General features: G+C 33.5%; 2 protein-coding genes and 2 long non-coding RNA genes across 5 annotated transcripts; 1 reads left to right on the top strand and 3 right to left on the bottom strand.

Moving 5' to 3' along the window:
• Positions 1-606: 606 nt before the first annotated feature.
• On the bottom strand, positions 607-2,247 carry LOC143048980 (uncharacterized). Its single transcript, XR_012969971.1, has 2 exons — positions 2,135-2,247; positions 607-843 (listed from the first exon to the last, which is right to left on the bottom strand). It is a non-coding gene; the product is annotated as an uncharacterized LOC143048980 (long non-coding RNA).
• Positions 2,248-24,454: 22,207 nt separating this feature from the next.
• On the bottom strand, positions 24,455-29,260 carry LOC143048868 (uncharacterized). The gene is made up of 3 exons (XM_076222737.1): positions 29,174-29,260; positions 28,538-28,859; positions 24,455-25,563 (listed from the first exon to the last, which is right to left on the bottom strand). The coding sequence occupies exons 1-3, from the start codon at positions 29,258-29,260 to the stop codon at positions 24,518-24,520; spliced, it is 1,455 nt and encodes a 484-aa protein (XP_076078852.1). The 3' UTR covers positions 24,455-24,517.
• A 2,057-nt stretch (positions 29,261-31,317) lies between these two features.
• LOC143049873 (uncharacterized) lies at positions 31,318-50,286 on the top strand. 2 transcript variants are annotated; one of them, XR_012970341.1, is made up of 5 exons: positions 31,318-33,326; positions 36,408-36,488; positions 37,714-37,894; positions 46,900-46,993; positions 50,080-50,286. It is a non-coding gene; the product is annotated as an uncharacterized LOC143049873 (long non-coding RNA). The 2 variants fall into 2 exon arrangements; XR_012970340.1 differs by lacking the exon at positions 31,318-33,326 and having other exon boundaries at positions 36,092-36,488.
• Positions 50,287-50,828: 542 nt separating this feature from the next.
• Positions 50,829-61,862, bottom strand: LOC143048867 (uncharacterized). Its single transcript, XM_076222736.1, has 7 exons — positions 61,772-61,862; positions 61,157-61,446; positions 60,339-60,413; positions 58,514-58,663; positions 54,565-54,639; positions 51,850-51,924; positions 50,829-50,836 (listed from the first exon to the last, which is right to left on the bottom strand). The coding sequence occupies exons 2-7, from the start codon at positions 61,434-61,436 to the stop codon at positions 50,829-50,831; spliced, it is 663 nt and encodes a 220-aa protein (XP_076078851.1). The 5' UTR covers positions 61,437-61,446; positions 61,772-61,862.
• Positions 61,863-72,089: the final 10,227 nt, after the last annotated feature.

The raw sequence follows: 72,089 nt of genomic DNA, 5'->3' as shown, positions 1-72,089 counted from the left end.
GGCAGATAGATCTTCACCTGTTTAACAATTCTACCTCATGTCAGATTTGCTCTAAATGCTTTGGTTTTTGAGTTATAAGCAAAAAACTGCATTTTACCCCTATGTTCTATTTTTAGCCATGGCGGCCATCTTGGATGGTTGGCCGGGTCACCGGACACATTTTTTAAACTAGATACCCCAATGATCATTGTGGCCAAGTTTGGTTTAATTTGGCCCAGTAGTTTCAGAGGAGAAGATTTTTGTAAAAGTTAACGACGACGATGGACGACGACGACGACGGACGACGGACGCCAAGTGATGAGAAAAGCTCACTTGGCCTTTTAGGCCAGGTGAGCTAAAAAAATGATGATTCTAAAAGATAACGAAAATTAAGCATATGCTCTTTATTCTGTTCTTGAACAGGGCTCCAATCTAAAAAAAAAAAAAAGAAGGGTTTAGCTGATCAAGTTCTACGAAGAAGGAGAAAGAGGAAACCAATGGGACTGCTATATCATCTCAGAAATTATATAAATTATTACCAACAATATTACAAGGCTATGAAGGATGCATTCACATCTCTTCTGTTATGGATACGTTTGACAAATTATGTATATAAAAAAAAACAAGTTCCTTTTGTGGCATAACTTTATTCATATAGATTATTTCTCCTACATATCTTTATATATTGCTTTCTTTAGTTCAAATTGGAATCTCAGATAAGCATCTGGTACTTTAAAACCTCTCCTCTCTGTTCTATGCCTCTGGTCGACATGTGTACTTCAGAATAATTCCTAACTGTCGGATGTATAGCAGAACTCTCACATAACTTCTTGATAAAACTGCTGTCTATCTCCCTTTTCGACACTGCAAACATAAAAATCGAACAGGCAATTAAAGAGGGGGTTGCAACCACATGTTCCCCGTACAAACGGATCGGAACTAAGAGCTCTTTCCCGGATCTGACACTGGACTTATACATCAGATGCATCACAAAATATAAACATGTTATTAAATATACTAGAATATGAAATAAAGAAAATTTAAAATATTAATCGAAAATGTTGAATTATAATTTATGTCTACGAAACCCAAAGTTCCTACTTAATTGGCCTTTTTTCAAATCATATCAAATGTTTTCATTGGTCTTCACATGTTAAAATAATGTAGGTTATTGCATATTCTTCAGAGCTGTATCTTCAACTAATGAATTGAAAAAGAGGGGATGGATATAGTCTCTCATTCTGTAAACAGATATTGTAGGATTGTTAAGGTATTTTGGTGTTTTTGAACCCCCCCCCTTTTTTTTGTAATGTACACCACAAAAAACATTTAGTTAGGATAAAGAACTAATTAACGATAGTCCTATAATGTAAGGCTTCAGAGTTTCATTTCATTTACATTCAACATTATCGGATTTTTTTTATATCAATGTTGAACCGTAATTTTTTATCGGATTTTTTTCTAACTACCAATGTCGAACCGTTGAACCGTTCAACATTAATAGTAAACAAAAGTTCGATAAAAAATGATGAATGTAAATGATATGAACCTCCGGTCTTATATTAGAGGACAATATATAAGACTTCTGAGATTCATATCATTTACATTCAACGGTTTCATCGGATTTTTTTTATTACTTTGAACCGTTCAACATCAATAGTAAAAAAAAATCCGATATAAAATTAAACGTTGAATATAAGTGATATGAACCTCCGAAGTCTTATGTAATAGCACTACGGTAAATAGAATAATTGAAATTCAGTTAATTGAGTGTGGGAGGCTATTTTAATCCACTTTATGAGTGTGTATTATATAATGTTACAATGTAACAAACCTATCGAACACACCGTGAAAAATAACATTATCTCCCCTGGAAATGCTTAACAACAAGATACAAAAAGCTGCTACCTTTTTTTGCCCTATATCACATGATTATGAAAACACATAACTTAGATAGGGAATACTGTGCCTGTGTACACGTTTGAATGTGTAGGTGGCACACTCAGAACGATTGTCTCTAGATTTTTTTTTTAAATTCGTCCCGGCCTTTCCGGGTTCACGTAGCAACACGTTTCTTTCCTTTCCAGCTATTCCTGATTATGAATAAATCCAAAACATGCATTTATCCCAAAGCAACAACTATTAAACAACTCACCTATACCAATGGTGATCGTCTAATTCCTAGCTGATTCCTTTAATCGTACCTTTCTTGACGACACCCATCGTTGTAGCGTCTACCATTGGAGGTAGCGAAATTACATGATTTGACAGGAGAACGAAACAAACAAGGGGAGCAATTTGATCGAACCGCATTCCGGACTGGTTTAATAACTCTTATTTGAAATATATAAATAAATAAACTTTTAAATGATTTTCTTCTTCTTCTGATATACAGTCTCAGCTTCATTCACAGTGGCGTAGCTGGGTCATTTTTACATGTACGCCCGAACCTTGGCGAGGGATATGAGGGATGCCAACTGCTCAATGTTAAAGCACCTGCTGGTAGTGGGTTCGAAAGGGACGAAGCCCCCAGAAAGCTATCGAGAATAGATACCGTGAATGATTCCTGTCAGTAAAAAATCATTGATAGCAACATACTTTTGAATCTAAAGGGTTTGTTTGTTTTGCTTAAATTTTGTAATATGTTAATGTTGATGTTATATATATATATGTTATATTTGTTATTCTCGGCGTGGGATTTTGTCTATGTGTGTTACATTTTAGTGTTATGTCGTTGTTCTCCTCTTATATTTAATGCGTTTCCCTCGGTTTTAGTTTGTTACCCCGATTTTGTTTTTTGTCCATGGATTTATGAGTTTTGAACAGCGGTATACTACTGTTGCCTTTATTTAACTTATTCATCGTGTTAAACATGTTAAACTGGAAGCTAGCCTAATGGTCATTGGTTTAAGAGAAAACGTCCAAACCAATAATAATTTTAAATATAAATTTAAAGGGTGCCGTGAGTGAGCATACAATCGACAAAAGCACCTTTTAATGAATACGAAAACAAAATATTTCTAAGAGGTGCACTATAAAAAAATCTGGAACACCTAGGATTTCTTCCCACAAAAAGTGAATCAATTTATCATTCCTTTAAAATGTTTACTAATTAAGGGGTCATACCACTTGCATATATATTAAAATAAGAAAAACATGCTCAACTTCATCTAAAACTACCTCGACCAAAAACTTTAACCTGAAGCGGGACAGACACGGTCGGACGGACGAACAAACGAACGGATGTAGCTCTCAAAAGAAAAGAAAAAACATTGATGGATTGTCCTAGATGTATATTTTATTAGACTAATAATGGTCTATATATAAGCAGTTACATTTATTTCATGTTTTAAACGGTGCAAATTGTTAATTTGATTTAACTTTTACCAAAAGAAGCATTGTAGCAAAGGAGAAGAATAATTGTGGTCTGAGGCCAGACACAAGAGAAATAATTGAATTTAACAGAACGGAACAAATATCGGACTTTGGAAAAAGGGAGAGGGCTTTTGATACCTTTTATGAAATTCTCAATACATAATATCTTTTACAAAAAAATCATCCTACAACAGTCCACAAGCTGTATATGCCCGCGATTTCGCGGGTGTGTTCTAGTAAGTCATTAAACAAACACATGTGTATAGACTGTCGCTAAATAACGAACAGTCAATGCGTTTGGAAATGAGGATAAAATTATGGTTGAATGAATACTTACTTGAAAAAGAAGTTCAAATGTTTTGTCATTGTTAATTTCTCCCTTATAAGTAAAATTATAACTATATTTGGTGTTTGCGTATCATACAACGTCCCCATGCCTGTCACACAGTTTTTGAATTGATCTTGACCTTTTCATGGATCAGTGAACAAAGTTAAGTGTTTCTGGTCAAGTCCATATCGCAGATACTATAAGCAATAGGATTTCTATGTTTGATATATGGAATGATTGCAAGGTGTACACCTTCCAACTGGCAGCTGAACTTGACCCGCTTGACCTCCTTTTCATGGTTCTGTGGTCAGTGTTTTACTTTTTGTATTTCGCAGATACTATAAGTATTCAGTCAATATGCGCCAAAATAAAAATAAAACATTTACGCCAATGAATAATACAGGTACAACATGTAAGTGCAGGTAAATAGCATAAAAATAGTTTTATTCAAAAGATAATAACTTTAAAGCACAGTTTTGATTGCATAATAAAGCATATTTCAAGAATCGGTCATCTCAGTTCTGTTATAAATTAACGACATCATCAAAACTAAAAGAAAGCACTATACACTATATAGTTAAACAAAAGTTTGTTCAAACACAAGACATGAAAGCAACAGGTCGGACGTACTAAAACATTGGATAACTACCTATATATGTGTGGTCCTAGAAAGCACTCTATATAAAAATAAGGAGATGTGGTATGATTGGCAATGAGGCACTATCAAGGTCAAATAAAGTGGATTAAAGCCATCATAGACAACCGTATGGCCTTAAAATCCATTCTTTGTAGTCTGATATAAGCGGCACAAACATGAAAAATGTAAATCAATCCAAATTGAATTCTTAGAAAACTAACGGAAACCGTTTTACTAACTTATAATTGACAATCTCAAACATGTGAACACTATATAATTTTAAACCTAAGTGACTCAGTTTTATAAGTTACCCAATACCCAGGAGGAATACTCTAAAAAAATCTTATTCACGATGAAGCAATAAATATTTTAAACTTAAGAAATAATTGATGCAAGCTATACTTATTGTAGTTTTAACATGGGTATGCATTATATTCGTGATTGTTTTTGCCCGAGCGATAGTGATAGTGATTCTAATTAGGACAACTAAGGTAATTATTATCTCCGATGTGTATACTATAGGTGTAGCCCGTTTGTAAAGGCTCTTCCATGAACCTCCCTTTTTCGTTGCTAAACAAGCAAACGACTGGCAATGTGATTTTTTAAAATAAATTCTATATATAACTTTTGGACTATTTTTAATTTAGATTTCGGTCTATTTCTAAAATTATTTCTTACATACTTTTGATTTTTTAACCCTGTATGCTACATGTAACATTGCTCATGTGAAATTTAAAAATTGTTGGTAAAAATGTATAAACATTGAACGACAAAAATATGTGACGCATAAATATTCTGACGTCAGACACAACGAAGCAATGAGTGTGTTTTTAATTTGATAGATGCTTTTGTGTTCTGTTAAATTGTTTCTTTTAAAGTTGTAACACGATGATGACAGCTGTACCCATAATTTGACTATTTTATTTATAATGTCTGTTAAGTTCACGCATCATTGTAAATATAACGGAATTTGACGAGACTATTGTACAAAGTGAGAGGTTTAGCGCTATAAATCCAGGTTTAATCCACCATTTTCTACATTTGAAAATGCCTGTACATACCAAGTCAGGAATATGACAGTTTTTGTCGATTCATTTTTGATGTGTTTTGTCGTTTGAGTGTGCCATGTGATTAGATTTGATTTTCCTCCGAGTTCAGTATTTTTGTGATTTTACTTTTATTTTTTCATAGGGAGGAGTTTGAACAGCCAACATGAACGGTTTTCGTATCCAGGTCAATTATGTCAATACACCATTTAAGAGTTTAGAAGTGTTTTAAATTAATGAATATATTAAATGCATGACAATCTGATAAAATTCACTATTCTGCAGTAGTCAATATACGCATGTGCAAACGAATTTCTTTGGATTTAGAGCATAGGTTTATTCACAAAGCGAAAGAAGCATTTCATATTAGAATTTCCAATTAAATATTACATGTAAAATGTTTTTACAATAGTATCTTTGACAGCTACATGTATAGACTAAAGAATAAAACTGGGAATGAGTAAAAGAGACAGCAACCAAAATATGCAATTGAACCAAATGCCATTGGGTCTTCAACACAGCAAGAAATCACACACCTAGAGGGAGCCCCGAGCAGGCTCCGAAACACTATGTTATGTATCGTTAGCTCAAGAATATGGACGCCATTCTATGCTCCTATATATAAAGATGAACCAAAATAAAAATATATACAAGAACTAAGGGTTCCTGACTTAGGTCAAACACAACAAGGCAGCGGTTTTAAACTGGTTTTGTGCACGCCCATTATTTCCCTTTCATCTCTAACCAATGTAGACATATTTAATTTTAACGCCCACAATTTTGAGTGTCACTGACAAAGAAAAAATGTTGCGGTCCCTAACGAATATTTCCCGGCTCTGCAGCTGCCCCAAAAAGCCAATCTGAACGAAATCTGCAGAAGGGGTCTTTTACATAATATATGTACTATAGTTTGATTGCTATCTCTCTTTAAACGATGACGGTGCTAGCTATGAAATTTTATAATAATTTAAAATCTGCAAGCCATCCGCTGTATTTCAAAAGGCTGTCTGCTTCTTCAGAAAATACTATTATACGTAGTAATTATGTAAGCAATTCATTTTATTTTTACAAGAGACACAAACAACAACAAAAAATCAACAAAACTGTAAACAATTCTATAAGCAATCATCATACCAAAATGTTAAACAGTTACACCGAAAATTTAAATAGTTTTGTTTCCCCATTTTTACGCAATTCGACTTTTGTAACTCGCAACTCGACTATCTTAACTCGCAACTCGACTTTCTTAACTCGCACCTCGAATTTCTTAACATGCAACTCGAATTTCTTAAATCGCAACTCGACTTTTGAAACTGTGGTATTATTCGAACTTCACGGCAATTATGTTTCTCTTAGAACGTGCTTTTTTTTTTAGAAATTCGTCTGGTTGAATAGCGGGAATCAGCCCATAAACCACTTTGTACATAAATATCAACTTCTTAGACTAGCTTGTTCGTCTTGCAGTTGTCTGGAAGTCTTGTAGTTCCAGTTGGGCAAGCATATTGGAAACACACCCGTCCTCTCTTGACTTGTAATCTATAGTGATAAATCTTGCCGCTTTACGTTGTATCCTTTCTAGCTTATTTATATTTGTTACCGTGTAGGGGTCTCATACTATCATGGCTCCATATTCCATCGTTGATCTGACGAACGAGATGTAAGCTGTTTGTTTTCAATCTTGTGGGCAGTATTTCAAGTTTCTTTTTTAAAAGCCTAGTGTTGAATTTGGTTTTGTTTGCCACGTTTAATATGCGTGTGGCGGGCCATTTGAGGTCTTCCGAAATGTGTAGGCCTAGGTACGGGTTATGCTTGACTTGTTGCAGTATGTGTCAATTTAAACTGGTACAGTATATTAAATGGCTTTTGTTTCTAAAGTTTAGAATGTAGGATTTTTCTTGCATTTAACCGCATTACCCAGTACATCGACAATGTACAAGCTTCTGACCTAATGATGAGGCCTTAGAAAGAGTTATTTAAAAAGGATCCTCTTTGTCCCTAAGCCATCTATTAGCGCCTGAACTTGGTAGAATAAGAGCCAATTCCGAGCTCGGGACCTACGTTTTACATGCTGGAAAAGACTGGACCAAGTTGAAGGAATACCCTCAGTTAGTCTTCCCTATTGCGCAAATGGATATTTTTTTGATTCGTCATAATTAACCATGTTAACCCCATCTGATAAGTCTGTGTGATCTCACAGTTAAACCTCGGTGATTTAGGCTGATCAATCATCATTCTTTATGTTAAAGTCACATCTTCAAATGCCATCAATGTCTCCCACGCAGTTTTTTTCCCTTTTCAAGCAATCAGAGAACCATATCACAACCGGTAAAGACATGGATCACAATAAGTGTGTGTATTCACTCATTGCCAGGTGCATTTGAAAGGTCATTGACATATATTTATCCAAAGCTTTTTTTTGCCCTCCAAAAACAATCCATAGTACGGCTACCCCTGTCACGGAATAACGAAATAGTAATGACAGCATCATCAGTAACAACTATTCGAATCATGACTCGTACAAGTTCGTGTTTCATTGCACCAGACACATTCACCATGATTCTATTGTCAGCCTCTTAATAGAGCTTTCTTACAAATTGACGAAAGTTACGAACGAACGTAAAGGGAGGGCGTATTTCATTTCCACAATAACAATTTAGAGTCTTTGTTTTTTCCGGTAAAACAGAAGGCTTTTCTAAATCGAATTTATCTTTCCAAAATAAGCATATCGAAAGTAATTAAATACACGCTTTTAATATAAGAAAACAAATAAAAATAGAGTCTAATACACTTACATCCGATACGTTACTTACGTAAACCACACATTTCCGCGGGAATAGTTTAAGCACGAGTTTCACGATTCAAATTTAAATGGCATTATTGAAGTACATAAGTCTAAATTTAACAGCAAGATTCACATTTGTTTTTATTTTTTGATATCCCTATCAGTAAATTGTCAACGTGGAATTTTGCAAAACAATGATGCTACAATGTTTTGAAAAAGGTATGTGAAATAAATCTAGAAAAAACAGATTTTGTGATATCTTAAATGTTAAAAAAGGTAATGTTATTTTGAAGAGTGGGGGAAGGGGGTTGAAACACATTTTTTTGTATTAGTTTTGAGGGGCATTTTTTTCTTCTAACTACCCTGTATTTAGGATATTTTAAAGAGTTATCTCTTTCCACCTGGTGGTATTGTACTGTAGCCTGTAGCCGCCTTTCATACGTCCCGAAATCCTATATATCTCAAGAAAAATCTTATTAAATAAGTGTCGATGCATGTTGGATACAGTCGGACACCCGGTTGAAATAGAACAAGAAAATCGAAGCTTTCTTAGAGAAGGCGATAAATGCTTACTGTAATGTTTACTATAGTGACAAAAAAATTAAAAGTTAATAGAAACAAACAAAATTACAATTTTCTTCTCAATTACGAAGTGTTTTATTTTAAAAACACCATTTGCATAAGTTTTCAATTTATCTAGTACATAGTTAAGCAAAACAATTAGATATCAAGTCGACGACATGGGTATCTTTTAAGTTGGATGTAGAAAATGCATAACCTCCGATTTTTTTTTAAATTTACCACGGACGGAAAACTTATCAATCTATTAGTTCAGTAATTTTCGAGTCTGCCCTTCCATTATGTGACTCAAGAAAAAATTCCAAAAAATGGGTAACAATTGTATCGAAAAGAGAGAATCGAGTGCACCTTTTTATATGGCGTGTTTGAGTTGAATATTTTGTCTTGATATCGTACAAAGCAAGAATATTTCATACATCGTTTCGCTTCAGATTCTATCATTTTTATATATCAAAGCTACAGGTTGACTTTATAACATGTACAGCTATCAATGCTTTCATACAACAAATATAGTTGACCTCTTACTTATAGTTTAAGAAAAATAGACCAAAACACAAAAACTTAACACTGAGCAATGAACCATGAAAATGAGGTCGAGGTCAAATAAAACCTGCGCGACTGACATACAGATCATATAATATTTCCATGCACCAAATATAGTTGACTTATAGCGTATAGTATTAGATAAAAAAAGACCAAAACTCAAAAACTAACTTTGACCACTCAACCATGAAAATGAGGTCAAGGTCAGATGACATCTGCACGCTAGACATGTACACCTTACAATCATTCCATACAACAAATATTGTAGATCTATTGTGTAAAGTATGAGAACCAAAACACATATAGTACAAAAACTTAACTATAACCACTGAAAATAAGGTCAAGGTCAGATGACACCGGCAAGTTGGACATGGACACCTTACAGTCCTTCCATACACCGAATATACTTGCCCTATTGCTTATAGTATCTGAGATATGGACTTGACCACCAAAACTTCACCTTGTTCACTGATCCATGAAATGAGGTCGAGGTTAAGTGAAAACTGTCTGACGGGCATGAGGACCTTACAAGGTACGCACATACCAAATATAACTATGATAATCCTATTACTTAAAATAAGAGAGAAATCTTAACTTTTATTTCAAGTGGTCACTGAACCATGAAAATGAGGTCAAGGACATTTGACATGTGACTGACAGAAACTTCGTAACATGAGGCATCCATATACAAAGTATGAAGCATCTAAGTTTTTAAAAAGTTAAGCCCCAGTCCCACTAGACCACGATCGCACCACGCTCACCGCGATCTAAATTAAATTCAGATCGTGGTGAGGTCGAGGTATGAGCGGCATGAAAATGTAAATTTTCGTTGCTTTCACGATGCTACTACGTCCTCATTACGCTTCTACAACGATTCCGATACGATTATAACACGTTCTCACCGCGCTTATTCTGCGACTTTACTACGCTCGTCACGTTCTCACTACGACCATACCACGAGTTATCCGATTGCAACACGATCTTACTGCGATTATAGCACGTTCTCACCACGATTATACTATGTTCATACCGCGATCTTACTACGTTCTCAGCAATACCGTCAACATCGTGTTCTATATCAATACAGCATCATTCCTTCAGTTCTATTTCTAACTAATACGTAGATTTCTCGAAAACAAAATATAATCAAGCCACCAAAATCTACTAGAACACGTGGTCGTGGTGTTAGGGTTGATGTAGAGGCAGATAGAGCTCTGAAAGTAACAAATCTTGATCAAGTAGAGATATCGGACCGATCAATCCGACCTAAATTTCAACCTATTGCTGGTCCATTAAGCTGAAATGACTATATTTTAGTGAACGATAGCGGATATGAAACAGATGTGTCAATAGATATAGGAAGATTTGGTATGAGTGCCAATGAGACAACTCTCAATCCAAGTAACAATTTTTAAAAGTAACAATTATAGGCCAAGATACGGCCTTCAACACGGAGCCTTGGCTTACACCGAACAGCAAGATATAAAACTAAAAGGCCCCAAAAATTACTAGTGTAAAACCATTCAAACGGGAAATCCAACGGTCTAATCTATATGAAAACAAGAAGCATGGTTGAGAGTAGTATAGTGCGAGCAGTATGAGCCCTATAAAGGTGGACGTCGGACGTGAGACGTTATAGTTGGACCTGCGCGCGGACGCGAACACTATATTTAGGCCTTCGAGCGGACATCGGGACACCAAGTCTATATTTGGACCTAAAATCGGGACGCGAGACGTTATAGTTAGACCTGCGCGCGTACACTTACGCTATATTTTTGGGCCTCAGCACGGACATCAGAGTTGGACTCGACATGGGGATGCATACCTAAGGATATGACTCACACGAACACCTTATTTGGGTGCAGAGGCTATAGTTGGTCTTAGGCGCGGGCGCTATACCTAAATATTGGACCAAGCTACCCTTCAAGGTGGACGTTACGTCACACCCTTAAAAGTGGACGGTATACCCTCCAAAACGGACGCGAATTTTTCTTTGCTAAACTCTTACCCAACCCCTAAATAATAGGTGTGTGATAATTCTGAAAAAAAAATTCTACCTCTTAAACTAGTTACTGCTTATACATGCTTATAACAACTGTAAGAATTCTCCAAGATATACTATTTATATAAATCAGATAAACTGTCACTCAATCCAGTAGGCGGTACTATAAATAGATGCACGTGTAAAGATACTTGGATCAAAAATGTTTGATATCATACATAAAATATTTATCTTCTTATTTCTAGTTTTTGGATTACTTATCTTATTAACATGACAATCGTGAAACATTCAGTCGTATTGCTTTTCTATTTCTTTTAACCATTTAATTAATATCATATGGTGCTGATTAAGATGACACCTTAAATAGTTAGACGAAGAGATAAAGCACATCTGGTGATTAAAAAATCAGTATCTTTATACACTTTCTTTCAATAACATGTTTACAGGTGTACACAGGTTTTTATCTGCTCCTAATTAACAGACATAAGCAACAGTTATAATAATATCGTCTGTGACATGAAATATTTATCGTTTTTGAAGTTTTTTGATTTTTTATCTCCGTGAAACATTCAGTATTATTGCTTTTATACTTCTCTGAACCACTTTATTAATATCATATGGTCATGATTAAAATTTTACCCCAAATGATTAACTAAAATCCACACTTGGTCATTAAAAATTGTTTCTCATTTATTAATATCTTATCGTCAACGGCCGTAATTGATTTTTATCTTCACAAATACACGGATAATGTGTTTAATCTATCTATATTTATATACGAGGTTTTGATGGAGTTTATAATAATGGACATAAATAAATAAAGAATATAAATAAAAATAATAGAGAATAATGGACAAACAAATAAATAAATAAAGAATAATGAAAGATTAAAAAAATATTAAGAATAAATGTTGCATGCTAATCTGTATGGAATAGAGAAATATACGGCTGCTAAACTATAAGGAATAAAGAACTATTGGCTGTAAAATTATATAAAAAAGAATACAAACAAATATGAATAGTATGCTGTAAGATTTCTCTTTACTTATCCTTTTAGTTGTTGTGCACGTGAAGGAATTATGACTGTGCAGAGAAACCAGAACCGGTTTGAACCGGTTACAAATAAGCAGATACTGGCTCTGTAGTTGGGCGGCTCTTAGTATACGGCCCAATCAAACAATGTTGATCTCTATATATTCCCCAACATAAAACTGTGTTGAAGATATCAAAATGCTTAAGGAAGAAAGATAGGTCAGGACGAGTACAGAAACGATCAAAGTTGTATTTATAAATTTTTTAAACCGTATAGAAGCTAAATTCGTCTACTGTACTACACGTTAATTATTTCTATAGAAGTCGCTCTTCACTATACTACTACCTGTCGATACATTTATTTTTGGCATTGCACAAGTCATGTCTTCTTTGACTATTAATGACGTTAAAATACTAAATCCCTGTGATGTGTTTTAGTCGATTTTAGTCTCTGATGCATGATTTTTTATTATTAATTGGTTTTGGCTTTTAACTAGCTGTCAGTAACTGCGAGTACTCTCAAATCGTATTTTCTTGTTAATTCGACCTGTTGATACTGTTTATAATGTTTTTTTGTTAATTTTTATTTATATGGATCTTGTCTGTACACCAGCTTTGATTATTTGTAATATCTTCAATTTTTCACTTATTCTTACAACATTTGTATAAACTTCAAGATTATAAAAAAACCGGTTTTTTTTCTAAAGTGAACATTGATTGGTTAAATATTTCTCAGTCATGTCCTGTGTTTGAATTTGTTTGTTAGCTTTTTGGTCATGAATGTTTGTCTCTAATATTTAATTAACTGTGCATTTGTATTCAGATATCGCAGATCAAATTTATTCGTTCATTGTTTAATCATACGTTTTTTGATTGAGTTAAGTCTGCCAATGTTTTTCTTTGTTGTGATGTTATGCTATTGTTTCAGAAAAAGGGAGACGGTTTGGATCCATTAAAACGTTTAATCCCGCTGCAAATGTTTGCACCTGTCCTAAGTCAGGAATCTGATGTACAGTAGTTGTCGTTTGTTTATGTAATATACATGTATACGTGTTTCTCGTTTCGTTTATATAGATTAGACCGTTGGTTTTCCCGTTTGAATGGTTTTACACTAGTAATTTTGGGGCCCTTTATAGCTTGTTGTTCGGTGTGAGCCAAAGCTCCGTGTTGAAGGCCGTACTTTAACCTATAATGGTTTACTTTTTAAATTGTTATTTGTATGGAGAGTTGTCTCATTGGCACTAACACCACATCTTCCTATATCTAATATATTTATCCACAACACGATTTTGCCTGTTAACAAAACGTTTGTCTCCATCCAATGTATCCTCATTTTCCGGTAGTCCAAATTTCCCTCGCTTTATCACAAGACCTATACCTATTGTATTTATTGTTAAATTGCATGAACTATTTGCCACTGGACGTTCAGCAACCATCTACTTTTTACGTTTATTTCTTAACTATGGGGTTGGGTTGAATAAAGCTATAAGAGAAAGACTAAAGGTTAAACTGAAATGAACATTATGGACCAGTTTTGTTTATTTATTAATAGCGAAGACTCGCTTTCAACGTTTGCAAACAATGTAGGTGGCAATTTCAAAGTACGGCTGCCCAAACGCTATACGTTAGATAGATCGTGGGAATGTGCATTATTGGAGGTGTCGTTCATACCGGAATTAGAAGCCTAAACGAGACGTATGTATTTCTGTTTCGATTTCGTGCACCAGTCGTACGTGAGGGAAACGGCTCTCCCTATTCTCCAGTCGATACGGTTATTGAATGAAGATATCACGGACGTGACGTTTGAGAAACCAATCTATTTCACGGTCACCAGGAATGAATTGTATCACATCGAATTTGTGTTGAGAGACGATCATTTGCAAATATGTCGTCTAAAAGATGACCACGTATTTCTCTTGCTACATTTTCGCAGGAAGAATCTATAAGAGGAAACTACACATTCATATTTAGGACATTACGAATATGTTTAATTGCAATATTTGCCGTAAAGTATATGTGTGGCCGCACGATCTTCAAAGACATATGAGAAGTAAGCATTCTTCAGATGAGCCACTATACTACCCAGATGTTACCCAGCAGCAGCAGCAAAAGCAGCAGCAGCAGGAGGCTTTCGTGTTTAGACACCCTTTTACCATGATCGTGTCCGGTCCCACCTCCTGAGGAAAAACTCATTTTATGAAAGATGTGCTTCAACACATAAAAAGACTGTGTAGTCCTAGTCCAGACAGAATTGTTTGGTTGTATAAAAGGTGGCAACCTCTTTACGAGGAAATACAACGAACAGTGCTTCCACGCGTTGAATTCATTCGTGGAATTCCTTTTGATCTCGAAAGGGACGATTTTTTCGATCCTATTAGATGATCTCATGTTGACCTCGGCCAAAGACTCCAGAATAAATGATTTGTTTACGGAAGGGAGTCACCATAGAAATTTGTCGGTCGTCGTTTTAAATCAGAATTTATACTTTGGCAAAGACCCCACCCAAAGACGAAACGGTCATTATCTCGTTCTCTTTAATAACCCCATTGATCGACAGCCGATCTTGACTCTGGGCCGACAGATGTATCCTTCTCGAGGAGACTTCTTTCTCCGGAAATTCGAAGAGGCAACGAGCACACCTTTCGGATACCTTCTTGTTGACCTAAAAGCTAGAACCCCGGAAGCCTCCAGATTGCGCACAGAGGTCTTGCAGATCGGTAAAGGAGAGACACCTGACAGAAAAATGGAGGACACTCGTCTCTCCGAAGACGAAAGTTCGATCTCGTCAGACGAAAATATGGCCGACGAGACAACAGACCTATCGTCAGACGATGCTGAAAGACGAGAAGATCTCATCACCTGTCGGGATTGTGGAGTAGTGTTTGCTCACCTTCGTGGATTGGAAGCTCATAGTCAGCAAGGGTGTGGGAAGAAAAACGGTATTGCTCTCCCGATGACCGGAAAAGATGTAGAGGATGCTTTGAGCGGATTACCCGTGACCGTGTGCTGTACAGAAGACTTACCTAGCTATGTGAGCGACAGACCTAGAACGTTTGTGGTCAATACGGACAACTGTGACCAAAAGGGGAGTCATTGGGTGGCTTTTCATTTTCCCGCATCGGGTCCACCCGAATTTTTCGACTCCTTAGGACGATACCCGGAAACGTACCAACGCTATTTTAGAAATGTACCCATCGTGAATGGACCGGAATACTGTGTGGTTGGCAATCAAATTCAACCCGATGATTCAAATACCTGTGGCTTGTATTGTATTTATTACTTAAAATTGAGATGTCGAGGACTGAAAATGAAGGCCATTATCAGCACCTTTTCATCCAATGACTTGATTAAGAATGACAGCAAACACGTTTTCCGTTTAATAATAAAAGAAAAGAAAAAGGGGGAAAAAATCCTAAACTACCTACATGGATATGTAGCAGGTCTCAAGTCCTGAACCAGATCTGGTATCTGGAAGTGTGAGAGAGATTTATCCGAACACCACTTTTAAGGGTGTGACGTAACGTCCACCTTGGATTTTAGCTTGGTCCAATATTTAGGTATAGCGCCCGCGCCTAAGCCCAACTATAGCCTCTGCACCCAAATAAGGTGTTCGTGTGAGTCATATCCTTAGGTATGCATCCCCATGTCGAGTCCAACTCTGATGTCCGTACTGAGGCCAAAATATAGCGTTAGTGTACGCGTGCAGGTCTAACTATAACGTCTCGCGTCCCGATTTCAGGTCCAAATATAGAGTTGGTGTCCCGATGTCCGCTCGAAGGCCTAAATATAGTGTTCACGTCCGCGCGCAGGTCCAACTATAACGTCTCGCGTCCGACGTCCACCTTTATAGGGCCCATACTGCTCGCACTATACTACTGTTGAGCCGTTAGATAAAATGAACAAGAAGTCCCAATTACATATAGACAAACAAAACCTGGAGAGAATTAATATATTTTATGGGAAAATGACAATGAGAATAATAGTCGTAGTATGAACGTAGTCAGGTCGTAAGCAGAGCGTTATGAGGACGGCAAGGGCGTGCTAGAATCGTACTATGGTCGTGAACAGCGTGTTATAGTCGTAGTGGAAGCGTAGTTTGGTCGCGGTGAGAACGTGATGATCGTAGTGAGGTCGTAATAACGTCGCAATGAGATCGTAGCGCAGTTTCACCGAAAAGAATCACGCTTTCGCTACGCTCTCACTACGATGGTACAGCGACCTTTGCGATCTTACTACGATCTTTGTGCGCTCTCACTACGCTTCTACTACGACCTGATTTGGCCACGACCGCACCACGATTGTTTCGAACATGTTCAAAGTTGGCCACGCTCATCACGATCTTGAAGACCTCACCACGACCTTACTGCGTTCTACACGATCGTACTACGATCACCAAAATTTTCATTTTTTTCACAGATTGTAGTGCGATCGTGGCCTAGTGGGACTGGGGTATTAGCTATCACCGCCGCCGCCGTAGCCGCCGTAGCCGCCGCCGGATCACTATCCCTATGTCAAGCTTTCTGCAACAAAAGTTGCAGGCTCGACAAAAATTAAAAAGGGTGAGGATATCAAAAATCGAATAAGTAACGAATAAGGAATAAGTAACAAATAGGTAACGAATACGGAATAGAGAATAAATAACGAATAGGTAACGCATAGGGAATAGGGAATAAGTAACGAATAGGTAACAAATAGGAAATAGGGAATAAGTTACGAATAGGTAACGCATAGGGAATAGGAAATAAGTAACGAATAGGTAACAAATAAGTAACAGGGTATTAACCGAGCGCTGGAACGGGTACATGCACGCTAATAGGGTCATTTTATCTTTAAACACATTGTTACCACCAGAGACATAAACACAATTGAAAATCCTTTTCTAAAAGGTGCAACGTACAACAAACGTTTTATAAGTGAATAGGTAACGAATAGGAAACGAATAGGTAACAGGGTATTAACCGAGCGCTGGAACGGGTACATGCACGCTCATAGGGTCATTTAATCTCTAAGACCACATTGTTACCAGCAGAGACATGGACACAATTGAAAATCCTTTTCTAAAAGGTGCAACGTACAAGAAACGTATTATAGGCGAATAAGTAACAAATACGTAACAGGGTATTAACCGAGCGCTGAAACGGGTACATGCACGCTCATAGGGTCATTTCATCTCTAAGAACACATTGTTACCACCAGAGACATGGACACAATTGAAAATCCCTTTCTAAAAGGTGCAACGTACAACAAACGTATTATAAGTGAATATGAAACGAATAGGTAACGAATAGGTATCAGGGTATTAACCGAGCGCTGCAACGGGTACATGCGCGCTAATAAGGTCATTTCATCTCTAAGAACACATTGTTACCACAAGAGACATGAACACAATTAAAAAACGATTTATTTCAAGGTGCAACGTATACCCTGTGCATTAAAAGCGAATAAGGAACGAATAAGTAACCGGGTATTATCCAAGTGCTGGAACGGGTACATACGCGCTAATAGGGGTATTTCATCTATAAGAACACATTATTACCACCAGAGATATGAACACAATTGAAAATCCTTTTCTAAAAGGTGCAACGTACAACAAACGTATCAAAAGCGAATAAGTAACAAATAGGTAACGAATAGGTAACAGGGTATTAACCGAGAGCTGGAACGGGTACATGCGCGATAATAGGGTCATGTCACCTCTAAGAACACATTATTACCACCAGAGACATGAACACAATTGAAAATCCTTTTTAAAAGGTGCAACGTACAACAAACGTATTATAAGTGAATAGGTAACGAATAGGCAACAGGGTATTAACCGAGCGCTGGAACGGGTACATGCGCTCTGATAGAGTCATTTCATCTTTAAGAACACATTGTTACCACCAGAGACATGAAAACAATTGAAAAACGATTTATTTCAAGGTGCAACGTATACCCTGCGCATTAAAAGCGAATAAGGAACGAATAAGTAAGAGGGTATTATCCGAGCGCTGGAACGGGTACATACGCGCTAATAGGGGTATTTCATCTATAAGAACACATTACTACCACCAAAGATATGAACACAATTGAAAATCCGTTTCTAAAAGGTGCAACGTACAACAAACGTATTAAAAAAAGCGAATAAGTAACGAATAGGTAACGAATAGGTAACAGGGTATTAACCGAGCGCTGGAACGGGTACATGCGCGCTAATAGGGTCATTTCAACCTTTAAGAACACATTGTTACCACCAGAGACATGAACACAATTAAAAAACGATGTATTTCAAGGTGCAACGTATACCCTGCGCATTAAAAGCGAATAAGGAACGAATAAGTAACCGGGTATTTATATCCGAGCGCTGGAACGGGTACATATGCGCTAATAGGGGTGTTTCATCTATAAGAACACATTATTACCACCAGAGATATGAACACAATTGAAAATCCTTTTCTAAAAGGTGCAACGTACAACAAACATATTAAAAGCGAATAAGTAACGAATAGGTAACGAATAGGTAACAGGTATTAACCGAGCGCTGGAACGGGTACATGCACGCTAATAGGGTCATTTAATCTCTAAGAACACATTGTTACCACCAGAGACATGGACACAATTGAAAATCCTTTTCTAAAAGGTGCAACGTACAACAAACGTATTATAAGTGAATAGGTAACGAATAGGTAACAGGGTGTTAACCGAGCGCTGGAACGGGTACATGCGCTCTAATAGAGTCATTTCATTTTTAAGAACACATTGTTACCACCAGAGACATGAACACAATTGAAAAACGATTTATTTCAAGGTGCAACATATACTTACCCCGCGCATTAAAAGCGAATAAGGAACGAATAAGTAACAGGGTATTATCCGAGCGCTGGAACAGGTACATACGCGCTAATAGGGGTATTTCTTCTATAAGAACACATTATTACCACCAGAGATATGAACACAATTGAAAATCCTTTTCTAAAAGGTGCAACGTACAACAAACGTTTTAAAAGCGAATAAGTAACGAATATTTAACAGGGTATTATCCGAGCGCTGGAACGGATACATATGCGCTTATAGAGTTATATCACCTCTAAGAACCCAAATCTACCACCAGAGACAACAACACAATTGAAAATCATGTTTTAAAAGGCGCAACGTATGATACACGTATTATAAGCGAATTATAAGCGAGTGATGGAACGAATTAAACAAGGTAATAGCATGCTCCGAAACGATTTACACCCTGCTAACATGTTTAACCCCACCACATTATGTTAGTATGTGCCTGTCCCTAGACAAGAGCCTGAAATTAAGTAGTTATCGTTTGTTTTTGTGTTACATATTTGTTTTCCGTTTATTTTTTTGTATATGAAATACGGCCGTTAGTTTTGTTGTTTGAATTGTTTGAGATTGTCATGTCTGGTCCTTTTATAGGTGACTACACGGTTTGGGCATTGTTGAAGGCCGTACATTGACCTATAGTTGATAATCTCTGTGTCATTTTAGTCTATAGTGGGGTGTTCTCTCATTGGAAATCATACCACATCTTTTTTTTATGCAAGCGCTAACACGGTGATTTTATCCCTTCGAACCAAGATCAATCTTCAAACATAAAGTAGTTAAAAGATAGAACGTATAAAAATCAAATAAGGAACAAATGAGTATCGAACATAAAGTAAAAGGATCGGTTGAGCACAAACACATATCAATAGGTCATAAAAAGATCATTTTACCTCAACAAATTTAGAACTATTACCAGATATAAGAGTATAAACAATTAAAAAGGGGGGAGGATATTAAAAATATTAAAAGTAACGAATAAGGAATAGGGAATAGGTAACGAATAAGTAACGATAGGGAATAGGGAATAAGTAACGAGTAGGGAATAGGGAATAGGTAACGAATATGTAACGAATAGGTAACGAATTGGGAATAGGGAATAGGTAACGAATAGGTAACGAATAGGGAATAGGTAACGAATAGGGAACGAATAGGGAATAGGGAATAGGTAACGAATAGGGAATAGGGAATAGGGAATAGGTAACGAATAGGGAATAGGGAATAGGTAACGAATAGGTAACGAATAGGGAATAGGTAACGAATAGGTAACGAATAGGGAATAGGGAATAGGTAACGAATACGGAATAGGAAACAAGTAACCAACTTGACGTCCATAACAAAGTCATGATTATTTTATACTTAACTTATATTAGACTGTGTTTACATTGACCTAAATTCGGTTGTGTTAGTGTAATATTCACACGTAAACTACAAATAATTACGTTCCATTGATAAAACTCAATAAAATTGAGAATTGAAATGGGGAATGTGTCAAAGAGACAACAACCCGACCATAGAAAAAAGAAAAGCAATCAATGTTTACATGTAATTTAAGTCATGTTTTGTCTACATGCAGTCGACAGTCAATGAATGATAATGTAGGCCTTGTGTAGGTTAAAGTGAAGACAAAACTAAACGGTACCCAAATTGCACCGAGTACCCAAATTGCACCTATTTAGCAAAAATAGCAGCAAAAATCGTACAAGATTTTCTAGAGGCTAAACAATTTGTATTTTTATGATTTGATACTACGCACGTCTTTCAACATAGGTAAAAATATTTAGATTTTTACAAAAGGATCTCAGTATTTTATATCAACAGATGAAGTGTTTACTGAAAAAGCAAAATGTACGGAAACGTCGCCATGCGACGTCATCAAAACGTCATATTTTTAAAATTAGCAAATACAATATGTTACAATTATCCATTTCTTAAAAAATGAAGAGTAAGCATGGACAAATATCCTATTATTCAAAATATATGAAAATTAAACAAAAGCTCTGTTATTCGACTTTTGACGATGCGAATTTAAGTATAAATTTAATGCAATTTGGGTACTCCTTATTACAGAATCATTGATGGTTTGGAGGGCAGTTCAGACCAATTTTTCTATGATTCCATATGGATTGAAATTCAAATTGGTGTACCTATATAATAAAGAAGGATATGGCTACAAAATAAACACCAAATGGAATTTTTTTTCTTGATCATAAAAAAACGTAGGTAAAAAAACTGTCAAAATAGGTGCAATTTGGGTACCGTCACGTTAGGTATTTAGAACATGAATTTACCATGAAAGAAACGTTTTTGGAATAAAAATGATATTCATAACAATCATTAAATTATAAAGTTCTTAAAGTAAATATTTGCCTAAACTTAATATATATATATATTTTATGTTATTAAAAAAAAACTTCAGTCGGTAATTCAGTGGTTGTCGTTTGTTTAATGTTTTTCGTTCATTTTTTTATATAAATAAGGTTGTTAATTTTCTCCAAATTGTTTTGCACTGTCATATCAGGGCCTTTTATAGCTGCATGACTATGCGGTATGGGCTTTGCTCATTGTTGAAGCCATACGGTGACCTATAGTTGTTAATGTATGTGTCATTTTGGTTTACTGTGGATAGTTGTCTCATTGGCAATCCTACTACATCTTCTTTTTTTATATCTTTAAATAAAAGAAGCTTTATTAACCCCATATCAAGAAGCAAAGCATAATCATTGCCGAATTCATAATTCATTTGGAAATGTCTTCCGGAATCGACTGGACGAACGCAGGAATATTATTCACTCATAAATGCATTACTAATGTAAGATCCGTTTAAATACACTTAAAAATGAACAAAAAATACCCCCCTTTTTTGCCAAATACTCCTTGGAAAAGAAATGCCATTTTTAAACAACAGAAAATATAGAAATGAAGTGATCCTTTGAAGTTAACATCTCAATCCTTTTTCTTCTACTGTATGCGCGCTGCTGCACCCTACGGTTTTTAATGCGTAATCGAGACATCTTTAGTGACTTTAAATTACTTTTAATCATCAAAATGGCTTTTATAAAGGGGCAATCACTTAACGGGGGTGTTATGGTATTCCCGATGCAGATTTATTTTTGACGCGAACGTATTTATTCAGGTTTTTTTTTACTCTAGCAATCAAATTATTTGTTTTCTCAAGGAGGTTATATTATCATTTTCCTCTGATCGAACTGTTATCCTAGGGATGTTAATTTTGTATCAAGCAGAGTGTTCACTCTAATATAACCTCCTTGGTTTTCTCAACATTAAACAGGCGAAAATCAGGCTTCAGAATACTTTTTTTTATCATCAGTTTGACCATAATATCTTTTTATCAAATTTGGATAAGAATGGATTTCTTATAAAAAAAAATGAAAAAAACTGGTAATATAGATGAAAAACAATATTCTGAATCCAAAGTTTCCCCATTTATTATTATAGTATTAAGGAATGGGTATTTTTATAATGGCCCTGTTATATGTCCAAGGTCTGTAATAATGGTCGATGAAGTCTGTAATGGCCCGAGGCAACGTCGAGGACCATTACAGACATCCGAGGCCATTATTACTGACCAAGGAAATATAACAGGGCTATTATAAAAACACCCATTTCTTAATACATTTATTAACCAACTGAAAAAAAGTGTATGTGTTGCTGCCAACTTGATGTACTCTCTTACTCTTTTAATGACAGTTTAGTTTGAAAAAAAATAATTTGTACTTCACCATGATCAAGCTTTAAATATACATAATATCCAAGATATTATGTTGAAAGAAGTTATGTGTTGAAAAACAGGATGAACATTGATCCTTTTATATGGTTCTTTAACATGTTTAATGTTTGTTGATGGTTACTAAATTAAATAAAATACAAAAAGGTATTATACTCTTTACAGCTTAATTTTATTAACTTTATTAAAAACCCTAACTAGGCTTAATACAGACAAGCTGGGCATTAATACAGGACCATTACAGATAAACAGGTTCATTACAGAAATAAGAGGGCCATTACAGAAAAACAGGGCCATTATAGAAAAAAAAACAGGGCCATTACAGAAAATATGTTATTTTTAATAACCAGTAATTTTTGGCAATAATGTACTTAGTTGGTTAATAAAGTGTTATTCAAATTTATGTTGAATTTAAAAAAAATCTGGAAAAATGCATTTCTAGCTAATTTTGGTCATTATAGATAATTGCTTTTAAATATTGAAAAAAAAATTGAATTCTAGCATCGAAAAAACTGAATAAAAATGTTTACGCGAAAATAATTCTGACTCAGAAATACCGGGGATCGAAAGAAATTTGGCTGCCACAACACAGGATTTAACCCATAAAGTGAGGACGAACAAGAATCACTTACGATACAAAGAAACGCAGATGCAGATTGATCTTAAATTATACCTATTTGACAACGTTAGTGACACTTTATACAACTTGCATTATAGTAGATATTCCAAGGCCGAATCTTTATTGGAGGAGTCGGAAAAGGTACTTAAGAAAAGAAACAAATTGATGCGTACAGCAGACAAACCAGAGACAGGATAGTAAACCGTTGACGACCAACCTCAACATAGACCCATTTGGTTGATAAATTTAACAACACTTACCGTTATCTTGATGATATTTTTTTGTTACATAATCAAAATTTTCGAAACATTCTGTCGAAAGGAACTCAAAAGAACATACTTTAAAAAAATCAAATATACCCGAAATAACTGTCCATTCCTAGATTCATTTATTTCAGTTTTGTACGGGAAACTGTACACTAAAATTTACGACAAAAGGAGCGATTTGTCTTGCCAATTGTTGATTTTCTTTCTTTGAATATTGTTGTTTATTTGTCATTATCTCACTTTCAAAACAGGATTTCCAAGTTGAAAGCACTCATTTAAAGATTTAAAGAAAAATAAAAAGCGGGGCGAAAGATACCATAGAGACAATCAAACTACAAAAGGACTCCATCTCTAGTTTGTTGACCGCTTTCAAATAACTGCAGCACATATTTACATTATTGCAAACACAACCTCGTCCTCTTTTCTTACCTCCAGTATGAACGAACTCGACTTTTGATGCAAACATTTCACAAAATGTTGCCAAGTGATCACTTTTTTAAGTGAGAAAATATTGCGTGTATTTATAATTTTTCGATTTTGAATGAATGAACATCAATGCGGGAAAATTCTCATAAAAGATGCCCAGTAAAGCCTTTAGGGTTGTAATAGTTATTATTGTATGTACAATGTAGATTATACAATTCGTCTAAACATCAACCAAACAATGTAGATTATATATATATTGTTTAGAAACAAGGGGCATAATTATTCCTTTGACGTTTTATAACCTGGTATCATAACAAGGTTTCTTTTTGGTGTAATTATCTAAAAGGATGATTCATGTGCGTTTGAATTTCGAAATACTGCTGAAACATTATTTGCAACAAAATCCTTAGCGTGACTCAGGAAGCTCATAAATCTGTTTCTCAGGTTTCCAGGCTGTATATTTCTTTCTGACGCTTGAGTCTGCTGTGTTTTCAATTCTTGTATTTTAGACTCTCCATGACGTTGCAGCTCACTTATTTCACGTTGTTTCTTATTATCTAACCTTTGCTTTAGATTGTCAATTTGGTTTCTGGTTGTACAATCGTCACATTCTAATAATGTTACTGCTTGTTCATATTGTTCAATAATTATTTTGTACTTTTCTGATAACTCTTTTTCGATTGCCTTCCTTTTAATTTGATCTTTCTGGTCTCTTTCTTCATTTTCTCTCTTTAAGTTTTCTAGAAAACAACGTGTAATATATTCAAAGACTTCTTTTGAATAGTAAGTTTCCCCATTTGTACGAACTACTGAATCTATTACAGTTAAAAGGCTCAGTACATGTTTTCCTTTTGTTCGTGCGGATGCTTTGTTACAAAACCTTATGTATCTATTTCCACATTTTGTAGCAAAATATTTGAGTATTTTTGATTTATTCACATATTCATCTAGTGTACTTTTGTCATGTTTTAGGTCGTCTGCTTTTGTAAAAAGAATTATAAGATACTTAAACATATCTTCACCAAAATATTTACTAAAGTGGTCGAAGGTATCTAGAGACTCTTGTGTAAATCTACCAAAGGGGACAACTAAAATTATTGCATGTGGACCAGGCGCAACCATGCAAATACACTTTGCGATTTCGTTTTGTATAAAGTCATTTGAATGTTTCGTGTCAAAAACACCCGGTGTGTCAACAACTGTAACTATGCGACCATTTATTCTTGATATTCCCATTTCACATGTTGACGTTACTGAATTAGCTGAATCACTAGACACGAACACGTCTCGTCCTAGAATTGTGTTACCAGTGCAACTTTTCCCTGATCCTGTTCTTCCAATTAAAACAATTCTTAAATCTTTCTGGTCTTGCCAACTTCCTAAAACTTTTTAAATGAAATAAAAATACTGTTATTTGCTTGTTTTTTTTGGGGGTTTTTTGGCATGTAAACGTTTTCAGTTGTTCAAACATATATAGTTATATCACAGACGATGCATATATATTTTTTTTCTAGCTTTAAGTTATTTTCGGTTTTTTTTTTTTGTATTTGAGGGGGAAAACCAATTAATGTAGTAAAAACGTTTGGTTTGGTTTAGTTAATACAAACTATGAATAAACTCATCATAGATACCAGGAATAAATTTTGTATTTACGCAAGTCGTGCGTTCTGTCTACAAAAGACTCATCAGTGACGTTCGAATTCAAAATAGTTGAAACAGCCAAATAGTGCAGGAACATAGTGAACACAGAATAAATAGAACAAAATTATTGCAAGCAAACTCATTTGAAAACGACACAATTTCCCTTTAGAGACTAGCTAGAGTAGTAGTTAATAACTTTAGTTCGTACATCATTCAACAATGTGATAATCTCATACCTTACAGCAAACTATATAAGACATCGACATGTCAAATTCAAATATATAACGGCATGCTTATGCACATGACAATAATCGAAAAACAAATTTAGCAACAAACTACACCAACTTAATTGACATGGAGGCTTCTAACTTTGAACAGACGCTATCATCTGGCACAGAAGGTCCGAGAACACAATTATTTCGTAGTGCATTTCTTTTAGAACATAAATGAAAATAAAAAAAATCCCACCTGCGCTTTCTCAAAGAAACTTTTACAGTGTGTTGTACTACTTTTGGGACAAATTATATCAAAATTATAGAAAACTGCATCGGCTCTAACTCAAAATATGGACAATTTTATGTTTAGGGCATCTTGAAATCTTTTGACAGCTTCCGAAGTGCTAATTTTCAACCTTTTTTAGCTGGACCAAATCACTACTTTCCTTTAAAATTCTGGACCCAAATTTTTTTACAGTGTAATTTCACCCCCCTATTTGCAATTTGAGGCATTAAACATGGAGAAATAAATTTGGAAGGGGTATAATAATTAATGGCAAGTAACCCACTGTCAACACTAGGGACTATATTTGTGAACAACGAAAATCAAGGGACGACAATTGTGGTCTCGGACCAGAAGCGTGACAGTGCATCACAAGAGCAAATAACCGGACCCAGTAGCAAAGTGAGGGACTCATCATATAATTTAAAGACACAACATAAAAAAACTCAGCAACACGAACGCGATCCAAAACTGGGAGTAGTTTCAGGTACTCGGGAAGGATAAGAAGTCTCTGCTCTACATGAGGCACCCACTCGTAAAATTTACGAAGAGATGATTTCAACTTCAACATGTCTTTGTTAAATGCCTTCCTTGTGAGCAGTATCCCTCTATCATGGATATCATAATAGAAAATACAAGCCTAGGAGTATTGTATCAATTGGGTAATATATACTCCGTATGCAATAAAACGCACACACAAAAGAGAACTGAAGACACACAGTTCCGAGGTGAGAGTACATTTGAAGTAAGTGAACAAAGTCAATATCGGCAAATACAAAAATATGTATGCAAGAAAGGGGAAAGTAATCTTTGTGAGTTTTTAGTTTAAAAAATATTGATACCTTGCCAATTTAATTTAGATAAAAGTATACTATAGTTTTTGTTTGCAAAAAACATGTATCTAGTATAACTTTCATGAACTGGTGGTACAAATTATATTGTTACACTTTAAATCCTCATAATTGTTTTAGAGGGGGCGGATTACGGTAAACATATGTATAGCGCTTGCTTCCGATATAAGGAATGTTCATCGATAATAACTTTAGTGTTGTAGATAATGCTTGCATGTTTTGTGTCTGAGTGGATATTAATGAATGAATAAAGTTATTAGATAACGTATGAAAAAAATGGAGGACTTTGATTAAACATCCGTTTATGTTCTTCTTCGCTATACTCATACGAACATAAAAATTGTCTTAATAATACATAAATAAAACAAAAAGCAATTTGGGATGAGAAATTGTACTGATCAGTTTAATAGAAATAATTTGTGACAACTCTGGTCATGTAAATCATGGTCTCTGGATCTCCGAAAAATGGAAGGAAATCTACAAATATAAAAATGTTAAATCAGAAAAAGAGATAACTGCAATTACATATCATAAATGCAAAATGTACGTGTCGATCTGATCAGTATTTTTTTCTCGACAAGAGAAAAGGCGCGAAATCTGGATATATATATGTGTGAAAACCGAATTACTGATTTAAGCGTATGCGAATATTTATACGCCAAATCAAGAAATGAGTTTATGTTCTTCTACGCTATACTTATACGAACATACAAATTGTCTTGATAATAAATTAATAAAATATAAAGTAATTTGGGATGAGAAATTGTACTGATCATCTGTCTTCCATCTACCGTGAGCTTTCAAAAGCCTGTCGGGAACAGAATTACTAGCAGCTGCCGTAGCACCACCGCTCCTTAAACTATGAGGGACAAATAAAGAACTATTAAGGTCTATTTCAGAAAGCTCATTTAAAAAAAAATTCCATCGTTCGAGTGTAAGATAAAGGCAAATTCTTGCAACCTAAATAATGCTTATCAATAGATTTAAAGTATGACAGAGCTCTAAAGATGTATTCGTCACAACCAACTGGCAAACTTGCAACGTGAAAATATTTCTGTAGATTAGAAACTGGACAAAGGTCTGTACCAGTTCTAGAAATCAAAATAGTGTTACCCTGGCTGTCGATATCTATCAGTCTTACTTATTTGAATGTTTATTTGCAGATAAGAATCGTTGAACGTTAAATCATAAGATCGGATGTGTGCCAACTCATCGTATTTTAAAAACCCGAAAAAACCCTAACAACATCATAGAACAGGTTCTCAACCCTGGGAAATTGTAATTTTTGTCGAATTTTGCAATATTATTCTTCAAAATCGCAGGGTGATGGGTTCTTTCGTTTTCAAAGGTTTAGATAACAATCTTATACCACCTTCTAATACCATGTCTAGTAATTTGTCATTTAATTTACTATCATATAAATTCAGATCATCGTTTAAAACGGCAGTGGAAACTCCAGATTGAATCAAATAGTTAAGATAAAAAGCAACTGTACAAACAGTCGTAGGCATAAACGGTAGATAGTACTTTAAGCACCAGTATTTGAATCTTTTGAAATATCCTTTATATTTCTTAAAAGTATTTTCACTTTTTGAAGCAGTTACTACTGAACATAAAGAAGTTGTTAATGCTTTCAAGTCAGGATTAGAAAAATGCTCTAAGAATTCCCAATGCGAATATTTGAATCTAAACTGAAAAATAAATTTAAATGAAATTAATTTGATTTAAAAAATCATATAGCGAAGCACTTTATGTAAAAGAATTTATTCAAAATACTCCCAATCAGATACCCATATTCGACAACATTAAGAACAAAATTATTAGCATTTAAAGTATTTTTCCAAAAGTCTAAATTTCTCCGTAAATTATCTACTCTAAACGAGCTGGTTGAGGAGCACTCAAATTCAAAATCTTGATCGTCACTTATAAAAGGAGATAAATTGTACTTAACTGTTTCATCACTTTGCTCCTGAAGAACCACTGGTCACTGCTGGTTGGAACCTACGTCTCGTTGGACAGTGAGTGGCCTAGTGACCCTCGCCATTGCAGTAATAGCACCTGTCTGTTGGTGGTGAACTGGTGAAGTACTCATTCTGGTTGTAGATACCGGTATGAGGTCCTGTGCGGGTTTGTGATCCTTGTGCAGCCGGGTATTTGTAGTTTCTAGATACTTCTTTTGTAGATGCTGATGAAGTTTTACGAAAAGGCTCATCTTGAGGAACTTGGGGACTCCCTGCTTTTGGAATATAAGGAGCAGGACGGGTCCTTACTTTGTCACGTCTATTAGCTTTACCCCGGTAATCGGCTTGTCTTAACTTAGTTGCGTCGTCGGTTCCCTCTGTAATAGTGTCGTTTATACACAGGCAAAAGTGCCACGCATGATATACGCATGATGGCCATTACATGCGAAAGTCATGCGTGGATCATGCGTGAATCATGCGAAATATGAAGTATGCGTAAATCGCATGATCTTCACATGCGGTTTTCGCATGTTTTAAACATGCGTGTATCGCATGATTTCTTAAACGCATGATTTACGCATAAGGGCTATTACATGCGTAAATCATGTGTGAATCGTGTGAAAATCATGCGGTATCTGAAGTATGCGTTAAACGCATGATCTTCACATAACAGGCTATTATTTGAACATGGAATTATTTTTAATTATGGAATTTGCTTGATTTCTTGTTATTGAAATTTTAAATAAATTGCCCGTTTATTCTGTACTGAAATGTTCTGTGCTGCGCACAACACTTTCTATTACAAAGAAAACAGTATTTTTCAATAGAATGTACTGTGCCGCGCACAACACTATCTAACCAAATTACATTGTATGGAAAGTGTTATTAACCGCTCAAAAGATCATAATACATTTGTACCAAATATTACATGGAATTTATCAAAAATTTTAAACACAAGAAATTATACAAATTCCATAATTAAAAATAATTCCAAATTCAAATAATAGCCTGTTACATGCGGTTTTCGCATGTAATAAATACATGCGTTAAAGGCATGATCTTCACATGCGGTTTTCGCATGTAATAAATACATGCGTTAAACGCATGATCTTCACATGCGGTTTTCGCACGTAATAAATACATGTGTGTATCACATACATTGTAAACGCATGATTTACGCATGAAAGCTATAGTACATAAGAAAGTTATTTGTGTATCATGCTCAACTCATCTGATTTATGTAATAGTTGTAAATCTCACGTGTTGTATATAAATCATGATAGATATTGCACATATAAAGTCAATTCTTTACTTGCTTTTAATATTCTGCATGCCAGATCATGGCAGATGTACATGCATATTGTAAATCTCTGCTTAAAGCTTTTAACTTTAAATATTGGCATATATGAGTACAAATGGAGTCATTTCTTTCCAGCAAAGACCACATGATTAATCTAATTTAATTAAAAATATGAAATATTAAAATAATTTAATATATATAGAGCAATTTAATGAAAAGGGTATGGTAATATACAAAATAAAATGGACAGCCTCTCTTGACAACAGTTTCACATTATTTTATATGATGAAAAGACCGTGAGTTTCTTCATTTTCTTAACGCTGATTTTTTTAAATTTCTTCATGTAGTCATCCATTTATTTAATTTAAAATATGGTTGTACCATCAACATGATCTACCAAAAACATCTCTTAATAAAAAAATCTAGAAAAGGGGTCAACATGGTCAAATTATTTTGCATTAAAACAATGTTGATTTAAAGAATAAGTTTTTCCTGTACATTGTATGTAATTGAAAAAAATCTTTCTTTTAAATCAGAAGTTAATGCGTGTCCCTGAGTAACAAAAAGTGCCTAGATATATAGTGTCTTCCAAACAACCAACTAAAGTAATGGTGGATGGCATATCTGTCAATGTGTTTCTTTATTTGAAGAATTTGGTGTTAACATGTTAATGACAGATCTTTTGTTCTTCAATACTTTGGAAAAAAAAGTTTAAACTAATGATATAGAACTTGGAATATCTAGATGTGTTGTGTTGTGTTAATATTGTTATCGAGTATATATAACTTTCTCAAAAGTTTAGTACAATACCTTACATCACTTTTTTTCATATGTACATGTGCGCACCCCCGGAACCCCCCCCCCCCCCTGGATCCGCCACTGATGTATAAACTTCCGTTTGTGACCACCTCCTGCATGTCCTGCATGTCCTGCGGGTGGCTTCAAAAGTTACCCGTGCTTGTGGTTTTCCGAGTCAAAGTTCATAACTCTTCAATTCTCTATTCTATACATATATAAAGGAAACAAAAAATATCAATGTTCGAGGCATTCATAAATACCAGTGTGCAGGAAAACATTCACGGAACGGATTTTGATTAAAGTATTGCAAAGATTTAAGTCGTTAGTTAAGATCAAATGTGAACACATTTTAAAATTGCGATGTATACCAAAACAGACTTGGTAAGAAATTTTGATACATTTCTCCAGCCTACAGGTGAAAATAAAATTGGGTAAGAAAAGATAAAATAAAAAATAACAATACAGGGTCTTTAGCTGTGTGTCTCTTGTTAACCGTGAAATCAAGGAAGGATACAAATTAATCTGGTAACTTATTACCATAAATCCAATAAAACGCGAGAAAGCCTATTAAAAATATAAAATGTTCATGCAGTAAAACACAAATAACTTTACATTACGGGCCATTACAAAGAAACTAACGATTGCGCCAGTGACGAATTCAGAAATTTTGATAACTTTAAAAGGGGGAGGGCACTGACTGCTAAAGATTTTCCGCTCTAGTCATGCTTTAGTGGTTCCATATATAATCCATTGCCTTCTTTGTGGAACACGAATCTCCAAAATACATGGGTGAACTTAAGTACTATACATGGTTAACAGTTCGGAACTTTCTGCCGTCAACATGTGGCAACCTAGCTTCAGTAGCTTTTAGTAAAATTGCAAATGAAGCCGGGACTATTATACTAACATGTGAACATACGGTTTGGCGAGCTTTTCGTGGAATTTAAGAGATAGTGTTAAAAGTATATGCATACTTAATAAATCCATGAGTTGATTATTAAGAAAAAAATATTGTTTAGCCTTTGACCAATAGATCGAGTCCAAAATTTAGCCATTTCAAGAATCGACTATGCTGATAATGTAGGCCGGTAGGCTAGCACTGGCTATTATTTGTGTAGAGCTTTGTAGAGTGTGCAATTCTAAGTCACAGAGACAGTAGCAAACCTAAAGTATGTTTCCTAATAATATAATACATTTTTAAATTCAGATTAGTAAAATGTATAATTCACTTATTAAATGTTTATATCTGCATCTAAGACTTATTGATTGTTCATTTTTGCGCCACTGTCAGCAGTATTGACTATTTCTCGAAGGTGGTAAGTTTTTATTAATGGAGGAAGCTGGAGAGATCTTCCACAGGAACACTAACAAACCAAGAGTATTCCTATGTGTTGTATTTTATTTATTTACACTCTGACTGAGATTTCTAAATTCTCTGATTGGATTAATTTCTCGTTTGTCAATTTTCCCAAATTCCATCCCACATCACAAAAGGAGTTACAGAAGAATGCCAACCCCTCAGCAGAGTAATTTGATTCTGAATCATGGAAAAAAATGCAAAATAAGTGAATGACTTAAAAGAAATAAATGATAATCAGTCAGGCTATATGATATTATATAAATATTGCTTATTTAATATCAATTCTTTTTGTTCTTTCTTCTTCACTTTTTTTGGTCATTATTCTCTATACAATGTATATCCCCATTATTGATTCCAGACTCATAATCAATGCTCATTATATATCCATCCGTAAACCAAACTAGAAAATTACGTAAACGGCTTTGCACGTTGAACACGAAAACCCGGAAACTTTTCACCGTTGCCATTTTTTTTATACTATGACGCAAAATCCATGGACGCTCGTGCGTCTGCTGATTTGATTTTTTTACTGTATTTTAAAAAGATTAGACAGAGACAGCCAGAAAGATTATACCAGACACTGTATTTATTCAAACTGAGAGATCAAAAATTTAGTATAAACGTATTAATTGTCGATTAACTGGAAGAAACCGGCGAACAAAAAATTGAAATGAACATGATGAAAGTCAAACCAACCGGAACATTGACGGATTTATGTACTTGGAAAGCGCAACGAAAGGTAAATATTATCTTACACATGTTTTAAATGGATAAAAGCAGATGCTAGTGCTATAGTTTACAGTCTTTTGACTTTATACCGGCGTACAACATGTCAAATGTTATCATGGTTACCCAAACAGAAAAATAAATGAACAAATTGCTTTCAAATCGTATTCAAATCTCTTTCAAATCGTGATTCTGCGATTTGTTAGTACCATTTGCTTGCGATTCATTAAACAAATCATAGACAAATCAGAATTTTCCAAATTCCCTAAATCTGATTTCTATGTGATTTCTTTCTTTGGTGTGATTTGTAAGCCATTTGTTTCTGTTTTTGTGTGATTTCTTTATGATTTGTTTACTTAGAATATCGTATGAAATGATTTGAAAGAGATTTGTTAACTTTGTTAGCTAGAACGGTGTGATTTCGTTATTATTTGTTAACTTTGAATATCATATGAAATGATTTGAAAATGATTTGTTAACTTTCTTAGCTATCTTGGTGTGATTCATTGATGATTTGCTACAATGAATAAAATGTTAATGCATTCCAGGTTTCTTTGTTTATCTATCTCTCTGACTTCCGGTTGAGGTTAAATTCAAATTCAAATACTGTTCTATATTAACTGAACAAAGAAGGTTGCAAGATGGGGAGTTTTATTCGGTCTATGAAAGATGACGGTGGTAAGGAATCTTTATATTTATAATTTCACATATTTAACTAATACTATTCAAATGTTAACCTTTAAAATTCAGAAACTGTGCATTTCAGTATCTCGTTATAATCATGATAGTTTAGTGATGTTAAGATTAATTTAATAAATAAAAATGTGTAAAAGATGTGTAAACAGATCAAAGCATTTGAAGACTAGCTTCCCGCGACAGCAGATAAAACTCATTGGCAAGTTTAATGTTTTAATTGTTGTTTACTGACCAGGTCCCGGGCAAAATGGACAAAGCTATATATATATATTACAATGTAGCAGATTTGGACCAAGACTAAGACCCATCACCTATTTGACATTATTCTACTAAGTACACGTGGTTGCCTATGTTTTTTTTTTTTAAATTTTGGGTAAAAAGTTAGAGAAACTTCACGAAGAACAATTTGTCCACATCGCAACCAAAGATAGTACTTCTTTTTACAATTAGTGGAGTAGCTATTAAAGGTAAAATGAAGACACTTGCGCTTCAAAGTTTTGGGGTTTCAGGGGCAGAACTTATTTTTGATCTGGATGTTAATGATATAATCTGTGAATTGATGATTGATGCCAATTTATTTACGATTTGCTTCTGATTTGCTTGAGGTAGGAATATGATTTACTTCTGATTTGTTAAAGATTTGATAACAATTTCTTAACGATTTGAAAACAATTTGCTTCTGATTTGTAAATGATTTCAAAACAATGTGTTTATGATTTGCTTATGATTTGTAAGCAATTTGTTCGTGATTTGTTATTGTGATTTGTTAGCTCATTTGCATGTGAAATTTTATCACTTTCAAATCACAAAGAAATCATACGATTTGTTTATCATTTGTTACCCTGATTTGCTTATGATTTGTAAGCAATTTGTTCGTGATTTGTTATTGTGATTTGTTAGCTCATTTCCATGTGAAATTTTATCACTTTCAAATCACAAAGAAATCATACGATTTGTTTATCATTTGTTACCATGATTTGTTCCTTAATTTTTTTTGTTTGGGTATGCATGCACAGGGGTTTCTGTTTGTTACAATTTGCCGGGTTCACTATCCATCCATAAGAACCCCGAAAAATTGGGGTTGCATAGTAAACACGGCAAAGTGTAACAAACCCCTGTGGTGCATGTAAACCCTCAGTCCAAGAACGGAAGCAAGACAACTCGACCTGCCGACAAATCTCCCCACCTTTTCACCAACTCGCCCCACTTTTAACACTACATGAAAAGTGTTTAATCCTGTCAATTATACTCCTGCCAAATCCCCACTTGTGAAAATGAGTAAAATCCAGATGAATATTAAAGAAAAGTCAAAAGAACACTGTTCATGTTGTTAAACCCTGTTAAATGGGTAACAATGTTATAAAGGTCAATCAATCAATGAAGTACAGAAAAAAATATATTATTGTGAAAGAGCACAAAATAAAGAAATTCATTGGCGCCATAATTTTTTAAATCTGAGTCGACTGGTTCAAAGGTTATAACAATTAAGATTTTAAAAAATTGTCCAAGACAAAAATACTATATATTGGGGCTAATTTTTAGGCCAAAATGAAATATATAACAAAAGGTAATGACAAAAATGTAGGAACAGCAAGCAAGGACGTATATTATAGAATCATATTCAAAACAGTGTAGCTGTGGCCATTTATTGACAACCTTAAATTATCCCATTGACTGGGGCAGATTAGATGAACGTCCGCTGTAACAACCGCTGCTCACTATGTACTTGTTAAAGGCACTTAAACTGTGGGGTCACAAAAGGTTCTCAACACCTAAATAAAGAAATTAGAAAAACTAATCAGGAATAACACGATGTTTTGATTTATATCAATAATATAAGTCAAAACATAAAGTTATTCCTGATTAATTTTTCGAACTATTTTAATATTAAAGGCGTTAAGAACCTTTGGTGACCCCACAGTTTAAATTCTATAATAAGTAAGTAGTGAGCAGTTGTCGTTACAGACACACGTTCACCTAATCTGCCCCAGTCAATGGGATAATTTAAGGTTGTCAATCAATGGTCACAGCTACGCTGTTTTGAATATGATTCTATTAGTTATACGTCCTTACAGCAAGCAATTAATTTGATTATCATGATTATTGCAATAAGACCCTGTTATGCCTTTGATTTAGGTCAATGAGGTCCAATAAACATAATATTTAGAAGACTATAGCTAGAACAAATTGATAAAAAAAAAATTATGTTTTAAACTTTGTAAAAAAACACATTTGAATTCTTTTTTGCTATTTGTCAACCTTGGGCATCTTTGAATAAATGTTACATGTATGTTTAAACATTCATACTTTAATATGGAAATTTAAAGCAGGCAGAGGTTTAAATATATTAACATGATTAACAAATGTAATGCCAAAATATCTCTTTTTTTTTTTATAGCAACTCAAAATCATGCTGTCAGGCTATATGTGTTGTACATGGAAAGTGGACCCCTGGAGGAGATGAAAGGTCTATTTAATAGTACGTAATGTAAATATAGAAATAAGAAAAGGTGGTATGATTGCCAACGAGAAAAGAGAGAAATTTGTACAAATGAAAATTCACTTGTTTTCCAATCCTAATAAAACTGTCAAGATTCACATGATATTGTAATGTTTACATTATTTTCAAAATACAATATTGTTTACACTAATTATGAGAAAAGACAACTCTTCACCAGAGATTAAATAGATATTAGAAGTTAACAGCTATCATGACTATAGGTCACCTTACATCCTTCAACAATGAGCAAAGCTCATATCTAATAGTCAGCTATAAAAGACCCCAAATGAAAATGATAAATTTGTAAAACATTTCAAACAAGAAAACTTACTAGACTAATTTATGTACAAAAAAAGAACAAAAAAACAAAATATGATATACAGCAACAAACCAAACCACTGAATTACAGGCTGATACTCATGTACAGAATGTGATGGGGCTAGACTAGTAGTTTTGTGATGCCAATCCCATCTATCTGGGGATATTATTGTGAACAAGGCCTAACTCATCAATCTAAACAAAGCAGAAAGACATATTACACATCCCCTTAACAAAAAAGACTTAAGTACATATCTGAGAGTACTCCCTGAGTTACATGTACCAACAGCTAGTTCAAAGCCAATAACAAGACTTTTGGTGTAATTATGAATAACTTCAAATTTCAAAGTACATGATCATGCATGTATCATGATTATTAAAATGACTTACTGTAAACCAACTAATTTTCGCGGATACTTTCAGCCTTTCTTGTCCACTACGCGCCAAATTAATTTCGCAATTTTGTAATTTACCTGATGTAGTTTAATAATGAAAGATCCAAGCTTTACATTTTCGCGACGATTTATATTCACGTTATTTTTCTACTCACAAAAGTCGCGAAAATAAGTTTGTTTACAGTTTTGCCCAAAGATTGGCATTATATATCATGTCGGATTTAGAGCTAAAATATAACCACTTTTGTTCAGCTCTTCATTCAAGGGTCATATTGATTTTATTTTATTGATAAGAACATTCCTGGCCAATGAATGTTTTTGTGTAGTCAAACTTTTTATTTAAAAGATCAAAATGGTAAAACTTTTTCAAGGCAACTTTGGTGGTCTTGTTTAAAAAGTCATAATAAGCCAGTTTGCCATATCAAAATATTTTAAGGCAATTTTGGCAGGAGATATTTTTACTTCATTTTATTAAACATTATTTCTTTTAGCACTTTCAATGAAAATACAAGTCCTTCAAGAAGTAGGAGAAGCTAACATGGCTATAGCAACAGAACAGAATTCATTTTAGGCATTGCTTTCTAGATTAAATAGATAGTATAGTCATAGATCGTCATATTGATTTATGTGCATATGAGGAGCAGCAGTCAAGGAATAATTTTGTGATGAGAGGTAGGTATGTAATGAAATGAAAACTTTGTTTGAATATTTTTTTCTTGTCACACTCTGTACATGTAGTTTCAAAGATTTTTTATATATGCCCGTCTGACAAAATAGATTTTGGAGGGACGAATTATCGAATACAAATGTCCGGTGCCCACATGTAAAAAATTATTACACCAGGGTTTTCGATATATCACAAACTAGTCAAAACATTTTATCATCGGTATAAGGAATTCATTTAAGGAATGACTGTAATATTTTTTCTGTCTATGAAGAAATAACATAAAAAATTTGGTGCACACTGAATAACGCACGTAGCAGGTTATTTAACAGTGTGCACCACATTTTTTATGTTATTTTGAATAGACAGAAAAATATTACAGTCATTTCTTATAATTTAATTCTAAATTCCATTTTAAACCCTAGAAACCATGAAAAAACGTTGATGACGTCACGGTAACATGACCAAATTATATCTATGGGCTGATAACAAAATAATGTCAGCCAATCAGGAGACGTGTTACATCCAAAATTAAATTATTCTTAAATATTTATCACTCAACATGCAGACATCCTATACGTTCAGGTATTTCACATCCAATCTTTTATGATAATATTCTTTACAAAGCACAAATATGTCAGCATTCACCTCAAAAGCTAAAAAAACTTTTAATCAGACTTATTAAGAAGGGATATATAGTTGCCATACTCTTGTCAGGTCATTAAAGATTGCATATTTTGGCTTTAATATTGATTAAGGGGTCATCCATAATTGTCAACCATTTTCCAAAGTGTACAAAACGTACACTTTTTCAGACCTCCCACCCTCCCTCAAAAAGTGTACATCAACCATTTTCAGATTTCAAGAGAAGAATCAGTCATTCTTAATAAAATGAAGATCCTGTCTATTATATTTTAGTTTAATATAGAAATTTGCATTGAAAAAAAACTAAAACAAATCTGACTGTTTTATTTGATGACATCTATCTGTGATGCTTGTGTTTTGTCAGAATAAAGAGTACAAAGATTAGTGTTTCCCCTATCACACAGTGGGAATGGTAACTTCAATAAAAAAAGGGCACCTAGAGCATGCAAAAGATTAACAACAGGGCACATAAATTATGCTAAGAATCAAAGAAAGGGAAATGCATGGTTATATTGCATTGGTAAAGTATGGACTGACAGTTGTTGATGGAACCAGAGCTCAAGACAGCAATCAATAAAAGTGTAATGTTTAAAAACATTTTGAGTTTTTAAATTTCCCGCCTGTATTTCTATTTAAAAGGTCCCTGTAAATATGCCATTCACGGCACTATTATCGTTGATGTATATATACTGTAACGTGTACATATATTGGATATTTTTTTAAATTAAGGTTAAACTTCATATGGGGGTGCTCCTAATTAAAGGAGGCTAATACTAAGAAAAATAAGTTTACTTCCGGTTTACTGGTTTACTATTTTGGAATGCATTACAAGGAAATTAATTGAAAAACCAGTTTAAAATCTTTTCACAAAATGGTGTCTTGTCAAAATCAAAACATTCAAAGAATTTAGTGTTTCCATCAATTTTGTTTATTAAACAATCTAATTAAAAACCGATCTCTCATCGCTCCTGTTTCTGATATGTCGCGTGGGAGATCTAACGAAACTGGCTTTGAGGTCACATGTGAGTGAACTAAAAGTCATGAATTTATAAAGATATGCAAATGAGTTGACGACCTATTAACACTTTCGCTCCTGAATTGATATTTTTCGCGGATTTTTCAAGCCGAAATAAATTATCACGAGACAATTGCCTGACCGGAATTAATTTGACAAATGCCCGGTAAAAATTACTATCGTATTTTTGATCGCTCATATCTCTGGAACGGATTGAAATTTCGGTTAAAAATTTGAGATCTGTAGTCCTTGTTAGTACTTATTAATTTAAGAAAAATCCTAACTCCGTGCTTTTTGTTATTTTTCTGAAATTCAATGATTTCATCTGTCTGTCAACCAAAGTTTTGAAAGTGAAACTTGTCCATTCTATATCGATCTCGTTTTCGCGGTTATTTACCTATTCTAACCTATGGATGATTACTAGAGTGAAAATACGTATCGTCTGATCAGATTCGTTCCAAATTTAATTATTTTTCAATTGTTATTCCAACAATATGATTGAAAATTGTCCGATGGTCACGATGGTAAAGACCGCCATTTTGTACACAACAAGACATATTGAAGGGAGACAACACCATCTGTTTTTTTTAACGTACATTTGCAACGCTCGAGTTGTCTTTCTTTTACCCATGAATGAGCATACTAACAATCACTATCAGTGATCAGAAATAATTTTCTAACTTTTTAGACTCATTAAAAAGAGTTTAATAATAACATTAAACACAGACTTACATAATTTTCAGTTGTTTTTTTTTAAGTTCATTTGATATCTGGTCTGCCTGAGTGTCAGCAGGTACTGTCCTTCATCACAAATTGAGTTTATAGGAAAATTACTATGTATTTAATGTTTTTTCTCATCCATTTTTCTAAAAAAAAAGTTTTTTCAAACAAAACTGTCAACTATAGTCATTAACATGGAACAAACAAACGTCAAAATAGAACAACAAACACTGAAAATCTAAATTAGTCAATTTGACTAATTCAATTAGTCATTTTGACTGTCCTCTAGATGACAATGCACTTTAATCATTTTGACTATGCTCTTAGTCGTTTGACTAGATGTTTAGTCACATTTGACTGAGTAGGGTGGTCATTATGACTATGTTAGGCAGTCAAAATGACTATATGTCATACTTGTTATAACAAATTGGATTGTTCAATTGACTATGCACATTTGTCAGTTTGACAATTGAATGCAGTCCATATGACTGATTGAAATAGTCGGAAGTGACCATGTTGGTTAGTCAACATGATTACTGTGAATAGTCACGACTGTTAGACTGTTATTTTTATTTGTGTTGTGTTTTTTGTTCTACCATTTAATTTGTGTGCGTTTCATTCCGTTTCGTTTTGTTATGGTTCATTTCTTCTTTTATTCTACTTTTTGTTGTTTCTCTTCCATAGGATTGACAAATACATCTGGAATATAATATCATTAAAAATACCACAGATGCAATACTAACAATGACAATAGTATAGGACCACAAAGTGCTCAATGTTCAAAACCTTCCTATATCTTAAGTTTCCATGTGTAACCATTACTCAGTGACATATATTAAAGTCTAAAAATCAAATAAAGAAAATAAATTTATTATAAACTCATTGTTAATTTGAAGTGTTTATTTCAGATATTTTGTCGGTATCAACTCTGCATGTGTCAGTGTGGTATTCTCTATGGTAAAAAATCATTCAGCTGTGTTCATACAAATAGCAATGTCTTCATTTGCTGAAAAATATAATTATATCATTTTAGAAGCTAAAGTATAACAATAAACAAGTATATCAGTCATGTTAAAAGTTTAAAGAAAAAACTAATTTTAACATCTTTGATCTAGTGATTTAATCACTCATCTTATACCATTAATTTGTAATGTAAGCACCGGGATCTTGACAGCCACCCATCCTATATCACAACATTGTAATGTAAGCACCGGGATCTTGCCAGCCACCCATCTTATACCACAACATTGTGATATAAGCACCGGGATCTTGACAGCCACCCATCTTATAACACAACATTGTAATATAAGCACCAGGATCTTGACAGCCAACCATCCTATATCACAGCATTGTAATGTACATGTAAGCACCAGGATCTTGACAGCCACCCTGAGTTTTTAATTCCTTGTCGTGAATATCGATTACAGTGTTTATTTTTAACAGTTTTTGCTCAGGTGAAAAAAGATATCGCTAAATACTCGTTTCAATCGACAATACGTTGTATGTGTATCAAAATTGATATCCCGTATACATATCCCCCCTTTTTTATTGTCGTTACGTCAACATGTGCCGATATAACTTTCATTTATACACTTCTTTTTCTTAAATTCAATTTTTGTAAGTTAGAATTAAAACAAATATACATCATACTTACTTTAAACAATTGTTTTTTTTGACAAAATAACAGTTTCCGTGCCTTCTGGTTTGTTTACATCTACACAATCTATGGAACAAAGGGAACGCGAAAGAGTGCGCGTGAAAACCGATACTCTACACCACGTGGAGCTGTGACCACTAACATAGTCAATTGACCATGCAGGTAGTCATAATGACTTGATGGGTAGTCATATATGCTTTTGACTACCTTTCGGCTGATATTTGACTAACTGAATAGTCATCGTGACTAATTTAGATTTTCAGTGAATAAACTGATCTCCATTTTCAATTGTAGCAATTCCTCTCAGTGTGGTATTTTGTGAAACACTCAGGCAGGCACAGATGTTTCCCACAATCAAAACACCCAAACTTTGTCTGCTTGATAGGCACTTCTCGACTATTTTGGCTTCTCATATAACAAAGATGGCATCTAGACTTTTTGTCAAACGAGTAAGGCATGTGCCGCTGAACAAGGCGGTTCTCCATAGGCATAAGTGATGGTCTGCCTCTACGTGTCTCAGATGTATAGCCATTTACCAAACCCTTGGCCACAGAAATTGAAAAGTCCAGAAATGTCATACTAGTTTGGTTGTTTGTGCTCAAACTAAAGAGTTTAAAGGCATTAAATTTTGCCATTTCCATCAACACAAAGAATACCCTTTTGCTCCACTTATATGTCTTATGGTTATAACAGTAGTATTGGATATATTGATCTGCATGATCTACCCCACCCATGTTACATGTATAGTCAGCTACTGCTTTGGGACAATCAACATTTTGTCTAGAGAATGTCCCATTTATATTGACACGCCTTTTAACTTGTGAGATACTATGGTCATGGATGGTAGACAGGATATTCACAATTTTTTTATCACGCCAAACACTAGCAACTAGTGGACCCTTTTGTCTAAATTTCATATCTCCGCGCTCATTGATTCCAGTTGGTTTTTTACACATTATGTCTTTCGGAAGCCCCCTACGATTAATTCTCACTGTGCCACAAGCATATGTACCGAAATTGTCATGCAGAGCAGAAAACAACTCGGGACTCGTAAAGAAATTATCAGTGTAAAGATGGTACCCTTTACCAACTAAATCAGACTGCTGCAGACATCTTTTAACTACACTGCTACCAAGATGTGTCTGTGGAGTTGCATTTTTGCCAGGATATATGTCAACGTATTGTATATAACTATTTTGTGAATCCGCCAGAACCCAAGCTTTTACACCCCACTTGTGTGGTTTTGCTGGCATGTATTGCTTGAACTGTACTCTCCCTTTAAAGGGAATCATTGTTTCATCTACCGTAATGTTTCTGTTTGGAGTATATTCCTGCTTAAATGCTGTGTTAAAATGAGTTTGGAGAGGTTTTACTTTATACAAAGGGTCATAATTTGGATCTCCTGGCAGAGGCTGCTGTGTTGAATCAGAAAAATGGAGATATCTCATAATCTGAGTAAAACGATCACGGCTCATGGTTTTTGAATGTAATGGTGACTGAAGAAAACTGTCAGTGGACCAATACATCCGTGTGGATGGTTTTCTGTCTATTCCCATTTCAAAACAAAGACCGAAGAAAGCATTCATCTCCTGTATTGTTGGTCGAACCCATGCCATTTTGTTTTCCTCAGGTTTGTTCTCTTTTTGCAATTTAGCATATAAATCAGTTTGCTGTATCAACATTTCCAACAAAACATGATTGAAAAACAATGTGAAGTAGTCCAAAGGTGTTTTATCATGAGACATAACTCTTGTAGGGCCAGTTCTCCCCGTGGGGCTGAAAAGATGAGGCAACCCACGCTCAAAATAAAGAAAATCATCATGCCAGCCATCCGTGTTTCCTGCATCACCAGCAGGTCCAGGTACATCTGTGTCAGATTCCTCATCACTTTCCAGATCATCGGAATCGTCACCAATTCCCTGAAGTAGGAGTTGTTGCTGAAATCTTGCTTCAGCTTCATCTAATTCTGCCCTGGAGAATCCTTCAAACTCGTCTGATTCAGAATCAGACGACATGTTTTTGGTGGGTGAAATACTACGAGGAGACGAGACTTACCTTCTATAACTTTATAAAGTAAAAATTATTCCACAAAGACGACTAAAGATACAATGAATTAACACATTTGTTTATTAAGTATCTACGAAAAATAATTTTAATCTTTATATAATCGAAACAAGTGAAAAAATGGACTAATTCCGGATAGTATAAGTTATGTCGCCGAGGTTCCGCCATGTTGTTTTCATATTTTCCATAACAACATCAATTTCCGGCTTTCTATTTTTAGCGTTGGATTTATCAATTTTTAAATATAACCTGCAGATGACGACACGAACAAAATAAAATGAAATGATCTTGAGAATCACAGGAATTTAATGACATATAACACGAGACCGGAATCTTATTTATTCTTTAAATTGCAGTCGATCAAAAACGGCATATATTATTGTTATTTTGCGAGGACTACGAGCACCTATCGGGACACCACGAGGCTTGATTCCGATTATAAAACACTACACAAACGATTGAAAATTGACAAGACTAACCTTCAATACTTTGTGAAGTTCGTTGAGTACTGATTTTTGTGTCTTTTTTATGCTTTCTTTGGTTAATTTACTAAAAAGTTGACTTGATCATTCTCGTCCGCCATGTTTGTCGTCGTCGTAATTTTTTCACGTTAGCTTCAAAACTTTTCACTTTAAATTAATTTAAATAAATTTTACATTTTAATTATTTTATTTCTTATAATGAAATATGTTTTTACTACAGTTTTAACCATTCTACGTTCTGAGTCGTAAAAACATGCATATTACACCCTTGATTGTGATAGTCTAAAAATAGAAATTTATGTATCCTTAAGGATACATTCGGCATCTACACGGGTGTGCCAAAAGGATACATTCGGCATACGCACGAGGGTGCCAAAAGGATACATTCGGCATGAAAGGGTTAATAAGCCAATCAAAAAAGTTTATGAATTGTTATGACTGACGATTTCGTCGTAAATAAAATGAGTTACATCCCTTTGCCTTACGTTAAACTTCCAAGATCGTGGAAGACTCAATTTCATTGGTCGAAAAAGACACACCTACGAGGTCATTCACATGTGACCTCAAAGCGAGTTTCGTTAGATCTCCCAGGCGACATATCAGAAACAAGAGCGATGAGAGATCGGTTTTTAATTAGATTGTTTATTAAACAGAGTAGAACGATAACGATACGATAACGATTACTCAGTGGCAGAATAATCAGACAGTTGATTGCGGCCGCTTAACTGGAAGAAGAAGATAACGATCTATAATAAAGCAGGTGAAATTGACAATCGGGGGTACTGAGAAATGCTTGCAAACTTTTTGTTTAAATAATTTTATTAGTTCACATTTTTGAAAGATTTAGTTTTCATATGATTTGATCTTTTAATCGTTCAATTCCGATTGAGTAGAATTATGATAACGAAATCAATATCATCAAGTGAAAATAATAAAGAAGAAACAAGAAGAGAAACACACCCAAGCCAATTCTCAATTTCATAAATCGACTTTCCCTACGGAAACATAAATTCCGGAAATAAAAAAAAAGCGTACGGTAAAAATGTTGATTTTTTAACCCCCTCTCCCCAAGTATAGGTTTTGTACACTTTGGAAAATGGTTGACAATTATGGATGACCCCTAACCTATAGGGTCTTTTGACAGAATTAAACACATTTATTCTAAAACCAGTTGTTGGTATGACAAGGTATCTTTTTTGTCAGATATTTTTGTAATTCATATCGTAGGTCTATCTATATCAGCATGGTCTTGTATGAGTTTTGAACTAAGTGCTATCAAATATGTTGACAGGAGCTATGTCTGATATATACTGAATATAAATTGTAAGGAAAATTGCATTGCAAGCAATCCCACACAGGTTTACATTTCTTGTAGATTTTTAAGAAAAAGTTTATAAGAAAAGAGAAAAAAAAATGTAGTTTTTATTGCTTTTTGACAACAAATTTATTCATCCAGTGGCGAGGTACATTGAAAGGTTGTTCTTTTATTAAATGCATGAAGTATCATATGGATGGCAACAAATGACAACAGTTACATGTTATATTCATGAGTTTAATATTTCCTATAAATGGTGTATTTTAACAATTTTGTCTATTAAAGTCATATGAAACGAATTAGTGGTGAAAAATAATGTTTATCTAATTCTTGAACCAATGCATGTATATATCATAAACTAAGTCCTCTGTGCACGATTTTATCATTATTTTCGCAAATATAATATAATCGTCAATTTTTTTTCTCTCTGTTTGTTATGATTTAACAAATATGGCTGCTCATTAAATGCCGTATTTTGAAGCCGAGTTTTACTGATTGTCACCTTATAGTAAACAAATCACAAAAAGCATGGGTATTGAGCACGTGTTTAACATGTATAATCAGATATTTGTTTATTTCAATGACAGATCCATGCGTATTGCGATCACCGGATTTTTACGGAAAATATGTCAGCGAATTGCTTCCTCGAAGCAAGCAATTAAGAATAAGTAAACTTCTTCTAAATGTGGACAAATTAAAGAATTTTCCTCAGAAAAAAAGTATATGTACATAAGTTGTATAATGAAAACTATCCATTTAGTTATAAAAAACATATGTATATTTTTTTTTAATTTGAGGTTTCTTATGACTTTAACTTAAAACAGCAAAACAAAACCCAATAAACATCAGTTGTTAATGCCTGAAATTATTTTTAAACTGTAGACAGCAGAAAAGATCCTTTTAAACAACAAGTTAATACTGTACATATATTTTATTAGCTAAACTGTTAATATTTTTTCTGTTGTTTGTTTAGGTATTGTTTAAATTCACTAACAATGCAAAGTATATAGTAAAGGTATAAATTAGTTAGCATTAGCTCATACTACAAATGTACATGTAATTTTTGTCTGGACTACTTGATTAAATTCTTAAGATTTACAATTTTATAATTTAAGCTTATTGCCAAATGAAAGGAAAGTACAGTATTAAAATCACTGGTGAACATGTGCATGTAGGTGTGAATGTACTACAAAAAGAACTGATATCAAAGTAAGTTCATCTTTAGAATTGCAGTTAATTTTGATAATACATTGTAATATGATATAATCTATTTAAAACTTTTTAGTTTTATTGTAATGTTTAATATAAATCACCGTGTTTCATTGGTACAGCGGATATAGCTACTAACCAAGCTGTAGTGATCGATTTTTCTTCTGACATGGAATGAAAATCTCTGTTTTGTTATATATAATTACTTAATATAAATGTGTACTTCAATCTAAACATAATGGTTGTTTTAAGGAATGATTTGGTTGTAGGTTGATGATAAGATCAGTTTCATTTTTTTCCAAAAACGAGAATGCTTACTAAAAAAATGTGCAAATACTTGTCAAAGAAGTTTGCGCTTGTCTCATCAAATATGATTCTATATTCATTGCAACTCTTTTTCTGATAGAAGGCCACTGTGTGTGCGTAATATGTATAGCTGCTTGTCACTGTTTCAATAGTTAGGGCCCCGCCTTTAGGTGGGTCGCCCTATAGTGATCAGTCTGTCCGTCCGTAACACTTTTTTAACTTTGTGTCCGCTCCATATCTAGAGAACCATTATGATTTCATACTTTATACTTTACATGTTTATTAACCACCACCAGAGGGCGTGTCATGATGTATGTACAACTTCCTAGGTCAAAGGTCAAGGTAAAAAAACTTTGGTTTCAGTTGACAACCCTGTGTCCTGTGGTGAAGATCGTGTCCGTTCTATATCTTGAGAACCGTTATGATTTCAAAGTTTATACTTGACATCCATTTTAACCAACACCAGAGGGTGTGTCATATTGTATGTACAACTTCCTAGGTCAAAGGTCAAGGTAAAAAAAACTTTGGATTTCAGTTGACAACCCCGTGTCCTGTGGTGAAGATCGTGTCCGCTCCATATCTAGATAACCGTTATGATTTTATACTTAATACTTAATATGTTTATTAACCAACACCAGAGGGTGTGTCATGATGTATGTACAACTCCTAGGTCAAAGGTCAAGGTCAAAAACTTTGGTTTCAGTTGACAACCCTGGGTCCTGTGGTGAAGATGGTGTCCGCTCCATATCTAGATAACCGTTATGATTTCAAAGTTTATACTTGACATCCATTTTAACCACCACCAGAGGGCGTGTCATGATGTATGTACAACTTCCTAGGTCAAAGGTCAAGGTCAAAAAAACTTTGGTTTCAGTTGACAACCCTGTGTCCTGTGGTTAAGATCGTGTACGCTCTATATCTTGAGAACCGTTATGATTTCAAATATTATACTTGACCTCCATTTTAACCAACACCAGAGGCTGTGTCATGATGTATGTACAACTTCCTAGGTCAAAGGTCTGTCTGTCTGTTGGTCTGTCCATCGCTAACAAATTTGATCAACTTATTTACCCCATGTTATTGACAGCGGGGCCCACAGAGATGGCTCCCATCTCAATGGTATCTAGTTTGCATTGAAATCTTTCATATATATATATATGCTATTTTTTCGATATTTTATTCCGAAAGGAGGGATGTGTACGGTGTATAGTTGACCACATAAATCCTTATGTACAGTGCATAGTTAAATGCATGTAAGATATAAAGCCTTTCACACTTCGAAATACCTATATACCAGCTATATTTGGCATGTTTGGTGTACCGATGATACACACTGATAATCGAATATGTAAACTGTTGCTTCTTTTTACGTCAATCCGATTTTAAATATGCTTCAAGGCATTCTTCCCCTGCTCGCCTGATATTGCTCCATAAAATATTTGCCACTGGACATTAGAATAAGTAATAAAAATCAACATTTTATTTTTTTCGAGGAATTTAGTGTAAAAACATTTGTCACTTGAAGCAGTTTAGGAAAGTATGACTTATAATGCCAAAATATTGAACTTATCAGAAGGATGTTAAACCATAACAGCGTTAATGAATATATATGTATTGCTTCTTGCTGAGATTTTTTTTTTGGCAAAAGCGAGAGATAGTGATTTTAGATTCTGTCTGTGGTATGGTCAACATTTAGGTTTAGTCTAGATCTGTTTAAAGTTTTTTGGACATCAATAACTTTGTCAAACATACATGGATTTTTATAAAATTGGATGACATGTACTTTGTTTTATCAGACCACTAGAACACACATATTATATGTATTTGTTTCTTTCTGCTTAAACCCGTAATTCATAATTTATTGAAACTTTCCACATAATCCCATTGTGCATCTCCTTTCTATGCCCTTGCTGAAGCAGAGGGGCATTTAATTTTTTGTCTGTCTCTACATCCTTACATACTTACATACTTACATTGCAAAATTGGTTTCCATTCTCTAGTTCTATTGTTTGCCTCAATCAAATGATGTAAAACTTGTCTACAATGCCAATTACCACAAAATGCAGATCAAGTTTGAATTTAAGTGGCATCCCTTTTACCGTTCTAGAGAAATGCCCCTTAAAAATTCTTAAATTTTTCATTTCTTAATCTGCTGAGCTTTCCCCGAGGGTATCACCAGACCAGTAGTCAGCACTTTTTTGTGCTGACATGAATTATCATTGATATGGTTATATTTATAAATTAACTGTTCACAAAATTTAGAATTTTTGAAATACTTAGGCTTTTCTACCTCAGGCATAGATTACCTTAGCTAGATTTAGAAAAACTTTTAGGAATTTTGGTCCTTAATGCTCTTCAACTTTGTACTTTATTAGGCCTTTTTAACTTTTTTGGATTCAAGCGTCACTGATGAGTCTTTTGTAGAAGAAACGCGCTTCTGGCATACATACAAAATTTAGTCCTTGGTATCTATGATGAGTTTATTTACTTAAGGTTTGCCTCAACCAAATGTTATGAATCTTAAACACAATGCTTTATATTAGTTATAGTACAAATGTATAACATCAGATCAAAGATCACTTTTGGATTTTGTTGACATCATTTTTATTGTATAGAGTTATGTCCCTTTACAAATGGAAATTCTCTAACTAAGAGTTTGCCTCTCCTATATACAATAAACATAGACATTACGGCAGTTTTTTTGTAATTACACTTTTAATTATCGAATTATTTAATTTGCTTAAGTCAAATTTATATTATTTATGAATATTTTATTTCAGTTACTATTCACAGTGAACATGGTGAAGAATAACCAATAAAGGACATAGAAGACTACCTCACAAACATGGAAAAACTTCACAAACATTGGAAAACCCAATATTTTGATTCACGAAGAAGACATTCATGTACATGTTGTACTTTGAAAACTGAAGAAATAAAATTGTGAATAAAAATACTTGGAAATAAAGTTAGAAGATTGAAATTTATATTTTGGTGTTTGTACTAAGAAAGTTTGAAGAAAATGGAGACATTCAAAACTGTAAAAAGAAAACTATATTTTACACAATCACTGTTGAGGACAATATGATCCAAAGATCATATAATAGTAAAGAAATTTGGTTGAATTGCCAATGAGAAAAATATCCATAAGAGTTGTTCAAATGATGTATATATAGTAAGTAATTACAGGTCACCATATGTCCTCCAACAATGAATAAAAAACCAGGTATAGTGAGCTATAAAAAAAAAGACCCAAACATAAGACATGTAAGAAGAAGAGAAAATTTTTTAACAAGTTAATATGTGAAAACAAAATATGATACGAACCAGAATCAAGCACTGAAATACTTGGGATAATGTTGCTGTACTCTTGAATATACATGTAGAATGTAGAATGTTTAAATGGATTTTAAATCAGAGTTATCATCAATATTCACCTTTTTTAGCAACAATTTATTATATGACTGAGATTTCTTTACCAAAATCCTTGTATGTGTATATTGCATTAGAAACATATTTTAGTTGCACACTAGGTGCCTTATAAGGAAATGCAGATAACAATTATATTGCTTTAAAATGAAGTATATTGACTGTTTCATCGCAAGTTCCAGCAATACAACTGTGACATAAAAATCAAACAAGTATATATTTTTTCCAAAAAATTTCACTTTATATTTGTATAAAAATGAAAATAGAAAATACCAAAAGTTGTCAACACATTAAAAAAAGAAGAACTTATCAAATCCAGACATTAAAAACAAATAATTCACTACATAGTTTTATCATGACTACGCACGATAATCATGTGTTTTGATTAACGCATGATTCTCATGCGTAAACTTATTCCATGTAATACGCACGTAGCTCTATACGCATAATTTTCGTGCGGGAATCATGCGAAAATCATGCGTAAAGTTTACGCATGATTATCGGATGTAGCTCGATTTGGGCGTTTTCCGTGCGAAAAATACGCATGATTCACGCATGATTTTCGCACGATTATCATGCGTGGCACATTTACTAGTGTATATTCGTCCACTACGTCCCACCCGTAATTGTCGGCTATGCGAAGAAGCTTATTTCTTTTCTTTAGGGCCTTTATGCTCTTTTCTAGATACTGAATGGCTAAATCCGGAGAGTCTTTCTCTATGAGTTTGAGGGTCTTTTCAAGTTCTGCGTTGAATTCGTATAGGCGATTCCGGTTCAGGTTCACTCATATTACCAAGGTCAGTATACGTGTCGATCTGATCAGTAATATTTTCTCGACAATAGAAAAGGCGCGAAATCTGGATATATATGTGTGAAAACCGAATTACTGATTTAAGCGTATGAGAATATTCAGACGCCAAATTAAGAAATGAATTTCTGAGAACTCCTGTACACAGAAAGAATTACGTATTTCTTTTATTCCTTCACTTTCCTTCTATAGTTGATGTGTTAACCTTGATTTTTAGTTTGTAACAGAAGATTTTTTTTTCTGTCGATCGACTTGTAACTTTTGAACAGCGGTATACTACTGCTTCCTTTATATACAAACAAGCAATACTTGCCTCTTTCTTTTTGTTCACTCCATGTATTTTCTGTGTCTATTTGATTTTTAGACAGCTGGTCTAGGGAAACCAAGACTACAAAAACATTGTTAGAACTGCTTCACTGTCAAAGAATTTGTACAAACATACATCAATAATGCAATGCTGATAGTAACTAGTATCAAAGAACTACACTTAACTATGAAATTCATAGAGAAACTGAAAACAACACGTTATAAATTGCATGCGTCCGAGGCGATTTCCTGTATTTAACTTCATCAGGAACGCCCACCTCCGAATAAGTGAAACCCTTGGATGCATATGAACAACAAACGTCAATGAAAAACGTTGTACTAATGGTGATTTCAGTTTTGTCTCCAATTTTATATTTTTTTTTTCAGACGGTTGTAGTTCACATACAGACTTGCTGTGGCATTAAATTAAGAGTCGTCACCTCTCACTAGTTAGTGGTTATGGCATATAATAAGCCTTCTTATATTTTGCCGTTCATAACGCCTCTATAGAAGATCACTATAACCCCAAACGTGATTGATTATAACAAATACAGGTAGAGTACCAGTATGATGATCAAGCTGAAAATCACAAAACTGATCTTTTTTATATATATCTTGATAAAGGTTTTGATTTTATAGATATTGCAGGTATTTTTAATAGCCATTCGGATAAAGAACAGATATTTGGCTCTTTTAATAATAATAAAATCCCTCTTATTTGCTATTGTTACATACAATCTACCTAGAATCTGTCTGATTACAGCGAAGTGTGTAAATATGTTAATAACAGTGGCACTATACCTATGTCATGAAATTGCAGTAATTCTGAATACATGTATTGCCATGTTCCCAGGTTAAAGCAGTAGAACTTTAGTTCGTTATTGATCGAGAGTTGGAATCATTGCCCAGTAAATGAACACCGCCTTTTATTTTTCAACCACAACTCACTCGATCCGTACTTACTGCTCGAAATGGATAAAACGAGAAAAAGCTGATAAACAACCTTACTTTCTTTTTTTAATTCAGTAATGAACACAGTTGATATATATACGTATACAACATTTTAAAGAACATGATACTCCTAACAACAACCATAATAGCTCTATTTCTTGTATCAAACATCAGTTAGAAGAACTCGTCCAGGAATATGTTTTTGTCCCTGCTGATGAGCTGTTAAAATTATCATCTTTGTTTTACGTAAATTTTGCAATGAAGTTCTGCAAAAGGATATTACGAAGTCACACACATTCACACTGACTCCATCCTTAACCTTTACCTTCCACTTTACAATCAGAACCGAGTACAATGAAATATTCAACTATATACTTGCTTCAGAAGCTGCACAAAACACCTTACACGTAACGTATATTTTGTTTTCGTTCTCAAGCCTTTTTTGTACAACGAATTTGTCTATTCTACTTTCACGTACACTTGGTTTAATCAAGTGTACATGAAATAAATTGGTAAAAACAGACCTTTGAAAATTGTAGAATTAATTACTTTAGGATTGCCAAAATTCGTTGGAAGTACTTGATAAATTACATGCTTATATTGAAGATTTTTTATTTTTCAACACTCTATACCACTTTGCCTCATAATCTTGTTGAGAAAAGTTCACACACCTATTTAAATAGTCATTTAAAAAGTCAGAATGCAAATATTTATGTTCAAACTCCTTAACATCTTCTAGTATCAACAAGCAGAAGCAATATGCAAATTTGGACATGCTTTTACATTATAACTATAAGTTTTACAAGATAATATTTTTGTTCGCTATTGAGATTCCGTATATCGTCAAGTTTTCGGAGTTCCAATGTGGACTTACTGAGCAACACTCGCACAGAGCTGGTTCTGTATTGTTATGAGTTACAATATGTGACTCAAATCTGATATGACCCATTCAAGCACAATCAAATGCAATCATTTAATACTAAAGATTTTCTTATCCCAGGCATATATTACCGTAGCCGTATTTGGAACATCTTTTTTGGAATTTTTACATCAATATCAATTATTTGGTCATTTTATCAATTTGCTGTTTGCAAAAATTGAATTATTCGAAATACTAAGGATTTTCTTATCTCAGACATAGACTACCTTAACCGTATTTGACACAACTTATATGGAGTTTTAGGTCCTCAATGCTCTTCAACTTTATACTTGTTTTGGCTTTTTTACTATTTTGATCTGAGCGTCACTGACGAGTCTTGTGTAGACGAAACGCGAGTCTGGTATATCAAATTATAAGCCTGACATCTTAATTAACTACTAACACTTTTAGAAATTTGGAATATATATATTGGCTCTCAATAATGACGACATTACTATGTACCCTTAAGAGATTCATCCTGCTGAACTGACTTTAAATAAAGCTTATGCTTACAATGAACAGGTAAAAATGATCGAGTAAAAAATCAGTACAGTCGAGTACATATGTATATCATCGCAGTTTTTTTCCTGGCTTGGAAGGATAATTTAACTGTCAGAAAATGTTCAGCTAAGGACAAATCTTTAAGTACAAAGCCTGTATGTAGACTTTTGCAGATTCACGGACTTAGATATTCATAAAATACAATTGTAAAAAATCCACGAAACTTGATCTCCTTAGAAATAAACGAATCCACAATATGGCGTTATTATTAGAGTAAAGCACAGATTTTCTGGATCTGATATCAATTAAAGATTCAACCAAAATATAGTTGTGTAAATCTTCAAAAGTTACCTGCAGTTTTTTCACTCACATCCCACGAGTCTCCTTCATTACTGCTACTTCGTGGCTGTCGCTTTAGGCATGTTTCTAAAACATAAAGTCAAAATTGAATATGCTAGGATTGTTTGTAACACATAGAGTTCATAAATTAACTTACAAGTTTTAATATAAACGATAGAAATCTATGTATAAAAAAGAGGATTACAATTTTTGTTGTATGCCGATTTAAAACATTCACCTTAATAAGTAAGACGTTGTTGAGCATGTATTACACAGAATTCCGAAAGGTTTTATCAAACTAACCAAGGTATCTATGATGAGTTTATCTATTTCTGGGGTATACAATCCTTAGTTTGTTGATTTTTTACTGGATCTATATAAATTGGTCTTGAAATGAAGTTGTTGATACAAATGTTTGAAACAATTTCGAAAAAGTTCTCAGCAGAGTTTTTTTTTTTGTATGTTAATATGCAATAACACGGATAAAAAGTAACAGATTCCTCGATAAAAATTCAAATGAATAAGTTATTATCAAATTTTAAAAGTATTTCAAACAACTTTTATGTTTCAATCCATAAAATGTTTTGATTGGTGGTATTTTTTGTCATTCGTGTTGTCAGGTTGTATCGTAAGATTTTGGGCCACTGTCATAAACGTAATTTCTCGACGTTCAAAAGTAAAAAGTCGATTGCACACACACGCACACAAAAATGCCTAATCGGAACACTGTATACCATTGAACTCCAAACGGAGCGAGACATGAAGAGTCAACATGGTAAACAGTGAAATTACAAAAATACCGAACACCGAGGAAAATTAAAAAAGGAAAGTCCATACTCAAATGGCAATATCAAAAACTCTAACATATGAAACAAAAGGATAACAACTGTCATATTCCTGACCTAGTACAGGCATTTTCTTATGTAAGTGTCTCCTGCTCTGCATGCATCATTAATCACATTCACTGAAAATATCACGATCAGTACAAGATTTCAAACAAATAACACGGCTATCCTGGTATCTTCAATTATAAAACTAAAACTATAACGCTTGAAACACTAACTGGCGACTATATATCTAATGAAGTATCTAGTCTGGCCTTTACCTTGCATGATTTTATCAAAAAATTATAACACAAGACCACTCCCTTGTAATTCAGTCCGTACCCGATCAAATTGATGAAACCTAGGACTAGGTTCCTCCAATATCATTGGCACTATTAACTACCATATCCCTATAACCTACCAAAATATTAACATGGTGGAAGGAAAAATTGTCAATTTTGTCAAAAATTTTAGTGTTGTGTTTCCCTTTAAAATGTTCAATCTAGAAAAGGAAAACTTTTGCTGTGTATGTTAAATTAATTTTAAGGAAGTTACTTTTGGTAAATTCTGATTGTGTATTTAAATAGCTCTTTTTATTTTTAAAGATACAAAAATATCAAGATAACCTTAGGTACTGTTGAATGCAGCAATGACATGTATTTAGTGGGTTTTCCATAAACTTGCAAAAAAGCGCCAATAGATATAAATACTCACTGTCTATACACCTAATCACAGAATCGTACACTTATGCGGTCCATGTCAAAAAATTCCTAACTACAATCATATCTTCATATGCCCAATACGTGTATCTACCATACCTTTTTTTCATTACAAAAAAAGGCCTCAAACTAGTTTCATCAAATACATATGCAATGAGATTTTTCAAAAGACCCTTCAACTTAATAATAAACCATTTTCTTGATAAGATTGTGTGGCAGTGTAGTGTAGAGAGTAGAAAAAAATTCATTGGTGTTCCCAGAATTAAAAGGAGCATCAAAAGCATGTTCTTAATCTAAAACATCTAAAGCATTGTTCAAAAATACCATTATTTTCATAAATTCATAACTGCAACAAATTTAAAAGGATCACAAAAGGCCCGTAATTTATCTAAAACCTCTAAGCATTATTTTCATCAACATTATTACAAAAGTTACTAATCAGGCCTTTGATAGTAATAAGTTAGATGCACTGACATATTAGTGGTAAAACATAACTAGATGCGTAGATTAAACTAAATGTAAATGGTTGTTATGTTATTTAGGTAACAGTATAGTGCATAGTTGGGACTCCCTACGGTCGGTCTTTCATTTGATCAATCCTGTCACCCCTCGGTGTGTTCTACGACAAGAAAAACCTTAAAATATGCATTATCTATAACGTACAGTGCATAGTCGGGACTTTCAAATGTTTGGAAGTTGATTTAACTTTGGAAGTGTCAGTGACATGCCTGCTTAAAATTTGCCCCTCTTTGGAGCGTATATATGCCTGAATGTATGCGTCAAACCACCACTTCATAACTGACTGCTGTGTTCGCCAGTACGACAACAAACAGACTTGTCAACAGTATTCCTAATTTTATTCAAATAACTGTCTGGAGATATTTTAGCAGATTTTTCACATTTACGATATTTGTAACAGTAGGCAGACATATCGTCTTTAATAACCGCACAACACTGTTTATAATTAATATAAAATTGAATAACTACATTTAGGTCCTTTCTGAGTGAAAAATTTGATCTTCCACGATGTTGAGGCTTCCTGTAATGATATGACTATAGGGAACATATCTATCGTTAAAAGAGGGGCGAAAGATACCGGAGGGACATGTCTTAAAGATAGAAAGACAAATAGACAAATAATCATACAAAAGACACAACATAGAAAACTAAAGACTAACCAACATCACTAGATGTTTCACAGTCTCAAGTGGAAAGGGCGTTAAATTCTATAATTGACGTCTATTGACCCTGACATTTATTTGTTTTATAAATCAAACTTTTGCTGGTTTTTTTTATTACGAATACTAAATGATAGGTGGTTCTATATTAAAAAAAATATAGAGGTATTTGTTTAAGGATGGTAGAGTCATTATATACACTAGATACGTTCAATAAAATCTATATCTTAATTCAAATATATTTTAATTCAGGAAAATGTCTCTTATGATTTCCAGGTTTGTTGATACTAGGAAACAGCCTGTTATGACACATGGCTGTTATAATACGGGTGTATTCTTACAATGGACTTTAAACTAAAAAATTATCACATTCCAGATAAATATCATAAAGTTTACCTATTGTTAAATGATCAACTTTGCGTAATGATTGATGTCTACCATTATTTTCTTTTATGTTAAACTGATAAGCGAGTGTATAATTTATTCGACAGTTGAGATATAGATGCGATTTTTACGCTTACCGTGAGACAAATTATTTCCTATCCGTCTATATAGATAATATCGATAGAAGTTTTAGAGATGTTCCCCTATCCCAAGATTTTGTCATTGTGACCAAGAAGATAAGCTGTATAAACTTACTCGTTTTTTTTCCTCTCAATCGATTGATGACTTTTGAACACCGGTTTACCACTGTTGCTTTTATTTATCTTGAATAGTTTGCAAACTTCACGTGATTTTTCAAACTGGTGATTGTCATGGTTGTTTTTGCACGGTTTCAATTATTGGTTGCAATCTTAAATATTCGATTGTGATTATGTGTATCTAAATGTTTGTATATCAACCTATTGCAATATCTAGGTCTTTAAAAGCTATAAATGTGCTCTTGATTGCTTTTGTAATCTTCTCGTTCCGTCTTTCAAACATATTGAATACCACACTTAGGCTGGTTTCAAGTTACCAGATGAATAAGGTTTTCTATTTGCAGGTAATGTCACATGAAAAGGAGAAAAAAAGCTTGCCCGTGCACAGTTGCAATCTGACGGCAGAGGCATTCATTGCCTCCCTTGAACAAAGATTGTGCAAAGTGCTCAATGTAGTAAGCTATGTCTATTTTAATAATATGCATAGGTTACGGTTGAGCAAAATATAAAAACATGTATCCCTCAATATTCATGATGAAAAGAATGAAAAAATATAGATCTTTTTAATTTGTATTCATAACTTTATTCTTGATACTTACTTATCGTGCCTGTATCTGCAGTATCTTTATTCATCTCCTGTACTATATCATCACCATTTGTTATTCTTTCGTTGAATGTATGCATTATTTTATCGTCTCTTTCACTGGCGTTGGGATTAACAACATCCTCCACAATGGATTGGTTATATACTGTGATAAAATAAAAAAAAATGTTTACTTTTCAATGATGTCTTAAACATCATGTTATGCGAAATTTCTTAAAGTTTGTGTTTAAATATAAGAATTTCAACGGGTACTCAATTACTCGATCATCGCTCGGTAGAATAAACTAGAGGCTTCAAGGAGCCAGTGTCGCTAGGTTGGTCCCCTCCGTAAAATACCCAGTATGCCTTCGGAATATACAAATATTATTGTCAAGAATTCAATAACGACCGGGAAACAGACTACGCTGTTGCTCACCTAATATTTTGATATTCAATTGATACAGGCAATAATGCAACCGTTATACTTTTTCTTTAGTTTCAGAAGACTTTTGTAAAAGATAACAAACATTTATGAAAAGTTGCTTAAAAGAATTTAAAGGCCAATATCTCCTTATTGGGTCAATTGACCATTTTGGTCAAGTTGGCCTATTTATAATCTTACTTTGCTGAACAATATTGTTGTTTACAGTTTATTTCTATCTATAATAATTTTCAAGATAATAACCAAATTTCCTCAAAAACTACCAATTCACGGACACTAAACCAACAACCGTTTGTTTGATTCATCTGAAAATTTCAGGACAAATAGATCTGAACCTAATGAACATTTTACCAATTATTTAATTTACTCCTAATGCTTTGGTTTTTAAGATATACGTCAAAAACTACATTTTACCCTTATGTTCGTTTTTAAGCCACGCCGTCACCTTGGTAGGTGGGATATTTTTTCAACTAGATACCCCAATGATGATGGTCAAATTTGGTTGAAATTGGCCAAGTAGTTTCAGGGGAGAAGATTTTTGTAAACGTTCGCAGACGACGACGGACGACGGACACAAAGTGACGAAAAAAGCTCACTTGGACCTATGGGTCAGGTGAGCTAAAACTCGAAACATTGTTGGTATATTGTCTCCGTCTTTCCATACACTTTCTATTTTGAGAACATTTCTTTGAGAATTGAATAGTTATCACAGATTTCGTAAATATACATTCGTATGTGGTTTACAGTTTAAAATGCAACCGAATCAACGTCTTCGTTTTGGAATTTCTTTGATGATAAAATCGTAAAATGTCAACTTTTAAAATTTTTACTGAAATACTGTTTGGCAACATACATGTTTCTTCATATAAAAGCTTATACTACTGAAGAAGAACTTAATACTTAAAGTAAAAAGAACAATCAGACGGCAATAACCATTTCGGTATTTATGTTATTATACTTTTTGATCAGTTTTGATATAACAGATATAGATTTAAATTAGATACAGTCCACATAAAGTATGCGCACCGTTTACAACTCTTTTTCAAATAGTAAATAGTATCTGATCTCGATATTTAGGTTCGAAATTACTAACTATTATACATGTATTAGTCATTTTGGATTCCAAATAACTCAACAGAAACCATCTTTCGTAGATAACTGTGGTTCATCTGAACACAGAATTCAAAAAATTATTAATTGTGTAGACGGTTGTATGTTGACATTTTGGAAATTCAAGAAATAAAATATCCGTAAAAAACAAGTGACCAACTATCCCCGGAAATTTGTATTCAGAAAATAAACTTACAATACATATCATAATTAGAGTAAATACATATGTTTTTGAAAATAGAGAACAATCAATGAACATATAAGCGTTTTATGTATATCTTCTGATCACCTGTAGGTTTTTCCTCTATATCCCACGAATCCCTTTCATCACTGCCATTTAGTAGCTGGCCCTCCGGGGTTGTTTCTAAAATTCATATAATTTTAAGAACTTATAAAACTTTTTCTTAAACAGCTAACAGGTGGCTAACTGTATTTGTGATATCTTGATAACCTACTTCAAACACGGTATACAATGTTTTAAACCCCATAAAACGTATAATGACAGAATGATATCCTATTTGCTTTTTATATGATATGACATACAGTATTTGAAGACAATAATGCTCAAACATCATCTACTGCATTACTAATGACACCTGTTTTTCAATTTACTGTTTATTCAACAACCTGGTAAGAAAATACGTAAAGTGTTTGAAACCATCATAAACAAATTACAAATAAAGATGTCTCTTAAAAGGAAATATAAAGACTTACATTTAAAATGTTGCTGATATAATCATTATTTTGTAAAGACAATCAATTATGGGTAACGTTTTGATGCTTTGTAATATTATTATATCTTCCCCTCAGAATTGTTCGCTAAAAGATAATGTTTGCAATTGGTCCAATTGTATTTTAGTTTTTATTCTACTTTGGTTGCTTGTTTTCTCATTCATTTTTTACTTCACTTTTCTTTTGATATTTGTTCTTCCTAAAAGAGATAGCCTAGACATTTATAGGAATAAGAAAGAGGAAGTATTAGGATTCAAAAAACATTGGCAAAATTTTGCTTCCGAATTTCTTTTGTTTTTATCTAAAGCATTTTGATGTTAAATTTCATCATCGAACATTTCCAAACTAGTTAGGACGGCATCTATCATAATTTACCATGGTTTATACCGACATCAGGTAAAATTGCACTTGGATTAAATTGTTCTTCTGTTGAACATTTGTTTGCTGCAAAATTGTCTTCATCCTTGTACGACATTCTCCAGACAGTGTTCATATAATGAGTAGTGTCTTCATCAGCGTTATTGAATTTACACTTGCTTAAGTTTTGAGTAGTGTCTGAATAGTCATGCTGGTACTGTGTACATACATCTGTATCTTTTTTGATTTCGACTAATTCTATAATATCAGGTGTTTCTTTCTGATGAGAAGAGCCCATTTGTCATCATCTAAATATATTACAAAAGGGTCGTAATCGAATAATTACCTTACATCTCCTATATATTAAAAATACTCATTTAAACTACATGTTCTTATCTAAACTCAAATCAATACTAAATTATCTTTATTCTTTTCTTAGATATTCTTATAAAGTTCGTTTTGTTCAATAGATGAATATCTATAAAATGCTACAAATTGAGAGATACTCAAAAATAATTTGTACACAGAACATTCTTTGTAGTAATATTAAAAGTAGACATGTTGCTAAACAAAGATTAAGAAACGCATATGCTAAAGTATTGAAATCAATCAAAATTAACAACAAGGAGGTACCTTATAGATTAGAACAGGTGGACGATGGAACAATTAACTGGCACAGCGTTTAGAATATTTATGTACAGCTACCATTAACTGCTCCACACTAAACGAAAATACAATTAATGCTATCAAAACAATTGGTTATGACATTACTTCTTTTGCACTGTTAGAAATTCCTATATATTCGTATATCGTACACAGGTTGTATTTGAATAGATCTACAACAGACTACATTTCTTTTTTTATTCAAGTTTGATAGATATCATTAATAGTGTAAGCTGAGATTGCACATTTATTGTGAAATTTCAATTCTGTACTGAAATTTAAGCCTATGGAAAAATACATAAAAGCTGCATTTTCTTTTAAAATATTGCATAGAGATCAATGAAACTGTATTCATATATAACATGACATATGGCAATGAGATGCCTGCTTTTAGAATTTTGGAATTATCTACTGTAACCATGGAAACAGTAGAAATATAAAAAATTTCAAAAAATTCAAAATGCTGCAAACTAGATGAAACTTTACAGAAATGATAACTGGCATGGGCAGAATTGCATTTTGGAGTTAGAAATTTCAAAATGGCCACCGTTACCATGGAAATGACTAAAATGTCAAAAATTTCAAATTGCTCCAAACTTAATAAAACTTTACAAAAATCATAATTTCCATGTGTAGATACGCTCTTTGACTTGGAAATTTCAAAATGGCTGCCTTTTTCCTGGCAATGGGGGGACGAGGGTGCCATCTGTTATTGCTAGCAATTACAAATCTAGTTCTTCTTCCACTTCTTCCTCTTCCGCCACTTTAAAAAATGAACTTGTCCGCAGCGTTTCTCCAAAACCGCTTGTCAGATTGACTTAGGATTTCATAATATAGTAGACTAATATGTCTAGGTGAGCCATCAATCTTTCGTTTGTGCATTGGGGTCTATTAAGGGGTATTTTGGGGGGTAGAAAGGAGGAAGGGGTTTACTATAGAACCCTATGGGATTTTATTTTCTAAAATTTTCATATGAATATAACTTGAAAACTGTAAGTGATAGATACATGCAGTCTTCAGAAATGATTATAGGACAATAGAACAAATCACATGATATATAGGGGGAGTCCCTGGGGGGTCATCTCCACCCCCTTCAATTTGAGAATATGCTTTTATCTTGTAAACGGTCCAGATCCCCACCCCTAAACCATATATATTCTTGAATGGAACGATAAAACAAATCAAATGAAATTAAAGGGAGGTCCCCGAGGGGTCATCCCCACCCCTGTGTTCAACAGACACATTCCCCACTTATGGCTTTTTTTTGCCTATTATCTTGAAAACAATAACTAATAAAACTTCCCTTTAGAAAGAGAAACATTACATTTAATAGATTATCAGCAGCACTAGTTCTTCTTCGTCGAAATCGTCAGCTGATTTTTATTGCAGTTATTGCCCTATAAAGACTGTGTGTGCTTTTTTGTCTTATATAAAAAAAAAATACCATATTATAGCTAAAGGAAACTAGAAATTCAAAAATTATCAACAAGATACGTTTACAAATAATTTAATGGTTCAGGTAGATCATGAAAATATACTTTTTGAGACAGAATTTTCTTATTATTTGCTAAAATAAAGATTTTACTATGCTTTTTTTTTAAGATATAATAAAAGGGTTGGGTCTTAAACCGTGCTATTTCATAAGCTACAAATCATTGAAAATTGCCTAAATTTGGTTAGATTGTTCTTGAAAAAAACACTTTGAGATAGAATTTTTAATATTGTGGGAAGATAGGTTTCATCATATGTTTTAAAAAATAAAAAGAAACGATGGTGTCACTGAACTCGTTTTCTCGCTATAAGTAATAATCAAAAAAAAATCCCTAGAGGTCCAGTATATTTTTTTTTACTGAATGAGTTATCTCTCCTTAAATGGCTCATTTGAAAAGAAAATTTGTATTAAAAAAAATAAGGACAATTGTTTTTTTATGAAATTTATGTTGCTAGATTCATACTTTAGAGAACACAAATCACAATTTATTAACCGTTGCTCAGGAATTTTTCTGTTGCTAAGTAGTTAGTTGCTAAGCAATTTATGAACTCAAATTGAAGTGACTATTCATTTGTAACTTCAAGTTATTCTCAAACCAACCATCTTATCTGGAAAATATGGTTATTTGTACAGATACATTAATTCGTATGTGCTAATTATATTAAGAGTAAAAATGGTTGCTAGGCAAGTGAACCTTCTTTTTACCGGAACAAAAAAAATCTAAAAAAGTTTCTATACTAAAGCTAGCAATGGTTTGAATGAAGACTTCTTTTGAGAGGGGGCCGACACGCCCCTTTTTATAAGTACCTTCTCCGTTGTCGATTTAGGCAAATAACAAGACCAATTTGTACTGTGATTGTGCAATCCAAGATGGCGGTATACCATGAATCTATCTTAGATTCATTTGACAACCCCTAATAAGAGTAAATACCCTTTAAAGTCAATTTGGGGTAACTATCGTTTATGTAAGTATTTACATTATTATATTAATATACAATAAGCTATACATGTATAGCTACAAGAGTAACTAAAAAAGAGTACATAATTGGGATAAGGAAACAAGAAAAAAATGCTGTTATTTGAATTTTTCTCCTTAAGTACTAGTATTCATTAAAAGGCAAAACGCCTATATGTAGTAATATGAAATTTTAGAATATTTTGAGTAAATGATTGAGTCTTGTTGGTATTTTTTACTATTAAATTGTTCATTTATCCATATAAGTTTCAATAAAAATAATGTTTTGTTACATAACATTTTTACATGCGTTGAAGATTCAAGATTAAGAACATAAAAGTTAAACACGAGCCCCCTAGTAAATGATATAATGATTCAACTGGTATTTTTCGTAATATTGATGAAATACTTTTGAAAAAAACAGTATTTGAAATTTAAGTAAGAACAGGATACAAATTTGCTGGCGATTAACTGAAATTTACATGAGTACACTCATGTATGTGAATTATTAAAGAAACAAAATACATGTTCTTTAAAGAAATTTGAGAGTCTAAATGGAAGAATGAATTAAGTCTTTAGTAAAGCACCAATACAAGGATGGTTGCTATGCATTTTCTGATTATATGAGAATGGCTGGTATAGTTTATGTTGAAAATATTGACCCCTCAACTTTTTATTAGGATGTATATCATAGTTCGTATCAATCTGAACCCAACTATGCATGGTTGCTAGGTACTTTTAAATCAAGTAAGAGTCGTTGCTATGAACTTTTAACATGACCTTGACCTCTGGTATTTTGCAAACAAACAAAATGTAAGCAAAATTTTGTCTAAACACTTTTTTTAAATACTTTTTGGGTTTATTTGATAAAATTTCTAACAAAATTAAATAAAAAAAGACCGAAGGTCAAAGTCAAGGTCATAAATAACCTTTGATCTTGAGTTCAACTTTCAGGTCATTGAATGCACAACATGTCCCAAGTAATTTTTATTTTGTATTTGTCACTGTTTTTGAACTATTTAAATAACAATGTCAAAATTTTTCTTCAAAATACCAAAAATGACACTTTTATGTTCCCATAACAACCACCCTAGCTACCTATTTCCCAAACCTTTAATGATAAATTATTCCTAGGCAACAGCTATAATTTACATTTATCACTGTAGTATAATTGGTTGTGGATGCAAAAGTGTGAAATTATGTCATGCAAAATGCCTGTCATTTGCCTTTTTGAATACATTGAAAATTCCACTTTTTGAACCACTGCTGCCCCCTTCTTCCCCTTTTTTCAGAAATAATTTTTATCTTTCATCTTACTCATAAAGTGTTATATTTCAATTAATTATAGTCAAAATATTCATAAAACTTGAAATGTCTGCATGATACCTGCTTAAATTGGGTCATTTTTGATCCTCAAAATATGCATTTTTGAGGCAAAATCTAAGGGGACCAGTAACCATGGCAACGGGGGCATAAACAAATTTTTTGTCAACATTTTTCTTGTTAGTTTATTGATAGCTACCAACAGACCAAGTTTCAAGAAAATCTGAGACTATGCGTGCCGCAACTTGGTTGGTGGTTACAGAGAAAAACATTTACAGCAGAATAGAATAAGTGGTTTTGAGGATAACTTAAAGCCAGCACAATAAAAAACATTTTCTTTACATTTTGAAAAGTTAAATATATAAAAAAAAGAAATTGATATTTCTATGTCCGCCATTTTGGATATTACCGGAAGTGAGGGTTTTAAAGAAATATGTCTTATACATTGTATCCATGAGAAGCACCAAAAGCAATGGTTCCTGCACAATGTAATGATAGTAGCAATATGTTTAAACATATTTCAATTACCCTCCCTAAAAAATAAGCTTATTTTAGTACAATGTCCGCCATATTAGATTTTACTGGAAGTAGGGGTTTTCAAGACATCTAATCTATATAATATATCCAAAAGTAGTAAAAACAAAGGTTTGTAACAAATATTATGATAGTAGCATGATTATAACACCTTTCCACATACTAGCCTTCGATATTGGGCTGATTTAAGTATGAAGTCCGCCATTTTGGATTTTACCGGAAGTGCGACATTTTTTTCACATGCCTCCCTATCTGAAATAAAAGAGTAATAGACGAGGAAGGTCTATGCCAAATTGCATGCTTGTAGCAGGATGTGCACAATTTTTCACAAAGCTGCCGTACTAAAAGGGCTTTTTTTTGTATAAACCATAACTCTGTGGTAAAACATAGATTATTAAGAGCAATTTATATATCTTTCAGCTAGATAACTTGCTAAACTTGTTCAAAATTGCATGTACAGTGAGCTTTTAGAATTCTTATATTAGTGTATACCATTTGCCTAGATTGTAAAAAATTACCATATGAAACACAAAAAACTTGAAAAATCATAAGATTATTTTCATCAAGAGCTATATTGTACCATATACAAGTCATAAAATGCATGTTTTATTGATTTCAATCACAAAAAATGCAAAAAAAGAACTTTGGGTCAAGTCTTAACTGCATGCATGTTATATGACCATAAAAGGCTAAAATACTTGTTTATGACAATGCAAGAGCTTAAATTTCCCATAAACAGGATGTTTCAACCAAAAAAGATGATTAAACATGATAACTAACATCAAATTTGACTTATTTTCATTGGAATAGGTACAACTTCTAAAAAATGGATTTCTGACGATTCTCTGTAATAGGAAGTACACCACTATTTCATGGTCCCATTGCTTTCTATGTTAAATTCCTCCGTTTCAAGTAGGCACACCTCTTTTGTTTTAAGTTCAAATAAAGTGACAATCATTGCATTTCAAAGCAACACTTAATGGTGTCTTGTACTGAAAAAATCAACATACCTTTAATTGCATATAAGAAAGAACTGGTTCCCGGAACTTTGGATGTACCAAAACAGGTCCTTTAGATCTGACAAACAGACAAAATGTACCCTCTTTTTAAAATTTGGTGCATTTTTTTTTATATTCAAAATCAAAAGTCCAAAAGTGTTTTACAATGATCACCAGTCCTTCAGCTTTCATTTGATACAAAAAATACCTAAAAATTCTACATATTTTGAAAGTTACATTCATGCGTAGGAACTATTTTGTGTTAAATATGTACTACTTTCTGGTATGTGCTTTCTGGCCGGGCCTGAATTAGTGGTGTTACACCTTATTTATTATATTGCCTGCTAACAGGTCAATTTGAACTTACTTCTAAACGTAAACAGATAAACGCGAGAACCTTAAGATAAAGTCTATGAAAAACAGACACATCAAGTCTCGTGATGAAATCAACCATTATTGCATACTAGAAACACAAGAACTTGAAAGAATATTTAACATCTTCTAAACTTAAAAAGAATGTAGTAGATTAAGCTATATCACAATATTCGCAATTTAATATAAAGAAAACAGAAAGATGATTCACTGAGTGTCGTGCCCCAGAATTTTCGTTTAGTTTTATCATGTTGCTGTAAGGCTAGGGTACCTGATGAGGATTATGCCTAGGTAATATAAAACCTAAACCGAAATACCAGGTGAAATTACATCATCAAATCAATTATTTCTTACCAATATCTATGCGTATATATGCGTGTAAGATTTTACTATTGAAGTAATAATAGATAGATACTTGCCTACATAGTTTGGTTCAAAACGAAACTAATTGTAATATTGACCGACTATTTCAAATATTTAAATACATGAAAATAAACTATATATGTATTTAATGATACGATAGGTCACTGATTCTCTGAAGATATATACTGTTACAAAAATAGAAGAGTGTGACCTAGAGATAATATTGAGATGTTTGGATAGCTTAAGGACTCGTTCTTTTTTCAACATCTCTGAAGATTTATGTTGTTACAAGAAAAGGAGAAATGTGCCTTAGGAGTTGTATTGAGATATTTGGATTGGTTAAGGACTCGTTTTTATTTAAACGAATATAGTCCCTAGTCTTGACAGTGGGTTACTTGCCATTAATTTTTTATACCCCTTTCAAATTTATTTCTCCATGTTTAATGCCTCAAATTGCAGAAAGGGGGATAAAATTACACTGTAAAATAATTTAGGTCCCGAATTTTTAAGGAAAGTAGTGATTTGGTCCAGCTGAAAAAGGTTACAAATTAACACTTCGGAAGCTGTCAAAAAGTTTATTTATCTTTTGAGGTAGAGCCGATGACGTTTTCTATAATTTTGATATAATTTGTCCCAAAACTAGTATAACACACTGTAAAAATTTCATTGAGAAAGCGCAGTAGGGATTTTTTAATAAACTATTTTACTTACTTACATACTACAGTCGAGTAAGATCGTGTAACCTACAGACTATTTCAGAGTGGGCTAGTAAAACTCAGTACATTCGAGTACAGATATAGGCCATATACCGTGTAGTGAGGTATGCGCGATACATACACATTGGACCCTAAGGTACTTATAAGATGAATGTTTAAAAACAAATACACTGCTTTACTGTTAATTCTGTATCAATTCATCACAACACAAGTTAACGCATTTGTGCTAGGAAAAAGTATCAATTTCTCATACATATCTTATCAAAAGTGGAAATCTTAATTGTAATTTTTTAATCCTGTATTTATGATATTATCATTTCACGTAAACTATTTCGTTACTTTACACATGACATATATTTATTCTTACAAATTGTATTTAATCTTACTACCTTTACCACGTTTTCTGTTTTTGACAGTTGTGTAACAGTAATGTCATCCATAAGATAAAGCACAGGTTTTTTTCTTTGAATAATAATAATGATTCATTACAAAATGTCCCCACTTTCAAAAAGGTAGAAATTAAAGAAAACTCTCTATACACATGATACAGTGCAGGTGGACCAGTAGGTGAATATATAGAAGATACCAGTTTTGACTTCTTTGTTGGACATACGTTGCATCAATCTAAATATGGTGTTACTATAATTATATATTTGCAAAGACTGTAGTTACCTGCGTCTAATCTTGAAACAAAAATAGATCTCTTATCAAAATAAGTCATCTGATTTTGTGTCCATGTAACACATTGTGAACTGATTGTTTGCATGATCTTTTGATTCGTTAGTGCGAATTAAAATGGGTGGTATGATTATGAAATGTACAACTTTTCATCAAAGACCAAAAGACAATTATAGATCTCCACAAGCCCATCACCATCACGTTTTAAATAAGCTGTTAAATAAGTTTAAGATTATTTAGTTTCATTTAAGTTGAACCGATATAATGACATAAATACACAATATACATATAACATTCATCGCATATAAACCATATAAATGGAAATTGAATTAAGATTCGCATTAGATTTAAATCATACTGTACTATACTTTCCATTTATAATTTTCTTCGGAGCTCGATATTTTTGTTAGTTAACTCTTCAAATATGATCATACATAATAGCACTATAAAACATGTGTTTTGTAATTCTTTCAAAGTTTAATATCCTTGATTTTCTTCTAGTAAGATTTAAAAGGAATACAATGTAAACTGTTTAATACTGAAAAGTATTCATTCGTAAGTCTCTTATCAACAGTCGCGTTATAATTTCTCTTGTGGCATATTCAAATGATTTTGTGGTAAATACGTTTTATGACTCAAAAGTATATAGAGATTGAAGAGATCTAAAATACAAATACGAAATCGCGGGCATTAAGAGCTTGGTTGAAAGTATGTAAACTGTTGCAGGGAGAATTATTGTAAATGATTTCATGTCTGGAGAATTTTAGAAAAGGTATCAAAATTCATAGGTACTTGGTGACAGGACAATTTATTATGCCCTCTCCCTTTTTTTTTTCCAAAGTCCGTTATTTTTTTGTTTTCTGTTAAATTCCAGTATTTTCGGGTTTCTGTCTACTATGAACATACGTATACGATAAATAAAATATATGTCATCAACTATCAATTTTAAGTTTCTTCTCCAAGGCGATCACTGTAATATTATATATTGGAATCGAGGGCATTTAGAGCTTGGTTTGAAAGTATGCAGACTGTTGCTGTAGGGAGTATTTTTGCAAAAGTTGTTGTGCCTGGAAAATTTCAGAAAGGTATTTGGAGACAGAAAAATTATATTTAGCCCTCTCCCTTTTTTCCAAAGTCTGTTATTTGTTATTTTTTTTTCTTCTGTTAAATTCCATTATTCCATTTCTGTATACTATGAAGATATGTATATTATAAATAAAGTATATTTGCTCTTAAAAATCAAAAAGTTTCTTCTCCAAAGCGATCACTGTTGTCATGGTTATATTATATTTAAAGAGAGTCTCTATCAACGCAAAAATAATTGTCCTGTGAGTGTCCAGGGGGTAGGGGGTGGGGGAGGGATCCGAAACCTCCTTTTTTGGACGATCAATGCATTTGAATGGGGACATGTAGTTTGGACCCCCCCCCCTTTTTTTTAAACGGCTGGATTCGTCCTGGTGTTCCCGAGTACTCGGCCTACTTCGATTCGTCCGACTCGGGTTAACTCGAGATAAAAAGATTGGTGTTTATATGCGCATGTGCAAAACCTTCCCCAATCGGAGTCAAAACTATTTCATCGAGTTGACTATCATAAAAAGTAGTATCTACTGAGCATTAAAATGGTTATATGATTAATAATTGTTAGTGAAAAAAATTCGTTCTGTTTTATTTATAAACATCACCGACAGTTGATACACACATGAACACTATTTGTTTATTAAAAAAAAACAGACAAAAAACAAATTCACCTTGTCAGTCCCTTTCTTCGGCTATATTTTGTTAAAAACCAGTTTTTTGTATCAATGTTTTGTGTTTCCATTAATTGAAAGTTATGTGCAAGTTTAAAACCGGAAGTCTAGTATAACTTATAATTTGGTCTGGTGACGGTAACAAAATCCGGACACCTTTATTTTCGTTTTTCTCACAAAATAACCAAAACTGAATAGTCTTAAGAATAGATGACAAATGCGACTATGCGAGGTACCTATAGAACACAGATGCACAATGATTAGTTTATTGTGGAAGGCGGAGAAGCGACACACAAAATGAGGTCTTCTCGTTTAATAGTATAGATCTGAGTACGAACTAGATTTTCCGAAATTTAAAAGGAAATTTACAGATATTTATACAAAAATGAATTTTTAGTAGAATAAAAATAGCAAATACTATCATAATGGAAATTTTTTTAATTCATATTAAGCTAATTTGCAATCGATGTAAAATCGTCAACTAAACATTATTGTATTTAAATCAACATTATAAACTCCACATAGATAGGTAATATTAGATCTGCAAATGAAATTTAACATTTCATCGTAGGTAAGTAAATTTTGTTTTGTTCGCATATTCAAATTAAGTTTTGCAAATCATCTTAACCAAATGGATTTAATTGCACGATAACTTCATCATCCGTCTGTTATTTTAACCCTTTCCCTTTCATGCATTTTTGACCTTTACTTATCGAAAGTACATTATCGAAGTTTAAATGTATACAGAATTCGCAACAATGGTCATACACATGCCATGTTGGGCTCAAATGAAAGATAATTGGTAAAATATTTCAAAAAATTAAGTTAGAAGATAATTCGTAATTTTTGTATCACGTGGTATATTTCCAAAAGTCACGTAACTGTTGGAGAAAAAGTGAAAAAATACGAAATCCTTGGGCAAAAAGTCGTGCAGAGACATATCGGTGGGCTAATAGGGTCAGGTTTTGATGGAAACACAATTCCTCGAGTCTGTTGAAGCCATATAAGTTATCATAGTGGTATAAATAGACGCATAACGTGCTATAGGCCTTGAAATATCGATGTCCGTAACATTTAAAATAATTGATTTTAGACGCTCTTTTTGTCCG

The sequence above is a fragment of the Mytilus galloprovincialis genome, chromosome 10 (genome assembly GCF_965363235.1).
Source record: "Mytilus galloprovincialis chromosome 10, xbMytGall1.hap1.1, whole genome shotgun sequence".
Taxonomy (NCBI): Eukaryota; Metazoa; Mollusca; class Bivalvia; order Mytilida; family Mytilidae; genus Mytilus; species Mytilus galloprovincialis.
This window is presented reverse-complemented; position numbering and strand designations above follow the sequence as displayed.

What these genes read in the sequence shown, in the direction of transcription:
- LOC143048867 (XM_076222736.1), bottom strand. Translation starts at nt 61,436, where the DNA reads ATGGGCTCTTCTCATCAGAAAGAAACACCTGATATTATAGAATTAGTC. An exon ending in TGATGTCGGTATAAACCATG is followed by an intron (nt 60,414 to 61,156) that starts GTAAATTATGAT and finishes TATGAATTTTAG; the next exon opens with AAACAACCCCGGAGGGCCAG. An exon ending in TATAGAGGAAAAACCTACAG is followed by an intron (nt 58,664 to 60,338) that starts GTGATCAGAAGA and finishes ATTTTATCACAG; the next exon opens with TATATAACCAATCCATTGTG.
- LOC143048868 (XM_076222737.1), bottom strand. Translation starts at nt 29,260, where the DNA reads ATGAGTACTTCACCAGTTCACCACCAACAGACAGGTGCTATTACTGCA. An exon ending in CACTCACTGTCCAACGAGAC is followed by an intron (nt 28,860 to 29,173) that starts GTAGGTTCCAAC and finishes TTTATTTTTCAG; the next exon opens with TTTAGATTCAAATATTCGCA. An exon ending in AGACATGGTATTAGAAGGTG is followed by an intron (nt 25,564 to 28,537) that starts GTATAAGATTGT and finishes TCATTTAAAAAG; the next exon opens with TTTTAGGAAGTTGGCAAGAC.